The sequence below is a fragment of the Lolium rigidum genome, chromosome 4 (assembly GCF_022539505.1).
Source record: "Lolium rigidum isolate FL_2022 chromosome 4, APGP_CSIRO_Lrig_0.1, whole genome shotgun sequence".
In the NCBI taxonomy this organism is placed as follows: Eukaryota; Viridiplantae; Streptophyta; class Magnoliopsida; order Poales; family Poaceae; genus Lolium; species Lolium rigidum.
The window spans coordinates 243,865,838-243,937,926 of NC_061511.1; the positions used below are offsets into that span (position 1 = coordinate 243,865,838).

At 46.2% G+C, this 72,089-nt stretch overlaps 2 protein-coding genes, 1 long non-coding RNA gene and 4 pseudogenes across 8 annotated transcripts; 6 read left to right on the forward strand and 1 right to left on the reverse strand.

Annotated features, from left to right (window-relative positions):
- The first annotated feature begins 9,068 nt into the window (after positions 1-9,068).
- LOC124648511 lies at positions 9,069-9,489 on the forward strand (annotated as a pseudogene).
- Positions 9,490-10,188: 699 nt separating this feature from the next.
- On the forward strand, positions 10,189-11,835 carry LOC124650066 (22.3 kDa class VI heat shock protein-like). Its single transcript, XM_047189627.1, has 2 exons — positions 10,189-10,523; positions 11,202-11,835. Exons 1-2 carry the CDS (start codon positions 10,202-10,204, stop codon positions 11,453-11,455), a joined length of 576 nt encoding a protein of 191 aa, XP_047045583.1. The 5' UTR covers positions 10,189-10,201; the 3' UTR covers positions 11,456-11,835.
- Positions 11,836-15,918: 4,083 nt separating this feature from the next.
- LOC124648512 lies at positions 15,919-16,816 on the forward strand (annotated as a pseudogene).
- A 23,238-nt stretch (positions 16,817-40,054) lies between these two features.
- LOC124648513 (scarecrow-like protein 32) lies at positions 40,055-41,308 on the forward strand. The gene has a single exon (XM_047188266.1). The coding sequence runs from the start codon at positions 40,055-40,057 to the stop codon at positions 41,306-41,308; it is 1,254 nt and encodes a 417-aa protein (XP_047044222.1).
- Positions 41,309-42,175: 867 nt separating this feature from the next.
- LOC124707426 lies at positions 42,176-53,988 on the reverse strand. Of its 6 annotated transcripts, none has more exons than XR_007004857.1 (11): positions 53,876-53,988; positions 51,347-51,477; positions 51,076-51,242; positions 50,073-50,394; positions 49,139-49,237; positions 48,490-48,576; positions 47,514-47,640; positions 46,428-46,624; positions 44,788-44,953; positions 43,600-43,799; positions 42,176-42,553 (listed from the first exon to the last, which is right to left on the reverse strand). It is a non-coding gene; the product is annotated as an uncharacterized LOC124707426 (long non-coding RNA). The 6 variants fall into 6 exon arrangements; XR_007004856.1 differs by having other exon boundaries at positions 44,788-46,335; XR_007004858.1 differs by having other exon boundaries at positions 44,788-46,335; positions 47,514-47,680.
- A 5,285-nt stretch (positions 53,989-59,273) lies between these two features.
- On the forward strand, positions 59,274-60,456 carry LOC124648514 (annotated as a pseudogene).
- Positions 60,457-69,311: 8,855 nt separating this feature from the next.
- The window catches only part of LOC124648515, a 15,519-nt pseudogene continuing 12,741 nt past the window's right edge, over positions 69,312-72,089 (forward strand).

The following is a 72,089-nucleotide window of genomic DNA, read 5'->3' on the forward strand; positions in this document are numbered from 1 at the left end:
ACGGCTACGCCCTCCTCCAGGGTTTTGGGCACGACCACCACCTCCACGTCCTTGGCGAGGACGGTCATCACGGCGATCTTCTCGCCGTTCATTACGCCGATCGTCGCGACGTTCATCTCTCCTGTCATCACGCCGGCCACCGCGGGAGCCATCATACGAGCGGGGACGGTACTGTCGCGATGCAGCATTTGCGGAGGTTTCAAACGTGTCAGAGGGCTGGTTGTCAAGCATGGCATTGCGCTCATCATACGCGGACAGATGGGAGAACAGCTCACTTAGCGTCAGTTTGCCGCGGATCAAACCGATGGCAGCCACCAGAGAATTGTAGCCAGAGCCAAGGCCGGCCAGGATATATGATACCATCTCATCATCAGGAACCGGGCGACCAGCAGCAGCCAAGTCATCAGCGATGGACTGCATCTTTGCAAGGAACGTCGGCGTGGTCATACTGAGCTTCTTTGTATTGGCACGGGCAATCCGAAGATTCGTGATCTTGGATTGATGTTCGGCAGCGAACATCTCCTCCACTGCGCGCCAGATGCCAGCGGAGTGCTCGATCCGATGAACGTGAGTAAGAACTTCACGAGAGAGAGAATTGAGGAGGTAGCTGAGCAGGATCTGGTCCCGCGCAAGCCATGACCCGTATGCCGGGTTGGGAACCTCCATCGATTCTTTGTCTTTGTCCGTCGCTTCGACGGTGATCCGTTTAGGCGGGGCAGCCTCGACGCCTTCCAACAGATCGACGAGTTGTGCGCCCTGGATTGCAGGGACTACCTGCGCGCGCCAGAGCGTGTAGTTCTCACGGGTAAGCTTCTCCGATGGGGGCTCACCGAGGAAGATCCCAGGGGCGTCGAGGATGAAGCCATGGCGGCGATGAAGTGCAGCGGCCGAAGATCTTGGGGCGGCGGCGGCGGGGATGGTTTAGGGTTTTGCGATCAGGTAGAGGTAACGGAAGTCCAGGCTTCTGATACCATGTCACACGACTTGGGTCTACTCGGATACATCCCGAGTCCCATCTCTCTTCTATTTATATTGCACGGTGCGGTGCACAGCTGGATACATAATACAACACGTAATATGAGATTGAATACAATACTACTTCTAACAGGTATTTCCTGCCATTCCAAGTAAATACTTCATGTGCTACCTTTAAACCTTCAAAATGCTTCTCAATTTGTATTGATGTTTTATAGCTCATGAGGAAGTATGTGGTGTTTATCTTTCAATCTTGTCATTTACTCTGACAGGACTTTCATAATTGACTAGTGGCACATCCGCTTATCCAATAATTTTGCAAAAAGAGCCGGCAATGGGGTTCCCAGCCCCAATTAATCAACTTGCATTAATAATTCTCTTCACGTGTTTTGCCCCGATCTATCGGTAAGCAACTTAATTTTGCAAATAGACACTCCTTCATGGTATGTGAATGTTGGAAGGCACCGAGGATTCGGTTAGCCATGGCTTGTGTAAGCAAAAGGTTGGGAGGAGTGTCAACCATAAATAAAACTAAAATACATGTGTAAACAAAAGAGAAGAGGGATGATCTACCTTGCTGGTAGAATAACGTCCTTCATGGGAGCCGCTCTTGAAAGTCTGGTTGATAAGGTAGTTAGAGTACCCGCTACCATTCGTTGACAACAACAAGCACCTCTTAAAAACTTTACTTTTATGCTCTCTATATGATTTCAAAACTTAAAAAGCTCTAGCACATGATTTAATCCCTGCTTCCCTCTGCGAAGGGCCTTTCTTTTACTTTATGTTGAGTCAGTGTACCTACTTCCTTCCATCTTAGAAGCAAACACTTGTGTCAACTGTGCATTGATTTTTACATACTTGCTTATTTGCATTCATCATATTACTTTGTGTTGACAATTATCCATGAGATATGTATGTTGAAAGTTGAAAGCAATTGCTGAAACTTAATCATCCTTTGTGTTGCTTCAATGCCTTTACTTTGAATTTATTGCTTTATGAGTTAACTCTTATGCAAGACTTTTGATGCTTGTCTTGAAAGTACTATTCATGAAAAGTTTTGCTATATGTTATCTATTTGTTAGCAACTATAGATCATTGCCTTGAGTCACTTGCATTCATCTCATATGATTTATAATAGTATGATCAAGATTATGTAAGTAGCATGTCACTACAGAAATTATTCTTTTTATCGTTTACCTACTCGAGGGCGAGCGGGAACTAAGCTTGGGGATGTCGATACGTCTCCAACGTACCTATAATTTCCGATGTTTCATGCTTGTTTTATGACAATACATACATGTTTTGCTCGCACTTTATAATGTTTTTATGCATTTTCCGGAACTAACCTATTAACAAGATGCCGAAGTGCCGGTTCCGTTTTACGTTGTTTTTGGTTCCAGAAAGGTTGTTCGGGCAATATTCTCGGAATCGGACGAAATCAACGCCCAGAACCTTATTTTTCCCGGAAGCTTCCAGAAAGCCAGAGTGGGACCAGAGGGGAGCCCTGGGGGCCCCACACATGGTGGCGGCGCGGCCTAAGGGGGGGCGCGCCCCCCTACTGTGAGGGGGCCCCGTGGCCCTTCTGGCTTCGACTCTTCGCCTATTTAAGCCGTCCTGACCTAAAACTTCGAGACCAATTGACAAAACTCCAGAAAGACTCCAGGGGCGCCGCCGCCATCGCGAAACTCCGTTTCGGGGGACAGAAGTCTCTATTCCGGCACCCTGCCGGGACGGGGAAGTGCCCCCGGAAGCCATCTCCATCGACGCCACCGCCTCCATCATGCTCAGTGAGTAGTTCCCCCATGGACTACGGGTTCTAGCTGTAGCTAGTTGGTACTCTCTCCCCCATGTACTTCAATACAATGATCTCATGAGCTGCCTTACATGATTGAGATTCATCTGATGTAATCGATGTTGTGTTTGTTGGGATCCGATGGATTGTTACATTATGATTAGTCTATCTATAAAGTTTATGAAGTTATTGTTGCTGCAATCTTGTTGTGTTTAATGCTTGTCACTAGGGCCCGAGTGGCATGATCTTAGATTTAAGCTCTATACTTATTGCTTAGATTGTATCTACAAGTTGTTTGCACATGTCTATGTCCGGAACCCGAGGCCCCGGAGTGACAAGCAAGTCGGGATAACTGGAGGGGAAGGCTTAGATATGAGGATCACATGTTTTCACGGGGTGTTAATGCTTTGCTCCGGTGCTCTATTAAAAGGAGTACCTTAATTTCCAGTAGACTCCCTAGAGGCCCGGCTGCCACCGGCTGGTAGGACAAAAGATGTTGTACAAGTTTCTCATTGCGAGCACGTATGACTATATATGGAAAATATGCCTACATGATTAATAATCTTGATGTTATGTCTTAATGCTATTTCAATCCTATCAATTGCCCAACTGTAATTTGTTCACCCAACACTTGTTATTGGAGAGTTACCACTAGTGTAGATAGCTGGGAACCCCGGTCCATCTCTCATCATCATATACTCGTTCTACATGTAATTTGAAGTAGTATCAACTATTTTCTGGTGCCATTGCTCTCATATTACTGCTACTGCTGCTGTGTTACTGTTACTACTGCTCTCATATTACTGCTGCTTTCACATCACCCCTGTTACTAGTGCTTTTTCAGGTGCAGCTGAATTGACAACTCAGTTGTTAAGGCTTATAAGTATTCTTTACCTCCCCTTATGTCGAATCAATAAATTTGAGTTTTACTTCCCTTGAAGACTGTTGCGATCCCCTATACTTGTGGGTCATCAGTCGCCCTAATACTCATGCCTTGGCCATCAAGCTAACCCCTACTAAAGCACTTTTTGTAGCGTGTACTTCATTAGTTCTGTCCAAGTACTCAGTAAATGACATGCGAAAAGAATGACATGAGTAGGATCCGTGGGATGAACACCTCGATAATACGAGTTCTTGGTATTAGATGTAGTTAACCACAAATGTCACTTGTTTTACATAATCACGCTACTAGAAATCTAGATTTTGTGGGCTAGGTTAAGAGATAAATATCACATGTGTTACATAATTGTTCATTTGTGATATTTGGTACATCTCCAACACTTGTTATTCGCCCCTTCTTACAAAACATTCTTAGTTTGAGCACCATTCTCTACCCATTAGCATCTACTTGGTCTGCATTTTGTCTTATCCGTTAGATACAACAACTCGCCATTTATCATGAACATTTTTACTCATTAAATATTTAATATGTGAACATAAGATTTAACTAGTGGTTCTATTTTCAGTCTTGTTAAATCAAATCGGTGTTGTTTACAATTAAGATAGATCTATAATTATGATGTATTACAGAGAAGTTGTGCTAGATTACTTGGTAAATTTTATTTTGTGGCATTACTAGAAAACTTTTTCTTTAGTTGGGCCTATGTCATATTAGTCATAGATTATCATGTGTCATTGTGTGGGTTATACTGTATAATTTGCTATTCTCATACCTTTTTAATATACTTAAGTATCTTAAAAGAAAGCTCTAGAGTATATGTGTCTGAAGAATTATCATGAGAAAGGTTTCCAAGAGCAGCTAAACCATGTTCAGGTTAGATAGGACGACGTGGGCCATTTGTATATGAAATCCGATGGTTCGGGTAGTGAAATCACTCCAGGATGTTCTAGGCGTTTCAAGTTTTACTATACTTAATACTTTCTCTGTTTCTAGATTTAGAATGGATATTTTTTGGCATGAAAATTAAAGAACCCACGTGAGGTACAATTACATCACTTTTGGACAAGACTACCTACCTGATTGACGTGAGAATATAGAGAAGTCTGCATGAGATAAGGACGTAGTCAAATCCTAAAAAGTTGTCTAGATGAGTGTTGCAAAATACACCTCATATTCTAGATATTTTTTCTCAAAAACAAATGCCTACATTATAGAATCTACTTTTGCCTTACTATTGAAGAACGGCTCTAGGTGGCCTCCCTATTGCCCTATCCATGGGGTGGGTCATGGCCCAGTCCAATGTGAGAAACTCATAGACGGTGACTCTAGCCAAATAAATTACATAAAAGTACCACATTTGAGACAAGGCTAACAACTCAATACTTGCTTTGGGACTTTTTTATTTTTAAAAAACTACCAAGTCTGAGGCGTGGTGCTACAAATCACGTTGATTCTCATCTATAAGAATTTTGACAATAACCCTTAATAGTGGGGCTTATTTGTAAGTGATTTCTCGTTCCTACACCAACCAATGTTATTGCTGTAATTTTAGCAGCAAATATTTATTGTAAAGTTCTTTCCACAGAAGTTTTGCAAATGGAAATAACACAACCTCGCAACTACATTGTCAGACGCAACCACGTTTGCACCAAAACTGTGGTTTGAAAATAGCATATACTATAAGTTATTATAATATCAATAATTGAGAGAGATTTAAAGTAACTAGTAATAAAGCACTAAAAACAAGAACAAAGTAAAGCAATACTAAAAGTAAACAAAGTGGATTGTAGATGTAAAATTGAATAAAATAAAGGCGGTACCTGGGCATCTGGTCTGACTAGTATTAAAGGGACAACTATGTAGCTATCTACTAGAATTACACAAGATACATCTTTAGATAAATAAAGGATACCAATGATTCCGGGTTGTCACTAGTGTGTACTACATAGAGCCTCGCGTTGTTGCCACTCACACAAGTCAGTAATATACTCCGGACCAAACGATCACATAAACTCATCTATCTCCTCCTTATCACTAGAAGATAGAGCAATATAATAGATGAAGCCACAAAGTCTATAGGGTTGCATACTAGATCATACCTCAACCTAAAACCAAATTAATTACTCAAGAACAGATGAATAATAACACAAAGAATAATTCACTGATTTCATAATCATGTTCAATCTTATAAATACTAAATACAAGAGAGAGGGAGATGGCGATGAACTTGGCGCGCGGTGCGTGGTGGTGGTGATAGTAATGTCTTCCGTCACCTCATCTTCTTGTTTGAATGGTGTGGAGGTGGTGATGGAGATCTAGATATTGGAGGTGTGGCAGCTATGGAGTTTGCAAGGCAGCAGGGCTTCGCCGTGGAGGTATGTGGAGAGGATGCCTTCTCCCTTGACTCCTCCCTTCTTTATATAGGCCTAGGATAGCCCCAATAGCCCCTTCTACGCCACCTATGAACTAATGGAGGTCAAGGAAAAAAACGAGGGAAAAAGTGGTGAACAAACATGTTGGTTTTGGTGGTTTTCATGCCTCTCGATCCGCAGTACGGGCACGTATGGAATTAAAACTCGAAACTCACGAGCTGAACGAGTAACTCGCGACTCGACTCGCCTCGACTCGAACTCGACGTATAACGAGTCGAGCCGAGTTTCAAATTTTATCGTTAAACGAGTTTGAGCTAAATGAGCCGAGTTCATCGAACTCGTGAGTAGCTCATTTAGCTCAGTAAAAATCAACATTAGGCTATACAATCTAGTCAAAAGAAGCTAATAATGCCCAAGTGGCCAACTCCTACGGGCCCACACTCACTTGTGCTATGTGATAACTAAAGTTCACTTGTGGTTTGTTGACTCGCCTTGCAATATTTCTAGTTAATATGGTTTATGTCTTGTCTAATGATCTGTCAATATTATTTTTGTCATAGTTTCGAATAAAAGTATTGTTTTCATTAGATTATGTTAGGATTTTGGTAGCCGCCTTCTTGTTCGTTTCCCCTCAATGGAGATGGCATCGTCTGCAATAAGTGATCTTCGGCCTTTCGTTCGGTGACGAGATCTTCTTCCCGGCGTCAATGGTGGTGTTGAACGATCACAATTTTTTAGGTATGGGCCTTCGGATCTTGCTTCGCCAGATCGATTTTGGATCTTTTGTCGTTGTTGCCGCGAGGAGGATTATCCTCGCAGTTTTTGTCCCGGCTGCTACGTCCTCGGCAATGGTGATTCGTACTCTCGGCTCCCCATCGACGACGACAAAGCTAGTCGGTTATTATTCCCTGACATACTGGTGTTGGTACTCTTGCCGTTGTTGTATGACTGCTTTAATGATTGCGTGCGTGCAGGCAGCCTTGGCATTGCGGCTCAAAAAATTATGGGAGAACTTTCGTCGGTATCTACAGGTTTATGGTTCGTTATCTATCTTTAGTTGTCTTCAGAAGAGTACAAGATTGTGTTCTGGAAGAAGAAAGAAATTGAAGACCTCGAAGATTTGTTACTATCTTTTAGACTTTATTTTGTAATCGTTGGAGCCAGTTCATGTATCTCTACCATGTACTATTTTTTACTATGAATATATGTGGTATTGATTGTAAAAAAATATTATTTTTGTCATATAATTATTGATTGTTGTGGTTTATCAGTTGTATTGTTGTGGTACGATATGTATAAAGGTTTTTGTTATCATTTATGCCCAAATAATCATTAAAAATGCATCATATATTATACATGTTCCTTTTGACAATTCTTTAACGAGCTACTCGTGAGCTACTCGGTTGCTAAATGAGTCGAGTCGAGCTAACTCGCTAGTTGACCAACCTTTAACCTAGGCACGGGCGGGCGGTGCGGTCAGTCCCGCCTGTACCCACGGTCGTTAAAACTTCTGATGTGTTTTCGTATTTTAGTCGATATTTATTCATACGAACTTCGATTTGAGTGTTATTCGGCTCGTTGGGCTCATATGGACGATGGCTACAACATCACGGTCATAAATCTTTAATACGAGATGATGGAAAAATGTCTTTTCCATACCTCATATGGCTAAGTCTGGTCTCTCTCTTTGATCATTATGTCTTGCTTTATCCATAATCATCCATAACACCTACACACAAGTCAAAAACAAGGTAAAGTGATAAAATCCTAATAAAAACTAATAGTTGTGCCATACTCATATGGAAATTAATGAGAACTAGTGATCATGCAAAGTATGCATAGTTGTAGCTAGAAAAAACATTAGATGAGTGGCAATATGAATATTTTATATGCTTAAATATGCGTCATAATTGCACTTATAAGTAAGCTATGATTTGGCAGCACACGTGGCAGAGGAGCCGAGGTGGACATGGGTCCCACTTATCAGCCTATCATTCTAGTTTCTTCATATATCTTCATCCTCCTATTCTCTCTCTAACCATAATTACCTAACCCTCTGTCGTCGCCACCCATCCTCCCATGCCCTATTTCCTATCTAGAGAAAGAAACCAAGGAGCCGATCATTGCCTACCTAGCCTTCTCATGTGCCACTAAGCGCCGTATGCGGGTGCCCCTCCTATACGTGACATTGGAATCAACACCGCTGATGTACTCTCTTGCGGGCCATTAGGGCCACCGCTCGCACCAACCACCGCCTCACCGAGAAATAGATCGCAAATTTTCAGGCATATCCACCAAGGCCATTCCTTGGGACTCTATTTTTTCTACCAACGCACGTAGGAGTCAGACGTGTATTTGTATTAAATATATGTGGTAATGTTACATATTTTTTTAAAACTTTTCTATTAAAATTACAGATTTAACAGTTAAAATAATTCTGATAATGTTGATCAACGTAGTGTCTCTATTTTAGACCTCTATATCTTGTTTTTAGTATATAATGTATAGATAGATAATAGATAAATTCACTAAAATTAGACCAATTATATAATTTTAGTGATGTGAATTAACCTTATGCCTTTATTTTAGAGCCTCATATTTTGGTTTTAGTATATAATAGATAGATATGATATAATTAAGTGAAATGTACGATAATGGTTTGCTTTATCTTAATCATTTCCGGATTGCCACGCCGATATTTAAAAAACTAAATATAATTGCTCCCTCTAAGTCATACTACATATCGTTGGTAGAGTACACTTTCAATATGAAGTTGTACTAAATCACTGAAACTTATTTATGGATCATAATCTACAATGCTTTAGTTTATGAGAAAAATATGAAAGGCAGCCTGGACGCCCAACCGTTTGGCGCTGGCGTATCCCCGTCACCGGCCTTGCTCTCGTGGGAAAAGCCCGTGAGGATCCTCAGGGGCTTCGCGTTGAGGTTGGTGTACCTTCTCGAGAGGTGGGAGTAGGTGGTGGTGCACCTTGACATGAAGGCCAGCAACGTGCTGCTGGGCATGGACATGAGCGCACGGCTGGGCGACTTTGGCCTCGCGCGCCTCTACGAGCATGGCTCCGACCCTGCCACAACGCGCGTCATCGGGGCGTTGGGGTACTTGGCGCCGGAACTCACCTTGACCGGCAAGGACACCATGGCTAGCGGCGAGCAGGAGCCAACCCATCGATCCAGCCACCGGCGTGAACCTGGTGCGCTAGGTGCGAGACCATGGTGTCAAGGGCGACCTGGTGCGCTCCATGGACGAGAGGCTCGACGGTTGGTATGCCAAGGAGGAGGTGAGGCTGGTGTTGTGGCTGGGTCTCGTTTGGAGCCAGTGGCAGGCGGAGGCACGACCTAGCATGAGGCAGGTCTGCCAGTACCTCACTAGTAAAAAAGGGGCTTCCGTCCGAAACTTCAGTCCTGGGGGTGTTTGGGCCCAGGACTAATGTAAGCATTATGTCAGGGTTTCGGTATCCGGAAGGAACACGGGTACCTCGGTGAGACCATTGAGGTTATCAGGCCAAAGGGGGCTAGAAGCAACGTCCCAATGGACATGGCGGCGCAGGTGCAGCACATGGACATCACCACAGAGAGAGAGAGAGACGGTTTTACCCAGGTTCAGGGTCCTCGTGGTGAGGTAAAACCCCTACGTCCTGCCTTGGTGTTGTATTGCTCCCAGAGGAGTATGGTGTACAAGGTGGTGGTGTTCTTCCCCCTCAGATCTAGATGTGATCTGCTCTAGGATAAAGTATTGGGGATTGAAAAAAAAACACTAAATTTTAGAAAAAAAAAGTGGGGATAAACGAGGATTAAACTCGCTTATACTCTAGCACCAAATATACATTTAGAATAAGTGAAGATTTAAATTTTAGTGGGAATTTATCTCACTAATTCTTACTAAAACTCTAATGCCAAACAAGGTCCAAGATTTTTTTTTTGCTGCTAACGATATCTCCCTCCGGAGAAATCCCGACGGCAAGAAAAAGGCGGGAATCACATCTCAAAAGACAGCCAGCCAATCCCAAACGGAATCGCGCCTCCCATCCCCTGCTTTCGGCAAAGGCCAACCCCACCACCACCACCCCGCTATATACGATCAACCTTCTTCCAGGTCCCCCTGCCTACCTCTGCACCGCACACTCAGCCTGCCAGCCAGCAATGCCGCCGCGGCGGGCGATCGATGTCCGGAAGGTCGACAGCGGCGCCGCTCCCAAGTGGCGCATGTCGCTGCTGGAGAGCACCTTCACTCCGTTTCTGCAGTCTCCCGGCGCCGGCGCCGACGCTGCAGCCAAGGCCGTGTTCGCGGAGGGGTCCCTGTTCAGCCCCTACCTGTTCGGCAAGTTCTTCGACCCGGCCGACGCCTTCCCGCTGTGGGAGTTCGAGTCGGAGGTGCTCCTCGCCGCGCTCCGCCGGGGCTGCAGAACCACCGTCGACTGGGCCGAGACGGACTGCGAGTATTACCTCAGAGCTGATATACCAGGTACTGCAATTTCTCCCCACCTTCAGCGCTAGTTTTGGAACACTTCTTCCTTCTTCGTTGACAAAACTATGAGCTGCACCTGCTTGTGCAAACTTCATACTGGAATCTGAGAGACGCCATGATAGCATCACTGAAATTCTTTGCACTGCTCTTCTGAAAAATGCTTACAACAAACCGAGCAGCCACATCATCTGAACTTAGCAAGTGCCGATCGATTATAAGTAGGAGTTAACTTTAGCATACATATATTAGTTGCAACAGAAACTGAGTGCAGAGCTACTGTGCTGTTCATCAACACAGATGGACCAGATGACAGACGATTTGTGCTTGTATTGTAGGAATCCAACACCTTGCATTTTTGTTGCAAGTTGCAACTAGAGGTCATGTTCAGTAATCGGTATAACCTTCTTTTTCACATTGCTTCCCTTAAGCTTTTCCACAGCACTATGGTCATGGTCACGTGCAGTCTTCAGCCCCGCGTTGCTTTATTCTCGCAGACAAATATTCGTTGCGTCTGCGTGTGGATGTGGCGCACCATCCCACCCTAGTGCAAAAGCAAGCGAAGATTGTACCACACGATTGCCAAAACCGATAAAGCCATGCACACTTGCATTATCATACATACATAGTACTCGTGCAGTATCTAGCACTAAATTTCGCCTTTTTGATCATCATCAGGTGGAAGGAAGTGCGACGTGGAGGTGAGCGGCGACGGCGCGCGGGTGGTGGACGTGAGCGGGCTGTGGCGCGCGCCGCCGGCCGACGGCCGGGACTGGCGCGCCGGCAAGTGGTGGGAGCACGGCTTCGTGCGGCGCGTGGAGCTGCCGGAGGACGCGGACGGCGCCAGGGTGGAGGCCTACTTCGACGACGGTGACGGGTCGCTCGAGATCAGGGTCCCCAAGAGGAAGGGCGACCAAGCCGCCGCCGCCTGAGAGAATCAGAACCTCGCCAAGCGCAACTGGATTGGATTAACCGGAGGATCGCATGCATTTGCCGGTGAAAGGAATTATTCGGTTTCTTCATGATGATGAAAAGTTGATGGAGACTGAAAAGACCGTGTTATCTTGGTAGAAAAATTCGCAAAGATATGGGGAGAGCAAAAGGAGCAAAGAATCAAAGATTGATTACCTATCTATCTATCTCATGTTGCAGACAAGTGTAATATGTTCTTCAGGTATACCATGTTGAATGGCTAATTAGCAGCGTGTGCATGCACTGAAGCGTCGCTCTCCGTTTCGGTCGTCGATCGAATGGGCTGGGTATCGATATGATTCCTGATTATGAATGCATATAGATGGAGTTATTCTTTTTCTGCTCATGGACATGATGGAGACCTAAAATACGGTGTAATAATCTTGGTAGAAAATTCTCAAAAAGATACGGAGACAACAAAAAGGAGCAAAGGTTGCCTATCTATTCCATGCTACAAACCAAATGTAATATGTTCTTCAGTTCAGTCACTTCAGTGTTACACTGCTGAATGGGTAAGTACTGAAGCGTCTCTCTCAGTTACGGTCGTTGATCGAATGGACCGGGCATCGATATGATTCCTGATTAGATGAATATATTTATAATTCAATGCTTTTGAAAGGTGGATTCTTCCATTTCTTTCGGCACAACATCAGCCATCACCCCCGTTCCTTTATCTCGTACATGATCATCAGAGCAGCGACAAAGCTGCGGTTGACTATTTGAGATCCTCAGGTGATTATTCTGCACAGGACATCACTGGATGATATTTTAAACTGTTTTTTCTAATTCTTAGCTGAATTCTCGGTCGACTCCTACACCACATGATTGTTTCATGATTTGTGCTGCATGAGCCATAATTTAAACATTTCTAGTTGCACATGAGATTGCAACTAAAAAAAATCAATTGGACTGTTAAATTTCTCTGTGTTTCATGCGAAGCATGAGTTGTTCGCATGAGTTGCAACACAACTTGCATTTGAGAAAAATTCCCCATATTTTTAAATTCTTGATTCGTGCTAGTCATAAGTTGTAACGTGTGTTGCAACTAATGTTCGAAAAAATCGGCCAAGATACCGATTTATCGGCTGATTTATCGTGAATCGGGTGGTAACCTATAAGATTTGGGCATATCGGCTAATTTATCGTTGTCACCGATATTTCGTCCGATTTACAATCTCATAGTCGATATTTCGCATGATTTTCCATCTAATGGCCAATATGTCAGCCGATCTTTAGTAAAATTTCACTTAAATTGTGTTTGGCAGTCGATATTTTCGTCCTACAATCTTGTAGAATTGTGCATTAGCTCAAAATTTCTATTTTTATTGATTCAAATGCAAGGAGTTAAGGAAAACTTATGTTTAATGCTCCAATATTATTTTTTACATAGCATATTATAGAAAAATTAGTGCCGAAAATTAGGATTTACAAAAAATAAGCTAATAAATGGTCGAACGATAAAATCGATTAATCGACCGATAAGCAACTAATCTCTATTCTGAGGCCGACCGATAAGTTAACAATTTTTTAAACATTGGTTGCAACTGAAATTTTCAGTCAACCGAGAATTAGTTACACCCTAATTTTAAGAGGAGATTTTCTCTGAAGTTGCTGTAAAACACGCTTGTCTTTTCCGAAGAATACTCAACATGGAAATTCTGCACCGTGGGAGCAGATTTTCATTTTAGAAAATCCTAGTAAATCTTAGGTTGTATAGTATTTACGACATTTTTTGGGGACTAAACAAACATTTTTTTCATTTTTAAATCTGGTTTCGATAACTTTGTTTGAATTAGTGAATTTTCAATGAAAACTTTGTCTGGATTTATCCTCTTCCATGTTTTCTATGATATTCCATAGTAAGATACTAACAGGATTGCGACGCACCTAAAATCATATATCTTCACTTCACCATTAAAACCACTTTTCATTGAGGATATCAAATCCAGATCTGTACTCTTTAAAAAACGACTACTTCTAATATTAGAGTTTTGGGACCTAACTTAGACTCTAGCACAAGTTGAGGAACCATAAATATATTGTTTTATTTATAAAAATGGTACTTCCTTCGATTCATAATAAGCGTCGGTGATTTAGTACAAAGTTATTACAACTCTATATTAAATTGCCCGACACTTATTATGGATCAGAATGAGTAATATAATTATCTTGATCTTGGCTTCACATCATGAACAATACCATTATGACTTCATCGTGGAAATATAATTATTATTTAAGCGACGGTTAAATGCATCAACGCTGAATGGGCTTATGTAGTGGCATCAAAATTCCAGTTGTGGTAAAATGAGCGAGGAAATCTATTACTGGCATAACGATGGTAAGTTACTCACAACCAACCTTGTTGCATGATATTAATAACTTACAACCAACATTGTTCCATGATGGTATAAGCAAAAAAAAATCAAAACTACCTATTTAAATGTTTTTAACACTTACAAGTCAAAAGCTAAAATTAAGGCTAGCCAAACACGCACCAAGCCAACGACACTAGGACCAAATTTATGGTCAATTAGACCCTTTTTACATCAGTGTATCGAGTAGCTCCTAGAAGGTCGACTGTATACCATAGAGGCAAGATGGGTCCCACTAAAATTCAACATACAGTTCAGCCTGTGATTTTTGATTTACAAACTATGTCGTGTTCTCCATCGCGGGCGGGATTCTTGGGGTTTTCATTGTGGTCACCACAAAGTGGCGCCAGAAAGTTGTGCATCTGTTGCCGCCTCTGCCCCCGCCTCTACCTCTGGCACCGAGAGATCCTACCTTGCCACCATGGTTGCAAGCATCTACATCCAGGTACATAAGCATTTGTTGTTTGCCATTGATCTCCTGAAAAAAATGCTTAATCACATGGGATTCTGCTTGCAATCAACCAGCGACGAAGTCATCCTTCTGGTCGGGAGAGATGCCTTCGATAAAGCGCAGCAGGCTCTGGGCACAAGTTCAGCGGGTGGTAATCCAATCATACCCGTTTCATCTTTTGCTCAGAGGAACTAAGAAATGCCAGTTTTGTTTTCGAATTCTCGAATTATAGAAGACTTGAACATGTCTCACAACTATTGTCTAGCTAAAAAACATTGCGTATGTCTTCTATATAAATCCATACGAATATGTACCACTAAACACTATTTTTCTACCTATGTCAGGGGGGCCACCGCCCCCCCCCCCCACCCCACCACCACTTCAATTTAGGTTACAAATATTACTTTTCCTTCAACTTATACATTGCTCAGTTAAGCGGTTGAATCATCTGGTTATGTTGAAGGCCTACTCTTCTCTTATTGCTAGTTGTCTTGGCTAATTTAAACATTTTTGTGTCAGCGGGTGTGGATTCCTTTGCAATTGTAGGATTAGTCCTATCATGGATGTAGATGGGAGCCACATTCTTAGCAAATAAATTATTCATCTTCATTTGGTACATTGTGTGGATCATACGAAATGTTAACATCTTGCGGTCGCATTGGTACTCTTTCAGCAGCTATCTTCTGCTCATTCTTTTTAGGAATCTCCGCACTGGGAAATACTTGCTCTCCTGATTGTATTCCATGGTCTCATCATCCTTTACTATGTATTCCATGGCCTCATGGTCCTTATACTCCCCTTGATAAGAATGATTGGACCATGCAAAAAATGGAGCATGCATAGGTTGATAATCGCCACCATCTCCATCAGAGTGCTCCCCCTCTGTAAGCTGGCGCCAATGCCAGCGGAAATGTCTGCGGGTGTCGTAACCTTTTTGGGCAGTGGTGTGTGTACCTTCTCCGCATTAGGGCTCAGGTGAAACCCCTTGAACGTGTCGGTCTTAGACGGCGGTGGTGCGTTGCACCGTCACCCTTCTTCGTGGAGCACCGGTAGCCCTCGGGCTCGCTCTCTGTTTGGTGGCAGGTTCAGTTTTTCATGTTATTTATTATTTATCTTTAATCTGTTTCGTAAGAGGTTTTTCTCATCACTTTATATCGGTTTGGTCGTTTTTCTATTTATAATAAAGCGGGGGCGAAAATCTGTTTTGCGGTGGAAAAATCTAGAGAGCTTCTCTATTTATGTGAGTTAAAAAAAAAACTCAACAGCAAGAAGAAGGTTTTTCTCCCTATGATGTTGTATATAACCCTACTTTCCCCTCGAAAGAGTTCTTTTTTCTCACTGCCAACTACTATCCCTTGACAGATAAAAAAAAAAACTACTACTATCCCTTGCTTTCTCTAGAAAAATTGGAGAACAAGAAAAACGCGGGAAATAACATCTCAAAGCGAGCCAGCCAATCCCAAATGGAACCGCTCACGGCTCAACCCACTCCGTGCTTTCGGCAAAAGCCAACAACCCCACCACAACCGCCGACTTCCCACGGCTATATAGAATCACTTCCTCCAGCCCGCCCTTCCTACCTCCGCACACACAGCTAGCAATGCCGCCGATCAATGTCCTGCAGCAGGCCGACAATGGCGCGGATCCCAAGTTGAACATGCCGCTGCGTGAGGACGTCTTCACCACACGTTCCTGCAGTCCTCCGGCAGCGCCGACACCATGCTCGCGGAGGGGTCCCTGTTCAGCCCCTTCCTGTTCGGCAAGTTCTTCGACCCGGTCGACGCCTTCCCGCTGTGGGAGTTCGAGTCCGATGTGCTGCTCGCAGCGCTCCGCCCCGGCGGCAGGACCACCGTCGACTGGGCCGAGACGGACTGCGAGTACTACCTTAGAGCCGACATACCAGGTAAGCAAACGGCAAACGCAGAATGCTCGATATCGACTGATTTGTGATTTTGCTGTTGGTTCTGTAAAGTCTCGCGCGAGTTCAGGAACGCTTTTTCAATGACAAAACCATGACCTGAAGCTGCTCCTGCAAACTTCGACCAGCATCACTGAAATTCTTTGTACTGGTCTCCTGAAAATCGAAGCGCACTTGCATTATCATATAGACATACTTGTGCAGCATCCAGCACTAAGCTTTGCTCTATTGATCATCATCAGGTGGAAAGAAATGCGACGTGGAGGTGAGCGGCGATGGCGCGCGGGTGGTGAATGTGAGCGGGCTGTGGTGCGCGCCACCGGTGGACGGCCAGGACTGGCGCGCCGGCACGTGGTGGGAGCACGGCTTCGTGCGGCGCCTGGAGATGCCGGAGGACGCCGATGGGAGCAAGGTGGAGGCCTGTTTCGACGATTGCCATGGGTCGCTGGAGATCAAGGTCCCCAAGAAGAAGAGCGACGGGCACCGCCTGAGAAACAGAACATATGGAGTAATTCAAGATTCTCAGCAAATGAATTGGATTAATCCGAGAATGAAATTTTCCGTGGAAAAGAAGACGTAATCTTGTAACAAAATTGGCAATGATATGATGGGAGAATAAAAGCAGGCAGTTGAATAGCTAATTAGCAGCGTGTGCGCACACTCAAGCGTCGTCTCTATCAGTTTAGGGGATGGGCATCGATATGAATCCTGATTAGATGAATTTATATACGATTCCTGACGAAATCGTCGACCAAAAAGCTGTTCCTTCCTCTCCTCCACGAGAAGGAGTGAACGGCCGGTGAAGACAACCGTGTCTTTCCTGATTACTCGCCAACACTACACCACAAGTCAAAGTACAGCTGGGCGGGGCAGCCCAGCCCGGATGGCCCGGCCCGAAAATCCCAGGCCGGGCCGGGTCGGGCTTGCATGTCGGGCCGGGTTCGGGCCTGATTTCGGAGCCCGAATGTCGGGCCGGGCTTTATCTGGCCGGACCGGTTTTTTCTTTGTTCGGGCCGGGTTCGGGCCCGATTTGTAAGCCCGAAGGTTTGGCCAGCCGGGTTCGGGGATGGGAATTTAGGTTCGGGATTTTTCGGGCCTGGCCCGAAACCCAGCCCGGCCCGAGGGATGCCCAGGTTCGTTATCGTCAGGCCACAAATCCTATACATCTCCCTTTAGCGACGGGGAATACGCCCCACCCGCTAACGGGGCGACTTGGGCGGCAGCCTATTAGCGCGGGATATTTCTGTATACGCGTGTTTTTTGGTTTTTACTGGGCTTTTCATTATTTTTGGTTTTTCTGGTTTTTCGATTTTCTTCGGTTTCGTTTTTTTCCTTTTCCTTTTCTGCTTTTTCTTTTTTCCGTTTCTTCTTTTTCTGATTGGTTTTTCAAAAATATTTTAATTTTTCTGAAATATAAATATTTTATTTTTCTGAAAAAAAAATTGAGCAATTTATTTTTTGAAAAAATTAATTTTGAGCAAAAACTATTTTGAACAACAGAAATTTGAGAAAAATTTAAATTCGAGTAAATTTAAAGTTAAAAAATTTCAAATCTGAGCAATTTTCAAATTTAAATTTTTTTTGTTTTGACCATTTTGAGATCTATACAATTTTTAAAATCTAAAACATCTTTTTTTTTAGGGGGTAAAATCTAAAACATCTTAACCCACGAAAGAAACGTTCGAACAATTCGTATGAACTAGATGGGCCAAGCAGTGGCGAATCTAGAATTTTGCCCTAGGGTGGGGCAACTAGGCACAAACTTTTTCAATACCATGAAATGAACGGTTATAAAATTTGCTATAAGAATAGAAATATATTTGTAAGGTCTCACAAGCAAAATTATAAATCAATTACTTAGATCACAACTGAATCAGTGTTATACAATTAGCCAGATTGTACAACTACATAGAATCGGTTACTTTGGTCACTACTGAATCAGTGTTCTAGGTTTGCAATGAATGAGAATAAGCAAACAGTACCTGCGGTCGCCCGTGCGGATGCGGTGTGCGCGATCGGCGTGTTTCCTCTGCTCTCTGCTGATTTGCAGTGTTGCGTACTTGTTCAACGCTTGCTGCTGCCGCCGATTTTCCATAGCGCCGTCGCTGGTGTTTTGGTTCGATTAGAAAGTTTGGAACCGCAGTCTCGGGGCTAGGGCAGGCTTGGCGATTGCGAGAAGGGCCGCACACGTATTATTTTCAGAAGATAGAAAACCGTATCGATAAGGAATAGCAACAACTTTTTTCTTTGAGAATCTGGACTAGCAATGACTGAACGTATTATGTGTGGTCTTTTGCTTTCTGGATGTGTCTAGAGATTTTGTTTACCTTTTGTTTCAAATATTATTATATTATGAGGCTATTGAGTCAAATTCTTAGGGTGGTCCTAGCCCCACCCTTCCATACTGTTGGATACGCCCATGGGGCCAAGCCCTACTCAACAGCCTGTGCGTGCGATGCCTACAAACCATCACTAGTAAGCTATGGATAGGGGTAGGACTAGCTAGAGACCGACCTTTAAGAAGGTCTGGTTCTGCGCTTCAGCGTACGTACGTACGACGCGTGGCACTGTCCCGCGCGTGTACGGAGCGCCTCCCGCGCATGAAGCAGATACTGCTTGGTGCGTATTCCGGTGCTGGCGCTGGCTTCTCCCGCACACGCACTTTGCCACCGTATGTCCGTGTACTCGCGCCATGTCCTGCCTCGCACGCGCATGTATTTGTCTGGGCGTACCTACGAGTACTTCCTGCCCTGCACAAAGCTAGCACATGTGATTAGGTAGCAGCACAAACTGCATCTAGCATAGTTTTTGACACGCGAAGATATATACAAGTACACCTGCGTATAACACACAATTACACAATTATATACAACACACGAGTACACTTACATGTAACACACGAGTACAGTTGTATAAAACACACGAGTACAGTTACATACAACACGCGAGTACAGTTACACACACGAGCAGGTACAGTCGCGCACACGAGCAGGTACAGTCATGCACACGAGCAGGTACAGTCATGCACACGAGCAGGTACAGTCACGCACAACACACGAGTACAGTTGAACAGACAGGCGAGTACACGTACAGTGGCACACACGAGCAGGTACAGTCGCGCGTAAGTACAGGTACAGTCTCGCACACGGACGAGTACAGCTACCGAGTAAAGGGAAAAACTGCACCAAACACACTAAAAACAAAAGTACTTATCAGTTGAAACACGAGTACAGTTAGGTACACACCACAAGTACAATCATACTACTATTGGAAGTACGAAAAAAAAGTATCTCCAAACCTATCAACATGGGATCTAGTTTCGAAGATCTCGACGCGAGGATCTCAAAAGTGAAAACGGTTCGCAATTTAGACTTACGGTTCTCAAGATATTTCATTTTGAAAAAACGAATCTACAAGAAAAAGGGAAAAATTGACACAACCCAGTCTTCTCTCTCCTCCCCCATCCCCACCTTGCTTCCCCTTGCGACACGTGGCGAGCAGGGAGACCACTTCCCATGGATTTTCTGGCACCACAGCGTGCCACTTGTCGCGTGCGGAGCGAGTTGTCTTCCCTTCGCGAAGGTCGGCCTTTTTCTAGAGTTTTCCTATGGATAGGCGCTCCCGCCTTGCAGCTCTAGTAGAGAAGAGATCTAGGCCCGCCCAGATTTTGTTAGAGCTGATAGGCCTCCTTCAGAAGGTGTCAGGCTCAGATTAATTCGGGCCAGACGCTGCATGGACTGATTGAAGAATGTGCGCCGCCTAGGGGCTGCTTTACACGACCTGCTCGGTGGCGAGCGAGGAGCCGCACACCCCCCGGCCTTGTTGGGCCCGGCCGACGATCTCGAACGGCTGTTTCAGATCCTGAACAACTTTTAATTTTTTAGATTTAAACAATTTTCAAATTGGAACATATTTTAAATTGGAACAAATTTTAAATTGGAACAAATTTTCAATTTTTTTATATATGAACAATTTCCGAATTTGAATATTTTTAAAATTTGAACAACTTTTAAATTTAAACAATTTTCGAATTTGAACAATTTTTATATTTGAACAATTTTGAATTTCAAAAATATCATATTTAAACAATTTTCCTATTTGAACAATTTTTATACTTGAACAATTTTCGAATTAGAAAAAATTTTATACTTGAACAATTTTCGTATTTGAACAATTTTTATACTTGAACAATTTTCGAATTTGAATTTTTTCGAATATTTGAGATAGAACATTTTACATTTAAAATATATTTAAATTTAAAAAATTAAATCTTGAAAACGAAAAAAGAAACAAAAAAGAAACAAAAACAAAAATAAAACAAAAAAACAAAAAATAACACAAACTGGACCGACCTGGCCGGCCCATACCGCGCGCGGGGGTGTGCGGCGCGTGGTAATCACCGACCTGGTCACCCCTTTCGTGTCCTCACATTCAACTTGACCCAGTAGCTACCGTATAAGTAGAAATATGGTTTGGACTAGCTTTAGTTAGCACTACGATTGGATACTATCAATTTTAGTGAAGAAACGTGAGGCAGTTCGATTGATTCATTGCACATTGAGGAATGTTATAGTTAACTAAACTAGTTCAATTATAATTACTTTTAATCTGCCTAACCATTTATCTATTCGAGATAAAGTTTACATGAAAAAGGTGTGCCTCGATGTTATGATTCCATTCCTGTGATCGGTTCGTCGTTTCGACGAGTGTTTCAAACTCAGTTTACTGTTCCTTTTTAGGTTTTTTTGGTCAAATTTTTGCACATTATCGACCATTTCAAATTTTCTTTGGGGAATAGCTTCTCTCACTATTTCGCACTACTTTCGCGTTCAAAGTTTCGGTTTTGACCTTAGTAAACGAGTAGATCTACAACTTCATACAATGTACTAGGAAGACGTAAATGTACTCGTATACAAATGTTAAAATGAAAACTATAAATACAAAAGTTGTGCGTGACAGTAGGATGAAGCTAATCCTCTAAGGAATTTTGAAAAGCGCGAATGAATGAAAAAAATCTTTCCTAAATCCGGCCAAAAAGGCTTCATAGGAAGCACCAAATAGCCATTTAAATACTCTACGAAACAAAAAACCGTTCATGAGACATCAATACACAACATTTTTCAAACCAACCAACCGTTTTGTAGATTATGGACGATTAGAATGATGTAGATCAGTGGCAAGGTTGCTTGACAAGCTCGTATGCGTTTAGCCATGAAGGATCCACTTTCGCACTCGCTAGAGCCTGGCCAACTGGAAACGGTCAAACTAAGGGTTCTTCTTGGGCCATGTTTTGCCTCAATCTAGACTGTTTTGAGAACCATGCTATGCATGAAATGTTTTTCATTGTGGCCTACTAAACATCCATTTTTAATCCAAATGATGCGAGAAAGTCCTTCACGAGAACCAATCACACCCCTAAGGACTGCATCTACAACTTTAAAAACAAGTTCTAATGTCCGGGTAGAGAAATACAAAATATATTTTTTCGATAAAGAGAATATATTAATATCACGAAGATACCAATTACACCTAGCCTCTGCAACAACATAGTGTCCCAATAGCAATACGGATGCACACAACCAAAAAAATAAAGAAGAATTACATAAAAGAAAAGTCCCGCTACAGTGACCAAAACAGCACCAGAAATCCATCAATCTTCAAAAGAGATGCATTCAAGAAGGAAACAGTGCACAATCGCCGTCATCGCCCTGACCAAAGACCATAGGTTTCACCCCGGAGAAAGTCTGCACTCCCAAAACAATGTCTTCAACAAGGACATTGCCAGGCACAACCAATTAAGACCAAACCTTGGATTTTCACCCTGCAAGTTTAGACACTAACACTAGTAGGAAAAGCCTCATCAGTGGCGCACCAAAAAATGATTCTGTGGCGCATGGTCGGTGCGCCACAGAATTCTCGCCACAAAAATAAGGTTTCTGTGGCGCACCGGCCCACGCGCCACAGAAAGTCTTATTCTCGCCACAAAAACTTATTTCTGTGGCGCACCGACGGTGGTGCGCCACAGAATTTTTTTTTGAAATTCAAAAAAAATGGCGGCCAGATCTAGATCATTTTTTTAATTTTTTTGTTGATATTTCGCTGGAAGGTGGGTGGACGGCCGGAGGAGGAGGAGGAGGAGAAGGTGGTAGTGGTGGTGGTGGTGGTGGTGGTGGAGGTGGTGGTGGAGGTGGTGGAGGTGGTGGTGGAGGTGGTGGAGGTGGTGGTGGAGGTGGTGGAGGTGGTGGTGGTGGTGGTGGTGGTGGAGGATGTGGTGGTGGAGGAGGTGGAGGAGGAAGAGGAGGTGGTGGTGGAGGAGGAGAAGGTGGTCGTCGCCGGACTAGGAGGAGGAGGAGGCCGGCCGGAGGAGGAGGTCGCCGGAGTAGGAGGCCGGCCCCGGAGGAGGTGGTGGTGGTGGAGGAGGAGGAGGGTGATACGTCTCCAACGTATCTATAATTTCTGATGTTCCATGCTAGTTTTATGACAATACCTACATGTTTTTCTCACACTTTATAATGTTTTCATGCATTTTTCGGAACTAACCTATAAACAAGATGCCAAAGTGCCAGTTCCTGTTTTCTGTTGTTTTTGGTTCCAGAAAGGCTGTTCGGGCAATATTCTCGGAATTCGAAGAAACAAAGACCAAATATCTTATTTTTTTCCGGAAGGTTCCAGATCACCGAAGGAGAGTCGGAGGCGGGCCAGGGGGCCACCACACCACACCTGGGCGCGGGCTCAAGCCTGGCCGCGCCACCAGGTGGGGAGGGCGCCCCGGTGCCCCTCCTGCGCCGCCTCTTCGCCTATATAAGCCCTTGCGACCTAAAAACGCGACACGAATTGACGAAACTCCAGAAAGACTCCAGGGACGCCGCCGCCATCGCGAAACTCCGTTTTGGGGGACAGAAGTCTCTGTTCCGGCACGCCGCCGGGACGGGGAATTGCCCCCGGAAGGCATCTCCATCGACACCACCGCCATCTTCATCGCCATTGCTGTCTCCTATGATGAGGAGGGAGTAATTCTCCCCCGAGGCTAAGGGCTCTACCGTAGCTATGTGGTTCATCTCTCTCTTCCATGGTGTGATCTTTATGTGATCATGAGCTTTGTATCACTATTAATCTATGTGTTACTCTAGTGATGTTATTAAAGTAGTCTATTCCTCCTCCATGATGTAATGTTGACAGTGTGTGCATCATGTAGTACTTGGCGTAGGTTATGATTGTAATCTCTTGTAGATTATGAAGTTAACTATTACTATGCACTCTAGAGGTTACTTTAATATGAACTCCGGAATTACTCTCCACGATGTGACGGTGACGAGTGTGCGCATCGTGTGTGATTCCTTTATGAAGTTGTGGAGCTTGTTTACTCCGGCTTGAGGGTGCTCTTGTAGCCCTACACAATGTATGGTGTTTGTTATCCAACAAGAGAGTGTGAGAAAGTAGCACAAGTGAAGAGAAGTTATTTATTTATGTGATCATTGTTGAGAGTGTCCACTAGTGAAAGTATGATCCCTAGGCCTTGTTTCCAAATATCGAATCACCATTTATTTATCTGTTCTACTGCATGTTTACTTGCTGCCATATTTATTTCAGATTGTTATTACCACTCATATTCATCCATATCACTTGCATCTTACTATCTCTTCGCCGAACTAGTGCACCTATACATCTGACAAGTGTATTAGGTGTGTTGGGGACACAAGAGACTTCTCGTATCGTAATTGCAGAGTTGCTCGAGAGGGATATCTTTGACCTCTACCTCCCTGAGTTCGATAAACCTTGGGTGATTCACTTAAGGGAAACTTGCTACTGTTCTACAAACCTCTGCTCTTGGAGGCCCAACACTGTCTACAGGAATAGAAGCGTGCGTAGACATCAAGCTATTTTCTGGCGCCGTTGCCGGGGAACTGAAGAAAAGTTACACCACAAAGATTTCTAACTCCCACGTCAACTACACGCCAGCAAGCTATTTTCTGGCGCCGTTGCCGGGCAGGTAAGGTAAAAGGTATTCACATCCTCCGACTACTAAGCTATTTCCTAGCACTGTTGCCGGTGTGTGAGTGCTCGAAGCTATTTCCTTTAGATCCTGCAATTGCATCTTTTTGTTTCTTGTTTTCACTAGTTAGGCTTAATGGAAAACAACAACAAAAATTAGAGATCTTTATAGTATTTATCTTGAGTTAGGACATGATGTGTTTGAAGAGAGAATTAAAAAACCCATAGAACTTTGTTTGCAAAATAGTTGTAGCAATGTAATTAGCATGAACTCTTTGAACACTATTATTGCTAATGCTATGGAAGAATTTAAACTTGGGGAAGCTGGTTTTTATGAGCATGATATTTTTAGTCCCCCAAGCATGGAGGAGAAAATTTTCTTCGATGATACTTTGCCTCCCATTTATGATGATTATAATGATAGTGGTATTTTGGTGCCACCTACTATGGAGGATAAAGTTTATTATGATTATACTATGCCTCCTATATTTGATGATTATGGTGATGAGAATAATAATGATAGCTACTTGTTGAATTTGCTCCCACTACAATTAATAAGAATGACTATGCTTATGTTGGGAGTAGTAATTATTTTATGCATGAGACTCATGATAAGAATGCTTTATGTGATAGTTATATTGTTGAGTTTGTTCATGATACTACTGAAAGTTATTATGAGAGAGGGAAACATGGTTGTATGCATCTTAATAATATTAAGTTTCCCCTCTTTATGTTGAGAATCTTGAAATTGCGCTTGTGTTGCCTTTCTATGCTTGTTGCGTTATGCTTACATGACTTGTTTATTTACAAGATTCCTTTTCATAGGAAGTGGGTTAGGCTTACATTTGTTTCATACTTGCTTTTTGATGCTCTCTTTGCTTCAACTCTCATCCTTATGTGAGCATCATTAAAATTGCTGAGCCCATCTTAATGGCTATAAAGAAAGCACTTCTTGGGAGATAACCCATGTTTTTATTTTGCTACTGTTTTGTTGTGTCTTAGAAGTTGTTACTACTGTAGCAACCTTTCCTTATCTTTATTTTATTGCATTGTTGTGCCAAGTAAAGTCTTTGATAGTAATGTTGATACTAGATTTGGATTACTGCGCAGAAACAGATTTCTTGCTGTCACGAAATTGAGTAGCCCCGTCTGTAGGTAACTCAGAAAAATCTGCCAATTTACGTGCGTGATCCTCATATATGTACGCAACTTTCATTCAATTTGAGCTTCTTCATCTGAGCATGTTAAGTGCCCCTGAAAAATTCGTCTTTACGGACTGTTCTATTTTGACAGATTCTGCCTTTTATTTCGCATTGCCTCTTTTGCTATGTTGAATGGATTTCTTTGTTCCATTAACTTCCAGTAGCTTTGTGCAATGTCCAGAAGTGTTAAGAATGATTATGTCACCTCTGAATATGTGAATTTTTGATTATGCACTAACCCTCTAATGAGTTTGTTTTGAGTTTGGTGTGGAGGAAGTTTTCAAGGATCAAGAGAGGAGGATGATACAATATGATCAAGAAGAGTGAAAAGTCTAAGCTTGGGGATGCCCCCGTGGTTCATCTCTGCATATTTCAAGAAGACTTAAGCATCTAAGCTTGGGGATGCCCAAGGCATCCCCTTCTTCATCGACAACTTATCAGGTCACCTCTAGTGAAACTATATTTTTATTCCGTCACATCTTATGTGCTTTACTTGGAGCGTCTGTGTGCTTTTATTTTCGTTTTGTTATTTTCATTCTCTGAATAAATTCATGCTTATGTGGGAGAGAGACACGCTCCGCTTTTTTTCCTTTGAACACTTGTGTTCTTAGTTTTACTTTTAATGTTCATGGCGAAGGTTGAAAACTGCTTCGTTCATTGCTATTTGGTTGGAAACAGAAAATGCTCCATGTGGTAATTGGTATATTGTCTTGAATAATTTGATACTTGACAATTGTTTTGCTCAAATAGATCATGTTTAAGCTCTTGCATCATGTACTTTGCACCTATTAATGAAGAACTACCATAGAGCTTGTTGAAATTTGGTTTGCATGATTGGTCTCTCTAAAGTCTAGATATTTTCTGGTGAAGTGTGATACGTCTCCAACGTATCTATAATTTCTGATGTTCCATGCTAGTTTTATGACAATACCTACGTGTTTTGCTCGCACTTTATAATGATTTCATGCATTTTCCGGAACTAACCTATTAACAAGATGCCACAGTGCCAGTTCTAGTTTTCTGTTGTTTTTGGTTCCAGAAAAGCAGTTCGGGCAATATTCTCGGAATTCGACGAAACGAAGACCAAATATCTTATTTTTCTCGGAAGGTTCTAGAACACCGAAGGAGAGTCAGAGGCGGGCCAGGGGGCCACCACACCACACCTGGGCGCGGGCCCAGACCTGGCCGCGCCACCAGGTGGGGAGGGCGCCCTGGTGCCCCTCCTGCGCCGCCTCTTCGCCTATAAGACCCCTCGCGACCTAAAACCTCAGACCAATTGACGAAACTCCAGAAAGACTCCAGGGGCGCCGCCGCGATCGCGAAACTCCGTTTCGGGGGACAGAAGTCTCTGTTCCGGCACGCCGCCGGGACGGGGAAGTGCCCCCGGAATCCATCTCCATCAACGCCACCGCCTCCATCATGCTCCGTCAGTAGTTCCCCCATGGACTACGGGTTCTAGTTGTAGCTAGTTGGTACTCTCTCTCCCATGTACTTCAATACAATGATCTCATGAGCTGCCTTACATGATTGAGATTCATCTGATGTAATCGGTGTTGTGTTTGTTGGGATCCGATGAATTGTTACATTATGATCAGTCTATCTATAAAGTTTGTGAAGTTATTGTTGCTGCAATCTTGTTGTGTTTAATGCTTGTCACTAGTGCACGAGTGGCATGATCTTAGATTTAAGCTCTATACTTATTGCTTAGATTGTATCTACAAGTTGTTTGCACATGTCTATGTCCGGAACCCGAGGCCCCGAGTGACAACGAATCGGGATAACCGGAGGGAAGGCGTAGGTACGAGGATCACATGTTTTCACCAAGTATTAATGCTTTGCTCCGTGCTCTATTAAAAGGAGTACCTTAATAGCCGATAGATTCCCTTGAGGCCCGTCTGCCACCGGATGGTAGGACAAAAGATGTTGTACAAGTTTCTCATTGCGAGCACGTATGACTATATATGGAAAACATGCCTACATGATTAATAATCTTGATGTTCTGTCTTAATGCTATTTCAATCCTATCAATTGCCCAACTGTAATTTGTTCACCCAACACTTGTTATTGGAGAGTTACCACTAGTGAAGATAGCTGGAAACCCCGGTCCATCTCTCATCATCATATACTCGTTTTACATGTCATTGGAAGTAGTATCAACTATTTTCTGGTGCCATTGCCTCTGTGTTATTGCTACTGCTGCTGTGTTACGGTTACTATTGCTCTCATATTACTGCTACTTTCACATCACCCCTGTTACTAGTGCTTTTCCAGTGCGACTGAATTGACAACTCAGTTGTTAAGGCTTATAAGTATTCTTTACCTCCCCTTGTGTCGAATCAATAAATTTGGGTTTTACTTCCCTCGAAGACTGTTGCGATCCCCTATACTTGTGGGTTATCAAGACTATTTTCTGGCGCCGTTGCCGGGGAGACATAGCTCTACTCATAAGTTCACCTGGGGAGTACACTCTACCTCTATCTATTTTATTTTATTTTGTTTTGCTTAGTTTACTTTTGTCCAGTTTATTTGTGCTTAGTTTATTTCTGTCTAGTATTATTTTACTTAGTTTACTTTTGTCTAGTTTGTTTTTGTTTTGTTTTACTTTTCTCATATACCCCAAAATCCATAAAAATTTGAAAAACCTAAAAATTAAAAACTGCTGTTATGGGAGAGCCCACAACCTATTTGGAGCTAATTGAATTATATAATAATTATAGAGAATCAAGAACGGGTAAAGTTATGAGTGTTGTTATAGAAAAATTGAATACAATTGCTAAAATATTGCTTAAACGCCATGATATAAACTGTTGCTCTAAATAGGATACTAAACATCTTAAATTTCAATGTGGCTTTAGTGAGGAAGTTTTAATTACGAACTACAATTGGAATAACTATATTCATTTTGGGTTCGAAGAGGTAGAACAATTTGTCTTATTTATGGGAGCCTCTGAGATAGAATCCTTCATGGCTAAAAATTATGAAACTTGTGTTGCTTGTAAGGACCTTAAAGATTATGTCTCTTCTATCCTTAATTTTTGCATAGAAAGTTACAGCGATAATCCTTATATCATTGATTATAAAGAGAGACTCATTAATGCACAAGAATGCACTCACAATTTGCAGGAACCAGTGGAAGAAGAAATTGATGAACCTGAAAGCTCATTGGATGAAAAAGATGAGGAAATTGATGAACCTGAAAGCTCATTGGATGAAAAAGAGAAGGAGAGTGATGAACAAAAGGACGAAGAATGGATTAGCTACCCATGCCAACCTTCTAATGAGAGTAACTCTTTATCTCTTACATTATTTGATTGTCTTCCATGCTTACCAAAGGAGGATGAATGTTATGTTCCTGTGGATTCTCTTGAAATATTTCCTATGAGTAAAACTTGTGAGAATAATTATGCTACTGTTATCCATGATAATCCATGCTATTTTGATAAATCTTATGATAATGCTTTGTTTGTGCCTGATGTCGAAATGCATGGTACTAAAGAGTTTTGCTTGGCAAATGTTTATGATAAATCTCTAAATGATGGTCCTATGTTACTTGATAATATTAATTGTACTACTAATGAAAATGGGATTGGATAGGTCTTGACTTTTTCTAGGAGTCCCATATCTTTTGAGAATGATCAATCATTTTGTTATATTGTTGATAAAAGCGGGTTTGAAAGTTTTAATCCCATTATTTTTGAGCTTGATAAAAATTATGTGTTTGTGGATCATGAAAAGCATGCTGTATGTGATAGTTATGTTGTTGAGTTTGTTCATGAAGCTACTGAAAATTATTATGAGAGAGGAAAATACGGTTGTAGAAATTTGCATGGTACTAAAACACCTCTCTATATGCTGAAAATTTTGAATTTACTCTTGTTTTATCTTCTTATGCTTGTCACTTTGTTATTCATGAATTTATTTGTGTACAAGATTCCTATGCATAGAAGCGGGTTAGACTTAAATGTGCTTTGAACTTGCTTTTGATGCTCTCCTTTGCTTCAACTCTTATTTCTTGCGAGCGCATCATTAAATTTGCTGAGCCCATCTTAATGGCTATAAAGAAAGCACTTCTTGGGAGATAACTCATATCTTTATTTTGCTACTGTTTTGTTGTGTCTTGGAAGTTGTTACTACTGTAGCAACCTCTCCTTATCTTTATTTTATTGCAATGTTGTGCCAAGTAAAGTCTCTAATAGAAGGTTGATACTAGATTTGGATTTCTGCGCAGAAACAGATTTCTTTCTGTCACGAATTTGAGTATGTCTCTCTGTAGGTAACTCAGAAAAATCTGCCAATTTTTTTGTGTGTTCCTCAGATATGTACGCAACTTTCATTAGTTTTGAGTTTTCTGATTTGAGCAATGGAAGTACCTCTTAAAAATTCGTTTTTACTGGCTGTTCTGTTTTGGCAGATTCTGTCTCTTTTTTTTGCATTGTCTCTTGTGGATTTTAAGTAAGGTTTTCTACACGTGGAGAGCTGTAGCTAATGTTTTATTGAGTTCTTGCAAAGTGTCACTACAGGACCAAAGTGGATTAAAGTTTTTTTGAGTACTAACCCCTCTAATGAAGTTTGTGAGAAGTTTGGTGTGAAGGAAGTTTTCAAGGGTCAAGAGAGGAGGATGATATATGATCAAGAAGAGTGAAAAGTTTAAGCTTGGGGATGCTCCCGTGGTTCATCCCTTGATATTTCAAGAAGACTCAAGCGTCTAAGCGGGGCATCCCCTTCTTCATCAACAACTTATCAGGTCACTTCTAGTGAAACTATATTTTTATTCGGTCACATCTTATGTTCTTTACTTGGAGTGTCTGTGTGCTTTTATTTTTGTTTGTGTTTGAATAAGATAGGATCCTAGCAATCCTCGTGTGGGAGAGAGACACGCTCCGCTTTTTCATATGAACACTGATGTTCTTCGTTTTACTTTTAATGTTCATGACAAAAGTTGGAAGCTATTGCACTTATTGTTATTTGGTTGGAAACAGAAAATGCCTCATAATGTCTTGGATAATTTGATACTTGGCAATTGTTTTGAGCTCTCAAGTAGATCAAGTTTAAGCTCTTGCATCATGTAGTTTAAACCTATTTGTGGAGAACTACCGTAGAGCTTGTTGAAATTGGTTTGCATGATTGGTCTCTCTAAGGTCTAGATATTTTTCGGTAAAAGTGTTTGAGCAACAAGGAAGACGAGTGTAGAGTCTTATAATGCTTGCAATATGTTCTTATGTAAGTTTTGTTGTACTCGGTTCATACATGTGTTTGCTTCAAACAACCTTGCTAGCCAAAGCCTTGTACTGAGAGGGAATACTTCTCGTGCATCCAAAACCTTGAGCCAAAACCAATGCCATTTGTGTCCACCATAACTACCTACTATGTGGTATTTTCTGCCATTCCAAGTAAATACTTCATGTGCTACCTTTAAACAATTCAAAACTTTATTATCTTTTATTTGTGTCAATATTTTATAGCTCATGAGGAAGTATGTGGTGTTTTATCTTTCAATCTTGTTGGACAGCTTTCACCAATGGACTAGTGGCTCATCCGCTTATCCAATAATTTTGCAAAAAGAGCTGGCAACGGGGTTCCCAACCCCAATTAATTAACTTTCATTAATAATTCTCTTCACATGATGATCAATGCATTTTTTTGATTCTATATTATCTGCATGTCTAGAATACTAGCAAGAGAATATTCCTCATTTTTTATATAATTGAAATGGGATTGACGAATAACAAATAAACATAATAGTGTTTATTAGTGTCGCATAAAACGAAATGGGGCGTGGCCAAGTGGTAAGGCAGCGGGTTTTGGTCCCATTACTCGGAGGTTCGAATCCTTCCGTCCCAGATTGTTTCTGATAGTGCTCCGCAAAAGACAAAACTTTATTAATTTATTAAAGAGAATAATGGTATCTTATGAACTCTTAGATTAGAGGCATTTCTAAGCATTCACTTTCTTTCTCAGAAAACATAATAAAGTCCTGATTCATCAGTAAGCAACTTAATTTTGCAAATAGACACTCCTTCATGGTATGTGAATGTTGGAAGGCACCCGAGGATTCGGTTAGCCATGGCTTGTGTAAGCAAAAGGTTGGGAGGAGTGTCATCCATAAATAAAACTAAAATACATGTGTAAACAAAAGAGAAGAGGGATGATCTACCTTGCTGGTAGAGATAACATCCTTCATGGGAGCCGCTCTTTGAAAGTCTGTTTGATGAGGGGGTTAGAGTGCCCCCTACCATTCGTTGACAACAACAAACACCTCTCAAAACTTTACTTTTATGCTCTCTATATGATTTCAAAACTTAAAAAGCTCTAGCACATGATTTAATCCCTGCTTCCCTCTGCGAAGGGCCTTTCTTTTACTTTATGTTGAGTCAGTTTACCTATTTCCTTCCATCTTAGAAGCAAACACTTGTGTCAACTATGCATTGATTCTTACATACTTGCTTATTTGCACTCATCATATTACTTTGTGTTGACAATTAACCATGAGATATGCATGTTGAAAGTTGAAAGCAATTGCTGAAACTTAAATCTTCCTCTGTGTTGCTTCAATGCCTTTACTTTGTATTTATTGCTTTATGAGTTAACTCCTATGCAAGACTTTCTGATGCATGTCTTGAAAGTACTATTCATGAAAAGTTTTGCTATATGTTTTATTTGTTAGCAAACTATAGATCGTTGCCTTGAGTCACTTCATTCATCTCATATGCTTTACAATAGTATGATCAAGATTATGTAAGTAGCATGTCACTACAGAAATTATTCTTTTTATCGTTTACCTACTCGAGGGCGAGTAGGAACTAAGCTTGGGGATGCTTGATACGTCTCCAACGTATCTATAATTTCGATGTTCCATGCTAGTTTTATGACAATACCTACGTGTTTTGCTCGCACTTTATAATGATTTCATGCATTTTCCGGAACTAACCTATTAACAAGATGGCACAGTGCCAGTTCCTGTTTTCTGTTGTTTTTGGTTCCAGAAAGGCAGTTCGGGCAATATTCTCGGAATTCGACGAAACGAAGACCAAATATCTTATTTTTCTCGGAAGGTTCCAGAACACCGAAGGAGAGTAGAAGGCGGGCCAGGGGGCCACCACACCACACCTGGGCGCGGGCCTAGGCCTGTCCGCGCCACCAAGTGGGGAGGGCGCCCTGGTGCCCCTCCTGAGCCGCCTCTTCGCCTATAAGACCCCTCGCGACCTAAAACCTCGGACCAATTGACGAAACTCCAGAAAGACTCCAGGGGCACCGCCGCCATCGCGAAACTCCGTTTCGGGGGACAGAAGTCTCTGTTCCGGCACGCCGCCGGGACGGGGAAGTGCCCCGGAAGCCATCTCCATCAACGCCACCGCCTCCATCATGCTCCGTGAGTAGTTCCCCCATGGACTACGGGTTCTAGCTGTAGCTAGTTGGTACTCTCTCTCCCATGTACTTCAATACAATGATCTCATGAGCTGCCTTACATGATTGAGATTCATCTGATGTAATCGGTGTTGTATTTGTTGGGATCCGATGAATTGTTACATTATTATCAGTCTATCTATAAAGTTTGTGAAGTTATTGTTGCTGCTATCTTGTTGTGTTTAATGCTTGTCACTAGTGCACGAGTGGCATGATCTTAGATTTAAGCTCTATACTTATTGCTTAGATTGTATCTACAAGTTGTTTGCACATGTCTATGTCCGGAACCCGAGGCCCAGAGTGACAGCAACTGGGATAACTGGAGGGGAAGGCGTAGGTATGAGGATCACATGTTTTCACCAAGTGTTAATGCTTTGCTCCGGTGCTCTATTAAAAGGAGTACCTTAATAGCCTGTAGATTCCCTTGAGGCCCGGCTGTCACCGGCTGGTAGGACAAAAGATGTTGTACAAGTTTCTCATTGCGAGCACGTATGACTATATATGGAAAACATGCCTACATGATTAATAATCTTGATGTTCCGTCTTAATGCTATTTCAATCCTATCAATTGCCCAACTGTAATTTGTTCACCCAACACTTGTTATTGGAGAGTTACCACTAGTGAAGATAGCTGGGAACCCCGGTCCATCTCTCATCATCATATACTCGTTCTACATGTCATTGGAAGTAGTATCAACTATTTTCTGGTGCCATTGCCTCTGTGTTATTGCTACTGCTGCTGTGTTACTGTTACTATTGCTCTCATATTACTGTCTGCTTTCACATCACCCCTGTTACTAGTGCTTTTCCAGGTGCAGCTGAATTGACAACTCAGTTGTTAAGGCTTATAAGTATTCTTTACCTCCCCTTGTGTCGAATCAATAAATTTGGGTTTTACTTCCCTCGAAGACAGTTGCGATCCCCTATACTTGTGGGTTATCAAAGTGTTTGAACAACAAGGAGACAGTGTAGAGTCTTTTAATGCTTGCAATATGTTCTTATGTAAGTTTTGCTGTACCGGTTTATACTTGAGTTTGCTTCAAACAACCTTGCTAGTCGAAGCCTTGTATTGAGAGGGATTTCTTCTCGTGCATCCAAATCCTTGAGCCAAAAACTATGCCATTTGTGTCCACCATCCCTACCTACTACATGGTATTTCTCTGTCATTCCAAAGTAAATTACTTGAGTGCTACCTTTAAAACTTCATTCATTGTCTTTGCAATACATAGCTCATGGGAAAATAGCCTTAAAAACTATTGTGGTATTGAATATGTTACTTATGTATCTTATTTCTTATAAGTTGCTTGTTGAGCGGTAACCATGTTTCTAGGGACACCATCAACTATTTCACCTTTGTTGAATATCATGTGAGTTGCTATGCATGTTCGTCTTGTCTGAAGTAAGGGTGATTTATCATGATCAAATGGTTTGAGTATGCATATTGTTAGAGAAGAACATTGGGCGCTAACTAAAGCCATGAATCATGGTGGAAGTTTCAGTTTGGACATTAATCCTCAATCTCTTATGAGAATATTATCTGTTGTTGAATGCTTATGCATTAAAGAGGAGTCCATTATCTGTTGTCTATGTTGTCCCGGTATGGATGTCCTTAGTTGAGATCTATCAAAAACGAGAAATCAAATGCGATTTATCTCCTTGGACCTTTGTACATGCGACATAGAGGTACCCCTTTGTGACACTTGGTTGAAACATATGTTATGCAATGATAATCCATGTAAATCCAAGCTAATTAGGACAAGGTGCGAGCACTATTGGTACTTTATGCATGAGGCTTGCAACTTATAGGATATCTTATGCATAACACATATGAATTATTACTACCGTTGACAAAATTGTTTCTATGTTTTCAAAATGAAAAGCTCTAACACAAAAACAGTAATCCATGCTTCCCTCTGCGAAGGGTCAATTCTTTTACTTTATGTTGAGTCAGTTTACCTACTTCTTTCTATCTTAGAAGCAAACACTTGTGTCAACTGTGTGCATTGATTCTTACATGTTTACCTATTGCACTTGTTATATTGCTTTATGATGAGAACTATCCATGAGATATACATGTTACAAGTTGAAAGCAATTTCTGAAACTTAATCATCCTTTGTGTTGTTTCAAAACCTTCTACTAAGAATCTATTGCTTTATGAGTTAACTCTTATGCAAGGCTTATTGATGCTTGTCTTCAAAGTACTATTCATGAAAAGTCTTTGCTATATGATCAGTTGTTTAGTCATTATCTTTACCATTGCTTTGAATCACTTCATTCATCTCATATGCTTTACAATAGTATGATCAAGATTATCTTAGTAGCATGTCACTTCAGAAATTATTCTTGTTATCGTTTACCTACTCGAGGGCGAGTAGGAACTAAGCTTGGGGATGCTTGATACGTCTCCAACGTATCTATAATTTCTGATGTCCCATGCTAGTTTTATGACAATACCTACATGTTTTGCTCACACATTATAATGTTTTCATGCATTTTCCGGAACTAACCTACTAACAAGATGCCGAAGTGCCAGTTCCTGTTTTCTGTTGTTTTTGATTCCAGAAAGGCTGTTCGGGCAATATTCTCGGAATTCGACGAAACAAAGACCAAATATCTTATTTTTCCCGGAAGGTTCCAGATCACCGAAGGAGAGTCGGAGGCGGGCCAGGGGGCCACCACACCACACCTGGGCGCGGGCCCAAGCCTGGCCGCGCCACCAGGTGGGGAGGGCGCCCTGGTGCCCCTCCTGCGCCGCCTCTTCGCCTATATAAGCCCTTGCGACCTAAAAACGCGACACGAATTGACGAAACTCCAGAAAGACTCTAGGGACGCCGCCGCCATCGCGAAACTCCGTTTCGGGGGACAGAAGTCTCTGTTCTGGCACGCCGTCGGGACGGGGAATTGCCCCCGGAAGGCATCTCCATCGACACCACAGCCATCTTCATCGCCATTGCTGTCTCCTATGATGAGGAGGGAGTATTTATCCCCCGAGGCTAAGGGCTCTACCGTAGCTATGTGGTTCATCTCTCTCTTCCATGGTGTGATCTTTATGTGATCATGAGCTTTGTATCAGTATTAATCTATGTGTTACTCTAGTGATGTTATTAAAGTAGTCTATTCCTCCTCCATGATGTAATGTTGACAGTGTGTGCATCATGTAGTACTTGGCGTAGGTTATGATTGTAATCTCTTGTAGATTATGAAGTTAACTATTACTATGCACTCTAGAGGTTACTTTAATATGAACTCCGAAATTACTCTCCACGATGTGACGGTGACAGTGTGCGCATCGTGTGTGATTCCTTTATGAAGTTGTGGAGCTTGTTTACTCCGGCTTGAGGGTACTCTTGTAGCCCTACACAATGAATGGTGTTTGTTATCCAACAAGAGAGTGTGAGAAAGTAGCACAAGTGAAGAGAAGTTATTTATTTATGTGATCATTGTTGAGAGTGTCCACTAGTGAAAGTATGATCCCTAGGCATTGTTTCCAAATATCGAATCACCATGTATTTACTGTTCTACTGCATGTTTACTTGCTGCCATATTTATTTCAGATTGTTATTACCACTCATATTCATCCATATCACTTGCATCTTACTATCTCTTCGCCGAACTAGTGCACTTATACATCTGACAAGTGTATTAGGTGTGTTGGGGATACAAGAGACTTCTTGTATCGTAATTGCAGGGTTGCTTGAGAGGGATATCTTTGACCTCTACCTCCCTGAGTTCGATAAACCTTGGGTGATTCACTTAAGGGAAACTCGTTGCTGTTCTACAAACCTCTGCTCTTGGAGGCCCAACACTGCCTACAGGAATAGAAGCGTGCGTAGACATCAGAGGGGGCCGGCTGGAGGAGGTGGTGCTGGTGGTGGAGGAGGAGGAGGCCGGCCGCCGGAGGTGGTGGTGGTGGAGGAGGAAGAGGAGGAGGAGGAGGAGGAGGAGGAGGAGGAGGAGGAGGAGGAGGAGAAGTGGAGGAGAAGTTTGCATCGAAGGAGGAGAAGTGAGGAGAACTGAGGAGAAGTGGAGGAGTAGTAAGGAGAAGTGGAGGAGAGGTGGGCGGCAGAAAATTCAAATTTTAGACATTAATTCTGTGGCGCATGGGCACTTGGTGCGCCACAATTTTTTTTCCTTTTTTTTTGTATTTTGCAGCAAATTTTTTTTAACTGGCCGTAACTTTTTACTCTTTTCGAATTTGGAGATTCTAAAAATTGTCTAACCGGTGAATTCGGATGTAGAATTTTCGTGGGATCATTTTGATATATTGTGCGTCTTTTTTCGAGTTCGTATGCAACCAGAAATTCAGTTTGATGATTTTCCCACACAATTTTGCAAAAAAAGTCGAAATTTATGTTTGTTAATTTTCAGTGGTAAAAGATGACATCATACATGGGCATCTTGATGGAATTTATTTTTTGAAATTTCTATCTATTTCTTTCATTTTTTACAGAGGTAAAAAAAGCGATCCAAAGGGGGGGGGGTGGAGTTGCGTGGGGAGGCAAAAAAACTTCTGTGGCGCATGGAACTCATGTGCGCCACATAAATGTGTAGTTTCTGTGGCGCACCATCCCACGTGCGCCACAGAAAGTCTTAATTCAGTGGCGCACCAGGACCAGTGCGCCACTGAATGTCTTATTTCTGTGGCGCACGTGGTCCTGTGCGCCACAGAAATAGTGAAACCAATGATTGGGGTTGGCCCCACCTCATTTCTGTGGCGCATGAATTATTCGTGCGCCACAAAATTAAGCTATTTCTGTGGCACACCGTGCCTGGTGCGCCACAAAATAACTTCCTGTGGCGCATTTTTAGTGCTGCGCCACATAAATAAGCTCCACCTATAAGCGTTTTCCTACTAATGTAATTTTCTCCTGTGCTATTTCCCCCATTTGCCAATTCCGCTGCCCAAGTCACGAATCACGAAGCCAGCCTCACTGCACCACCATGACTCAGAACTCTATTGCCAATCCTCAGTTCTCGGCTTCCATGCTAGTCTCCTCGTCTGAATTCCCCATGAAACCATCATGTCCCATGATGGCAACAGATGATAGAGCTTCGCAGCGCCCCCTTTGGAATCAAGCGGTCAGAATAAAACATGGTTGCGAGCGACCGAAACAGCATCAAACTCCAGGCATGGCGTCCATTTGGAATACGCAGGCGGATCCGTCCGGAACTCGGCAAGCAGCCCCAGATCAAAGACAACTAGCGATAGACAAATATTCATCACGGTGAGAGAGAAGACCAAGGATCGCCACCTTTATTCAAAACTGCGCCGACAGTCCCCACGCCACCGGCCAGCGCCGGATAAGAAGACGAATCCGAGATGCAAAAATAGGGGCAGACATCCGCATAGCCGGCAGGCACCGCGCAACACCGAGGCAGGGGAAGATCGGGTCCAGAACGGCCCGCCCCACCTCGAGTGCCACGCCGCCGTCAGCTCAATGCCGCACCGTCGCTGGCCACCACTTCACACGCCCGTCCGCGCGCAACCTCCATCTGCTCCTCCATGACACGTCCATGGCTCACCGAAGCCGTACCCTGCCGCTCGCGGAGATCAACCGGGAGAGCCCTCTCCTGCCCTCCGCCTTCAACGGGACAGGTGCCGCCGCCACCGCCGGCATCGGTAGCGGCCTAGGAGGGCCGGAGATGGAGGGGCTAGGCAGCGGCGGCTGGAGACCTTCAAGATCGCCGAGCGGAGGTGACCCCGGAGGTTAGGGTTTCTGTCTATTAGAAATAAAAAAAAGATAAACTCTGTTATGAGTAGTGTTAGGTTTAGGCGAACAATATTTCACATTATTCACACTCAATATTATGAATGGCTCGAGCTGGCTTTAAATTAATAAAGCCACATCGCCAACATCACTAAGGTCCAACAAACAAATGCCATGACCCGGGTTGCTATTTGTTTACTGTTTCCATATGAGCTGTTGTTTCGATAGTTTGCTGATGCGGTTTCTTCGACAGATATTGACTGACAAGTGACAGATTAGATTACGCATGGGTTGGCGTAATAATCGCACGGCCCTTTGCTTCCTTCTCCGACCTACCGTTCGTCAAAATCAACGAGATAATACAACGATACGCCAAATCAGGGAAACAAACATGCCCCTAATTTTGTCCCGAGAGTGACAGCAATAGCTTCTTAATTCCCCATCAGATGCTCCCACACGTGGATTGTTCTCCTGCCTGCTTGGTATGATCTAGGACGGTCCGCCTCCATGAGATAGAAAATGGAGCGCAGAGAGTGACAAAACCGATGTATATTTTGGTCTGAACTTTGGCCCCGTTATCTGACGGACAAGAGAGTCCGGACGGCCATGGCTGCTTCCCTGGTCGCCTTCTCGTTGGCCTTAATTTATCTTGTTTAAGCGCCGCAGTTAGCGAATATTACGCCAACCCAACGTAATGCAGTTGCTAATCAAGCTGGCTCGTATGAACAAGATGCCTGACGAAAGATACGTCTCTGAAGCCTGAACTTGATACTCCATTGCCTCACGGCTTCGTGTATATGTGCTTTGCTGTAGAGTGTTCAGCAGATAAACTGAGGTAGTAGTATAGGACGTGTTTACCTTTACCACGCCTAACTAGTTCGGCAAACCTAAGTTCTAGGCTTATCAATCTTATTACTCAAGAAGCTTTGGCCAAACGACCATGTAGTAGGTAGAAAATCGTCAAAAGCTTAATATTCTGAGTGAGGAATTGTTGACAACAATTTATGAAAAGAGATAGTTGTTCAGAAGAAGTTTTGGAAGAGGGAATTGTTGGGAAGAGTTTGAACCAATAATGTGTCTCCAAAGTTCATATTCTAATCAGGAGTTCAGGACTCAAAACACTCAGACAAATAATCATGGAGTTAGGAAATATAAGAATGATATCTACGTTGTCCTTTCACCCATGGAAGGAGTCAAGAATGTGATCAAACTCCTCTCCATGAAAACGAAGAGAGGATCTTTCACAATTCACAGTGGTCCTATATATAGGCCAAGCCACTCCAACAACCAAACCAAAACAACCTACAATAATGACCTCCTAGTAATTAGCTTTCGATGGATTGCCTTCATTCCCACCTCCTGATCGAAGGTCAAAACTCTACTAGCTACCACAAAATGATACTAGCAGCCTAATCGCAGGCAGACAAGTGTACCCATCCTAGCAGCCCCTTGACCCAAAATCATGTACATGCTAGTGTTAGTGTGTCACTAGAGCACGAGGCCACGTTAGTATGGAGCAGGAGCTACGGAGCAGCGGGCCGGTCAGGGTACAGAGCTCGCTGTGCTTCTCCGGCGCCCTCGTCGACGGCCCTCGGACCCAGCAGCTGCTCCTCCACTGCGCCGCCGCGCTGGAGTCCAACGACGTGACGCTGGCGCAGCAGGCCATGTGGGTGCTCAACAACATCGCCTCCTCGCAGGGTGACCCCAACCAGCGGCTCACCTCGTCGCTGCTCCGCGGCCTCGTCGCGCGCGCCTGCCGGACGTGTGGCTCCCCTCGCGGCGCCGGGAGCATGGCGGCGCCGCTACTAGGACGACGGGCCATGTCCGTCACGGAGCTCGCCGACTACGTGGACCTGACGCCCTGGCACCGATTCGGCTTCACGGCCTCCAACGGCGCCATCCTACGCGCCGTCACCGGCAGGGACGCCGTGCACGTCGTCGACCTCGGCGCCACGCGCTGCATGCAGTGGCCCACGCTCATCGACGCACTCTCCAAGCGGCCCGGTGGCCCTCCGGCGCTCCGCATCACCGTGCCGTCCGTCCGCCCCGCCGGGCCGCCGCTGGTCGGCGTGTCTGACGAGGAGCTCGGTCTCCGGCTGGCCAACTTCGCCAAGTCCAGGGGCGTGCAGCTGGAGTTCAACGTCGTCGACAATAATAATAGTACGACCACGGCGCCATCTCCATCTCCGGCGAAGCCGCTGACGCCTAGCCAGGAGCTCGCCTCCGTCCTATCCGACCCGCCGGCGCTGGGGCTAAGGGACGGCGAGGCACTCGTGGTGAACTGCCAGAGCTGGCTCCGACACGTCGCGCCGGGCTCGAGGGACGAGTTCCTGGACGCGGTCCGGGCGCTGGACCCGTGCCTGGTCACCGTGACCGACGAGGACGCCGACCTGGACTCGCCGAGCCTGGCCACGCGCATCGCCGGCTGCTTCAGCTTTCACTGGATCCTCTTCGACGCGCTCGACACCTCCGCGCCCAGGGACAGCCCCAGGCGGCTGGAGCACGAGGCGGCGGTCGGCCAGAAGATCGAGAGCGTCGTGGGCGCCGACGACGGCGAGCGGTCCGAGTCCGGCGCCAGGCTCGCGGACAGGATGCGGCGGAGAGGGTTCGCCGCCGTGGGGTTCGGCGACGGCGAGGTGGAGGAGGTCCGGCAGCTGCTGAGCGAGCACGCCACGGGGTGGGGCGTGAAGCGGGAGGAGGACATGCTGGTGCTCACCTGGAAGGGCCATGCGGCCGTTTTCACCACTGCTTGGGCACCAAACTAAGATCGCTATTTAGTGACTAAATAGAGGACGTCTAAGTGACACACGCAACCCGCACGCGGTGGATGATTATCGCCTAGTATATATAGAGGTTCTACTGCACCGCGTACTATCTCAAACGTGAAAAACAAAAAAGGTTGTTTGGATAGGTTCTGCTGGGAAACTACTGTCTCAGAACCTGACCATAGCACTAGGTTGCATATTAATTGGTCATGCCGTGGTACCGTCTTTATGAACAGAGCAGGTTGATATAGTTATGTTCCTAACAATCGCGAGCTATTGTCCGTAACTTGTAGCTAGTACCTGTTTGTGTGCATCGATTCTCGCATGGCTCTTGATGGCACACATCTCACCAACACATCACTGTCAACTCGCCAAAGTCTAGCTAGTTTTATCCCGCCTCTGGTCGATGCTAATGGCCAAAGACAAGGCTCAGCGTGGCATGTCGCCGAAGGAGCCATCCTTTTGTGGAACCTCGGTGCCATGATTATTGGAGGAGAACAAAGGCTCGAAGGAGCCATCCTTTTATGGTACCTCGGTGCCATGATTATTGGAGGAGAACAAAGGCTAGCTCACGTTTTTATCTAAAAATCGGTAGAAATCACTTGCTTCCTAACTACTACTTCCTCCGGTCGTTTTTAATCGACGCGGATTGTACACTGCATGTACGTAGATTAGTTAACTGCTCGCGTCGATTATTACGGACCGGAGATAGTACTTGCCAACGGCTTACCCGTTCTACTTTTCATAGTATATAAGATTGTTCTTTTTCTTTAATGATACATAAAACTAGTTACTACACCATCTAGTCGATCAATGAAAAGTTTGGCATTATGTTATCTATTTTTTGGGCATCCAAACATGCACAGCAAGTAACATACTTCAAATAAGACAATAGTTCATACAACACAACCCATGTGTGACATACAATCAACTGGACCACAACTCTAACCAACAAGAAAACTACCCAACAATCCGAAGTAAAGCCGATGCACGCAAGCTTACGCAATCCCAGCCATCCTGGGACAGTTTGTTACATACAACATGAAATGCTACGTTAAGAAGCTCTTCCCAATCTCAAATCTCAGCACCTCTTGCATTGCAACGAGAGTAAATGAAGAAAGGAATCGAACAAGACTATTATATGATGGCTCCTTCTGCACTTGGGTCTTCCCTCTTGCACCAAGCGATGCATCAGGCTGCACAGCTACCTCCGACACTGCAATCTAGTCCTCCTCCTGGTTTTCCCTGAATAAAAAATAACAAAACATGATGGCTAGTTTTATAGCAGATTTAGTAGGAACAATAAATCTAGAGCAGGGTTTCAACAAAAACGGTGGAGATGATGTAGGCAAACAGAGTATTTATTCACAAATAAATTATCACAAAATTTCCAGCTATCAAGAATACAACATTATTACCCACATTTTAGAGATGTGCTCTTGTGTTTGTCAAGTTAGAAATAAGCATGTAGTAACAGGTAGTGTGTTGAAGCAACGCAAACTGAAACACTACTACGTTTAACAACCCGAAGCTAGCTATGTGGCTTCTAATTCCTTTCCCAAAACCTGAGTTTGTGCTACTTAAGTATAACTAGTACTACTACTATCTCTTTTTTCCTAATGATGAATTTCAAATTAACATGATTCAGTTTAGCAAGTATTTTAACACAATGGCCGAGTTAGCAAGTAGAGATACATGCATGCAAACAAGATATATATGCACAAATAAAGATCGTCGATGTAGGCTACTTTGTTTGGGCGCCGTCGAGTGGATCTCGAAAGTTGAGTCGGCATGTCCACGCTTAGGCGACAATTGGCCATTGGGCATAATAATAATAAATAATAAATAATATGACAGGAAAAAAATTATACATCCTATGACAGCCAATTTGGAGATTTAGGAACACAAATAACAACTAGCATTAGCATAAGTTCAACAACATAAGGTCGAGAAGTTCAAAACAAAAAATTTAACCCACATAGTTTCAACACAAATTAGGTGATATAGCACCAGCAAACACAAACAGTAAATTAACCAAGTTCAAATTCCTGAAGCAACAACGAAGGACATTCAATTCACAGGACAGCCAACTATGACCAAGCGAAGCACTCCTACAGATCATTCTCATCATACTCCAAAGCATCAGAGTTGTCCCCATCAACATCATTATTTTCACCACCATCAAGCTGAGATAGAGGACCATCAGAGATGTAGTGGGGGCGCTGGAGATGGAGGAGCAGAGCAGCACGTGAGGGGGAGGCGCAGGAGTGAAGCAGAGGAAGGAGGCTTACCGGAGGCGGAGGGGATGAAGAAGCTTGGCAGATGCAGCGGTGAACCTTGGTGGTGGCGGCAGCACAGCTTTCCTCTCTCTCCCGCTCAATTCTCTTCTGCACTGGTCGATTCCCTCTCTCTCCCCCTCGATTTGCCTTACCCCTTACTGAATTGGTTGTCGGATAATTCGTGTGCTCCAAATACAGTTCGACACCATGAACTGCACGGGACAAAAAAGCAATGAGAAATTTAAGGGACATTCTATGCCCTATAACTGCAACATACACCAGCAAAACTTTATAACAGTAGAACCATTTGTACATATATTAAAACCTTGAGACTTGATTCAATGAATTTCCTTGTTATGCTTTGATTCGAGGCAAAGAAAGAGAAAGTGGGTACTGAATTGTTTGTATACGCTTGTAATCAGCAAAACATGCACTGCAGATTTATTCGCGAGTGTTAATACACGAGAAGAATAATATAGCTGTCAATTTAATAACGAGGGCATTAGTACTTGTGAATTTCAGTATCACAACTCAAATTTTCAACTAACTTAAGCATGCATACATCTTAGGAATATTTGAGCTCGGTGGTCTAATCTAACACATAGAAACACCAACTGCGCAATTCAAACTAGCTCATGTATAAAGACAGAGGCATGACAAATGGAGTGAAATTAGCTGTATCATCTGCATCCAGTAAGGTCTCACATTTGGTAATTGGTAAAAAAAAATTAAAACATTCAAATTCAATAGGTGTGGCGAAATACTTTTGAGTAACCAGAAAAATTAACACATGTATAGCCATAATATATTTAGAACTCAACCACACAAAGTACATATATTTTAAATTTAACCATAGAGATAATTTAAAGACCAAGTGTATATTTTTTACCAGGCATTTTTACCGTCAAAAATATGCCAAGATCATCACTTTGTATTGAGCACAAGTTTATCTCCATTGCTCCAACAAACAGCAAGGCACATATTTAGCACAAGTTTTAGAATGTAACATGTCAAGCAGGAATACCGCACACAACTTATTAAGGATAGATAAATCATATGGAGCACCATATATAATCTGTTGTTAGTTCTGATAACAGAAACACCAGAGGGCCAGCCTATCAGCACTCTTCTAGGAGACGAATACTTTCAGTCAAAGCTATGTTTAAATTGAAGAAATGTTGCTGGAAGTTTGTTTCTTACTTTGCACTGAAACACTGACGTCGGAAGCTTCATTCTTGACTTAACCTGCATACCGCTCTTCAAGATCTTCACAAAATAATCAATAGTACTCTTGTAGGCTGAGTCACACATCATTCTTGACTTAGCCTTCAAGAAGGTGTGTTTTATCAATCCAAAACATATATGGCTGCATACATTAAGACAGGAACACAACTACTAATCAACACTTAGCATACAAATACTTATTTAATAATGACCACAATAAGTAGAATCTTCATAAATGTACAAAGAAAACCATCATCTTAGTTAACGCAAACTGAAACACTACTACGGTTAACAACCTGAAGCTAGCTGTGTGGCTTCTAATTCCTTTCCTGAAACCTGAGTTTGTGGTATTTAAGTATAACTAGTACTAATACTATCTCTTTTTGCCTAATGATGACTTTCAAATTAACATGATTCAGTTTAGCAAGTATTTTCACACCATGGCCAAATTTATCAAGTAGAGATACATGCATGCAAACAAGATATATATGCACAAACATAAAGATCACCGATGTAGGCTGCTTTGTTCAGACGTCGTCGAGTCGAGCTCGAAGAGTTGAGTCAACATGTCGACGCTTAGGCCGTTGGGCGTAATAATAATAAACAATATGACAGGAAACAATTATACATCCTATGACAACAAATTTGGAGATTTAGGAACACAAATAACAACTAGCATTAGCATAAGTTCGACAACATAAGGTCCAGAAGTTCGAAACAAAAATTTTACCCACATAGTTTAAACACAAATTAGATGATATAGCACCAGCAAACACAAACAGTAAATTAACCAAGTTCAAATTCGTGAAGCAACAATGAAGGCTATTCAATTCAAACGACAGCCAACTGTGAACTAGCCAAGCACTCCTACACTGCAATTTAGTCCTCCTCCTGGTTTTCCTTGAATAAAAAATAACAAAACATGATGGCCAGCTCTATAGCAGATTTAGTAGGAACAATAAATCTAGAGCAGGGTTTCAACAAAAAGGTGGAGATGAAGTAGGCAAACAGAGAATTTATTCACAAAGAAATTATCACAAAATTTCCTGCTATCAAGAATACAACATTATTTACCCATGTTTTAGAGATGTGCTCTTGTGTTTGTCCAGTTATAAATAAGCATGTAGTAACATGTAGTGTGTTGAAGCAACACAAACTGTAACATGTAGTGTGTTGAAGCAACACAAACTGAAACACCACTACGATTAACAACCTGAAGCCCACATAGTTTCAACACAAATTAGATGGTAAATTAACAACCTGAAGCCCACATAGTTTCAACACAAACTGATAACATAAACACCAGAGGGCCAGCAAACACAAATAGTAAATTAACCAAGTTCAAATTCCTGGAGCAACAACGAAGGCCATTCAATTCAAACGACAGCCAACTGTGAACTAGCCAAGCACTCCTACACATAATCGTCATCATAATCCAAAGCATCAGAGTTGTCCCCATCAACATCATTATCTTCACCACCATCAGGCTGAGATAGAGGACTATCAGAGATGCAGAGGGGCGCGCTGGAGATGGAGGAGCAAAGCGATGGGAGATGGTTGAGCAGAGCGGCACACGATAGGGAGGCGCAGGAGTGAAGCAGAGGAAGGAGGCTTACCGGAGGTGGAGGAGATGAAGAAGCTGGCAGCGGCGGCGGTGAAGCTTGGTGGTGGCGGAGGCTCAGCTTTCCTCTCTCCCCCGCTCGATTCGCTTCTGCAGTGGTCGATTCCCTCTCTCTCTCCCCCGCTCTATTTGCCTTACCCCTTACCCCTCACAGGTGCGCAGCAATTTCTCCAGTTCTCCCCCGATCCATTTCTACAGCATACACCAGCAAAACTTAATAATGGTAGAACCATTTTTACTTATATTAAAACCTTGAGACTTGATTCAATGAATTTGCTTGTTATGATTTGATTCGGGGCAAACAAAGACAAAGTAGGTACTGAATTGTTTGTATACGCTTGTAATCAGCAAAACATGCACTGCAGATCGCGAGTGTTAATACACGAGGACAATAATATAGCTGCCAATTAGGTACTTGTGAATTTCAGCATCACAACTCAAATTTCAACTAACTTAAGCATGCATACATCTTAGGAATATTTGAGCTCGATGGGACACCAACAGAGCAATTCAAACTAGCTCATGTATAAAGACAGAGGAAATGGAAGTATAACCAACATGACAAATGGAGAGAAATTAACTGTGTAAAACCTGCATCCAGTAAGGTTTCACATTTGGTAACTCGTAAAAGAACTTAAAACATTCAAATTCAATAGGTGTGGCGAAATACTTTTGAGTAACCAGAAAAATTAACATTATGTCTAGCCATAATATATTTAGAATAAACCAGAAAAGGTATTTTTAAAAATAAACCATAGAAATAATTTCAAGACCTAGTGTATATTTTTTTACCCCACCAAAAAAGTGCCAAGATCATCACTTTGTACTGAGCACGAGTTTATCTCCATTGCTCCAACCAACAATGAGGCGCATATTTAGCACAAGTTTTAGAACGTAACAGGTGAAGCAGGAATACCGCACACAGCTTATTAAGGATAGATAAATCATATGGAGCACCATATATAATATGTTGTTAGAAACACCAGAGGGCCAGACTATCAGCAGTCTTCTAGGAGAAGAATACTTGCAGTCAAAGCTATGTTCAAATTGAAGAAATGTTGCTGGAAGTTTAACTGCTTACTTGGCACTGAAACACTGATGTAAGAAGCTTCATTCTTGACTTAACCATGCATACCGCTCTTCAAGGTCTTCACAAAATAATCAATAGTACTCTTGTAGGCTGAATCACACATCATTCTTGACTTAGCCTTCAAGAAGTTGTGTTTTATCAGTCCAAAACATATATGGCTACATACATTAAGACAGGAATGCAATTACTAATCAATACTTAGCATACAAATACTTATTGAATAATGACCACAAGAAGGAGAATCTTCATAAATGTACAAAGAAAACCAGCATCTCAGTTCAGTATAAGGAAAAATAATATTTTCGGTGCATGCAAAGTAGCATGTGGCAATGGACACATTAAACCCAAGGGTTAAATCTGCAGACCAGCTGAAATATAATCTCACAAAGCCCCGACGAAGAGAACAGCTATCGAGAAGACCAAAGGTCCATTACCAAAACAAGGAGAAATTTATATTATTATTGAATAAAAGCACAATACTGAACAGTTGTTTTAATAGGGACCAAAACTCCACTACCAATAATTCATTTCCTTCCAAAGTAAACATGATGAAACAATAGGTCAAATCAGCTCCACATAGAACAGAAACATTGAAGACAGTGGATGATTTTTTTTTTTATGTTTCTGTCTTTAGATGTGTGTAAAATCGGCTAGATCATTCAAAGTTAACCAAATGAATAAGAGGGGGGCTAACACAATACATCTACAAAGAGTATAACAAAAAAAGTTACAATATTTAGCCGACTGAGAAATGCTCTCGCAGACAAGTTAATTTCATACCAGAAACTAGTAGTCTTATTCTTGAGATACCTAACTCAAAATCTGGGTTTCTTCTATTTACTCAAATCATGCATCTGTGATTTTCTAGGTTAAAACAGCACGATCTCAGCGATCAGCTATGATGTAGTACTCAAGTGATGTTCCAAATTTTATGCAGACTATATAATCCCTTGCATCATTTTTTTACCTTTTTTCTCCCTCAAACATATTGTAGTACCACCATGGAACATATTCCTTCATCGTCCATTTAACTTGTTGTAGCCCATGTAACCATCTGAAACAAGAACTTTGATAAATAACTTAAATGTGCATACATAGAGCACCATGTTTCTGTTTGAACTACTGTCCAATAAATAAGTTCGACCAAAACAGTAGGTTTTATTTGATACTTGATAGTCTAAATACTTGTCATGGAGAATTTTCAAGCAGAAAAAATAATTGCTACAAATCACTAGATGACCTTAACTAACAAGTACCACTTTATTAACCCTAAACATGAACCAAGATGAAAAAAAACAATATATGAATAAACAGAAAACTTGTGCAATACTTTCATATCCTAAAACAAAATATATACAATAATCATGAACTCAATTATGAACTTTTCAAGCATGGGATATGAGTAAAGAGGCTACTAGCATATGAGTAGTCAAACAACTATATATCCAACCTCAGAGAAAATTTGTCAAACTACAACAATATGATTTTAACAGAAATTTCATGGCTTACGTTGCCTAAAGAAGAGATCAACATCTTAATATGTTCAAATCTTAGAAAATAAATAGCCCGCATAACCAGAAACCAATAGTCAAGGTCCTTTGGAGAGAAAATCCGACCTTTCGGTGGCAATGTCGTCAAGGTCCTTGGGGGCGAGCTCCTGCAGCTCGTGGATGCCTCCTGCACCCGTCCTTGAGATACGACAGAGAGGAAAGACACTACAATGTTGAAATTAATATTAAAACTTATGTTACAGGAAAAAAAATAGCTCCCTAAACAGCAAACAAAATCCAAAAAGAGTATGCATTTTCTATACATGTACTGCCTATGCAGTATGCACACTCTGCAACTAATTTGGATATCATCACAAATCTGCTTCCAAAAGATGGATTTCAAGATCCTACAATAGGAGATGAAATCTTTTTCAGCAAAATCGGTGCATTTGTACAGCTGGCTGCATGCACAATGTGAGGAGGCTAACAGTAATTTGTTTAAAAACATGGAAAAACTCATAACGGAAGGAAAGCAATAGCCAGCCACGAGTAATACACTACTAACTAATTGTAAATAGAAGCTTGGTACTATGAGTCCATGCCATTCACATGCTTCGTCTTGGTCTTTTTCTGCCAACAACAAACACGGTTGGAAGCTAATTGCAACTAGAAATTGTTGTTGACTTGGCTCTGTAGCATTTCCAACTGATCCAAACATTTCACTTTGTTCAATTCATTACACAAGAGACGGGCTGGGACTCAAACTCAAAAAAGAACTTATGCAGCAATTTGAAATCCTAAAATGAACACTCAAATTATAGAGTTAGGAGGCTACTGCTGCCTAGCATATGCGGATAGTCCAGCTACAATCCAACTTCGGAGACCAAAATATTATACTCTATAGACCAATCTGAACCATTACATGATTGCAGTCCTGCAGAAAATCTAGCTAGAACAGCTCTACAATTGTAGCAAGATTGTGTTTCTAAAGCTACGGGCGTCCTGCCAGATCACTTCATACTGCAATACAAGACTCTAAAGGAGGGGTGATAATTCTCACCGGTAGCATGGCAGCGGCTTGTTCACACAAGAGGAAATAAATGGGACGAAGCCCAGTGGCTGCTGCTGCAGAGGAGGATGTTGGGAAAGGAGAGTGCCACCACATCTGGTGGCCACCAGCACAAGGAACTTGGCGGCGGGGCAGCATGCAGCAGCCACCTTCAGCCATGCTTGTGACGCAGGAACGCGAGATTGACACAGTGACCTGAATCAATGCAATCAAGCGCGACAATGCCGGCGCACATGCCCGCCGTGCATCCGTGGTTGTTGGGCGCTACCTTTCGTCAGGACAGAGTGTGGCAATTAAGAAAACCATCTAGTACCTAGAAAATTAGTTCATATAACATTCTCAAATGTAACATGACAAAATTAATACAGATAGTGCTGAACATTTTTGAACGAGTTCATATGCAGCTCGGAAGATTGCAACAAGAGATACGGTAGCTGCAGAAGTGAGCTTGCAAAAGCTACATAACCATCACGGAAGTATCCATACATTAAGTCACATTCACGGATTTATCGTCTGAAATAAAATGTCTATTTCTATCCAAGCTAATATTGAAGCAAATAATTAAACCATGAAAACTTCTTAAGAAATATCAAACTTCAGTTTCAAGCTTGATCTGTTGGGGGAATAATATTTCAGGGAAGAAAAGACAATGGTCAGCCTCGTCTCTTATTTAGTAGTCATCAACTCATCTTATGAACAAAGTTATGCATCATTTCATTCTACGATGACTTTCCACCATTTATAGTTTCGCACAGTCCATGCTAGGAAACTAACTCGTACTGTTTAGCAGCCTGGCAAGTTACTACTTACTACAATTATCCTTTTCGAAAAAGATGTTACTACAATTATATAGGAGTGGGAGACCATTTCAGGAGAACATCATGCTTTAACAAAAGTCATCGTTCTACATGACATGTAAGAAAAATCCAAGCAGGCCACACACACCAAGAATAAACATACACATTGTGATGAACATATTCGAGAAAAAATGGACCTTTGGGTGGCGATGTCTACGATCTCCTGAATGGCAGCGTCAAGGTCGCCTCGATGGTCCTTGGGGGAACCATGAACCATCTTGACCTCCTGCGCGGTGGAAGCACCCATGGCCTCTCTGCCGTCAGTTCCTCATTGCACACAAGTGCTAAAGGCATCTAGTATCATCTAGAAATCATGATGTGGTACAACAGCTGAGATGACATATTTTTCAGCAAAACTGATCCAGCAGCTATACAAATGAGTGAGACAGTTGTACAAATGATTTTTACCTGCTCTTGTGGAGCTGAGACAGTTGCAACAGAAGCAACCCATGCTGGTGGCACTGCGGTTGTAGGTGAAGAAGCTCCTGTCACCCATTGAAGATGAGCCCAACCTGGTTGCGATTGTCTTAACGTTGCACCTGGGAAGATTGCATAGGCATAGATTAGTTCTAATTCTAAGACAAGTAAAATGCAACAGTCAACTAGCAGACATGCAAAGGATGGTAGGAAGTAATTCTTCCATCATCAAGAGGTAAACTAGCAGTATACTTAATGCATTCTACTCTGCATATACTACAGGCCATTCAGGAGAAATTTATTACATGTGTGCAGGAAAACCTTTGCAAGAACCAATATATACATGCACCTTTGCAGGATCCTACATATATATGCACCTCCTATGCATATATCAAAGAGTTGAAACCAACTTTTGAAATGAAGACTTGAGTTCTTTAATCTCGTGTTGTGTCATTTCACCTCTTGAAAAATGAAAACTCCATTCACTTAAGGAAAAAAGCTACGATTCCACCGGGGGATCAAGCACTCGCATCCTCCTGGTGGTAGGCCATTCGATGCGCCTAGATGTGTGGACCGCGTGCTTCTTGGCCCCAGACACCCGTCGCCCCTGCAAGTAAATTTCTCGCTACCTTATCTGTTCACATGGTCCCTCGAGAAAATTTCTGGCTCCACTTCATCCTTCGTCTCCACCGTTCACTCTGCTCCCCACTCAACCCTGTCCACTTTACCCCAAATCTCTCTATCTCCGCTTCTCTCCAACGAGCGCGGGGTGCACTATCTCTCTACTCTATCTGGCGAGGGCAGCCACAAAGGGGGCAGTCGGTAGCGGTGGACATGGCCGGCCGGCAGCGCCAGCCTTGGGCGGAGGGGCAGACGGCGAGAGAGGGGGCCAACCAGCGACGCTGGACGCAGGAGAAGTACGCAGCCAAACGGCAGCGGCAGCCAGGCTCGCGTCTTTGTAGCTTTTCCGCCCCACCGGTGGTGCTACAAGCGTTGTCAGCGTCTGCTACAAGCATTGCCGGTGTATGCTGCAAGCGGCGACAACATCTGCTACGTCCAGCCAGCGGCATTGGTACAAGCGGCGGCGACATCTGCTACGTCTAGCCTGCAGCGCTGCTACAAACGGCGGCAGTGTCTTCTACATCAGGCTGGCGGCGCTGCTACCTAAGGTTGGCAGCGCTGCTACAAGCGGCAGCGGCGTCTGCTACGTAAGGTTGGCAGCGCTGCTACAAGCGGCAGCGGCGTCTGCTACGTAAGGTTGGCAGCGCTGCTACAAGCGGCCGCAGCGTCCGCTACGTATGGCCGACGTTGCTGCTACAAGCGGCAACGGCATGTGCTACGTATGGCCAGCAGCACTTCTAAATGGCATCTGCTACCAAAGGCTGGTGGCACTGCTACTAACGGGCGGCATTCGGCCAGCAGCGTCTGCTACCAAAGGCTGGCAGCGCTGCTACTAGCGGCGGCGGCCAACCGGCGGCCATGCTACCTCAGGCTGGCGGTGCTGCTACAAGCAACGGCGGCGTCTGCTACGTCCGGCCGGCGGTGCTGCTACAAGCGGTGGCATCTGTCCAGCGGCGCCACTACAAGCATGGTCGTCGCCGGCGAGTTCTCTCCCCGGAGCCAGCCGAGAGGGACGTTGGGATAGGTGGTAGGAGTTGCAGGCTTGTTTCGTCGTTGTGCTTCCTTGTTCGCGTGCCCTGCTTTTCCCGTCACGGAGAGTGAAAACGAACAAGGAGGTGTTTGGACACGTGTCGATCGGTGGAGCCGGGGATCAGATGTTTTGATCCCCAGGGGACGCTCAACACGGCCCTTCACTTAAAGGCTGCAAATTATTGTATAGTTAACCATCGTTCCGGTACATCAATTAAGCAGATAACAACATAAAACAGCTTGCCTTTAATACAGCCATGAAATTTTCACATATTATTTCAGTAATCTTTGATGCAGTATGCTAGTTTACTTCTGCACTATGCAGTGTGTGTGGTTCTACCGGCAGATCTCATTAATTTGTTGGACATGTAGAATGGGTGTGTGCTTCTGCGATCCCATAGGGGTCGTCTCACAGATCCAGAACCATATCAATGTTCACAATCTGGCATGAAGGTAGCATTAATTCACATAGGTTCTATCCTAACATTTACATGCCCTACTAGTTAAAATACTTTGCTAGCATTTCATCAGATTAATGCAGCGCGATTGCAATTAGCTGACGGGAAATCTAGAATGAAACCGTTTTTCCTAAGTGGATATATTCCAAATCACTACATATGAGAGGAAAGCCGTGAATTTGAATCCATAAGGTGACCACGTTGACCAGAAGAGGTGAACATCAACAGCCTTTCATTCCATATCACCTATGTATGAACCCTAGAAATAGTCCCCAATTCGTTAGATCAATCAATCTGCCTCAAATCAGATCAGCCCTCGGAAAATACTACTCGGCCAAGAAACGATTTTTGAGTCTGATTGAATTGTGGATGAGGAGAGGATTAGGAATGGGGCTTTGGTTCAGCAGCATACCTGGACGTACGGAGACGTCCCGAAGCAGGGGACGGTGAAGGAGGGCTACATGGCAGGCTCACCCCGGCTACAGGCGCCGGTTGAGAGCTCCACCCGCACGGACGCGATGGAACCGAGCGGCACCGTGTCGCCTCGTCGCCTGCGTGCATCTCCCTACCAGCAGCCCCTCGGCCATGCACGCGACGCCGGCAGGAGAGCTCGAAGGAGGGTTGGGGCTGGGCGGAGAAGAGGCGGCGGCGCAGGTATGAGTTGGGTGGGGAGGAATGGAGAGAGCGGCGGCTGGGAGACGAGACGACTCGCCGGCGAGTTAAGCGGGACGCCAAACTCGTACAGTACGGTTAATCAATGAGGCTCGAGTGATACGGGAGGCTGTGCGTGATTCGCTTCATGCGAAACGTCGGTTAATCAATGATCAAGCTAAGCTGGCCTCCACTCGCTAAAAAGAACGAAAATAGTCCATCGACTCGTCAAAAGGGATATGATGAGGCTGAAAATTTATTCGCAAATTTCTCTATACATTTTTTTGTTAATGAAAAATCATGCGTAGCTTAGTGCAAGATCCTACGCCCGATTTTTCTCATGCGTAGCTACCTTCACTTTTCTATGGTGACAAAATAGTTGTTCCCTCCCGTCTAAATTTTGATATATTTATATATTAAATCGCATCTTGATACATTTAAATAAATAGATAAAGTTGAGACATCTTAAATAATATTTATATACATGTAAAGTTAGATAAAATTAAGACAGGCCGACGGAGTAATATATATATTATTTCGTGCACAATGCATGAATCACTCCCTATGCATGCTTTAAATATAATTTATGATATAATATTGATATTGTGTATCCTTACTGTTGTATATCCCACCACACGGAGATGCTACAGTACTTCCACCGACGGCAAACGTGATGCATACACATATAGGGCTAGAGGCAATTCGTCATGTGCGATAACTCGGATCTTAGAGCTTCTAGATAGTCTATTTCTAATCTTGTTTAATTTTACTGATGCATCAAGAGTTATTATACTAGAATGGTAAATTATGCATACAAAGATTATTGGGTAAAGTTATCTCCAACACAATCCATTTGGTTTTCGATCTTCGTGGACAAAAACAACGCGCCCCAACGGGACAACCCATTTTGTGGTTTTGGGTTTGTTAGTTCTTTTTTGTCCACGTAACCCAACCCTGACCCAAATCTAAGATGGACTTGAGTCGTGGCCACATGTCCATTTGTCCACCAACCTCCCACACACTACTTTGTCACTCCTCTTACTCACCCTAATCTGGACCAAGGGTACCTCACCGATGTCGGACGTGCCTCCGCTCTCCACCAACAACGTCTCCTCCCTTGACGAGCGTCGTCGGCCATGACTACCCTCGTCTGCCGCCGCAACCTCCACTGTCCACCACCACCGTCTCCTCCTTTTACAAGCGTGTTCTCTATGACAGTGACATGCTACGTTCAGGATGGGTAGCGCACACGACTCTTGGCCAACGTCATACTCCCTGCCGCCACCAACCACCGTCGGCATGACTATCTCACTTGGATCCGCACCTGGGACCGGTTGCGGTTGTCGTCATCGTCTCCATGGGCTAGGTCCTCTCCCCATGGAGAGGGATCTCCAATGGGCGTGAGCCTACGGGTCCTCGAGGGCCATGGGCAGATGGCCGCCGCCACGCTCGCCATGCTACGTGACTCCCTTGGCGTGCTGTGAAAACTCGAGGCCGTCCTTGGGCAGGATTGAGAAATCCCGGGAGAGGTTCGCTCGTGCGTCGAGGTCGTCCTCGGGCAGGAACTCTAGGCGCCTCCCTCCCATCTACTCTGGTGGTACCCCTGTTATCGCCCTCTGCACTCTAGTTGTTGTTCGCCGCCTTTCTCCACGTATGGCCGTGAGGCGAGGCTAGGAGGAGGGAGTGAAATCGTCAGGAATGTGGCGTGCTCTTAGCGGCGGCGGCTCCATCCGGAGCTTCTGCAGTGGCGGTGCGGGCTCGGCCCAGTCCTGGCTGTGGGAGGATGGATTCGCGGCGCTTGGGTGACGTCCACAGCGGCAGGTCTGTGCAGCGGCGGCGTCGCTCGTGAGGAGGACGCCGGGAGTGGGATGGGGCTCTAGGCATGCCGTGCTTGTTGTTCGCGCTTGTAGTTCTAGCTTCCTTGTTAGTATTTTTTGGGTGTTTTGTTGACGTTATTAATTTAAAGGTTGAGGTTGGACATTTTGGCCTTTTATAAATAAAAAAATCCGGTGGAGGCCTTGTAATGTGTTGTTTATCTTAATTTGCACCACGTTTGTAATGGTAGCTTGCACATGAAGTCGAATTAATCGTGGGTTTTTATTTTCTTTTAGTGAATTCAATTGCTTATTATATTGTTTCTTGTAGTAGACAAAAAGAGGGCGGTCAATTAAGTGTTGTGGCAACAAGTTTGGTTGGTTCGAAATTGAAGAAGGGGAGAAAACGAGTAGCCGCCCGCGCTTTCTTCAATTTGATAACTCAGCGCAAGAGTATTAATTGTGCGGAATAATTAAAAGAAGGTGTGAGAGAAAAAGGACGCGGAGTGGTGCGAAATTAAAGAGAGTGCGCGCGGGAGCCTAGGAGGAGTTCCCCTCGGTATAAAAAAAAATGCACGCATCACTGGGAAAAGAAGAGCGGGAGTAGTAGCTAGATTCCATGCATGTTAATTAAGTAATTCTGAGTAGTACCGTGTAGAGAAATTATCACTACAGGTAGGAAGAAAGTCCTAGTAGTAGTAGTAGGGCGAGGAAATTAAGTGGGATATATAGAAGCGATCTGGAAAATACAGTAGGCGAGGCGATGTTTAATTCCCGATGTTTAATATTTTGATACTAAGATGCACGCGCGTAGGAAGAGATGATTTGTGCGTGTGCACCTGAATCGATGCATGCATGGACCGGAACCGGCGGGGCGGATAGTTGACCGATACTATACGCGAGCGAGGGAGGGACATCGATTGACTTGTTCAATCTGAATATGAATGTTGTTCTTTATTATTTATTGTTTACCTAAGATTATTTGCCTAGCCCAAAAATCAAAAATATTGGTGCTGGAGTAAAAAAAATATTTAACTAAGTAACTGCTCACGGAAGTTACTCCTAAATTAACTGCTCACGGAAGTTAGCGAAATAAGCTCCCGAGACATGCAGCCTTCTCGATCTTATTTCAATTTTGGATCGCAATTTTCAATAAGTTGGCCAGTCTGGTACAAGATCTCGTACATCCAACACAAGGCACTCGTCGAGCAAAAGCAAAACGGCCGTTGTCTCGTCTTCCTCATTTGGACGTGTCGGCGTTCTCTTCTCGCCTTGCCGTCGATGGCCAATAATGAAGGTGTCTCGCTTAAACCATTAACTTGTTAGACGAGCGGGGGCGGCCTGTCGCCTTGTCGGCGCATGCATGGCATGGTGGCGTTGTCTGTCATGCTGGTGTCGAAATTGAGTCCTTGTCTTCACTCATTGGTACCCTGTCATAGAATGAACAAATCGTCGAAAAAACATATGTGCGGGTGGAGTGGCTTGGCCTCGCCGTTTGCTAGGCCGATGGTAATTAAAGGGGAACCATATATATTGTTGGCATGGTTGTGCTGGGCGGGAGGTGATGGTGGGGTGGGGGGAGGGCACTTGGATGTCATGAGACGTGGCGACATGGCTTGATGACGATGGTGTATGTTGCATTTAAAACACAACATTCCACCTTGAATATCCATCGATGTCAAGGAATAAATCCGTGCGCCAATTGAATTTAAATGCGATTGTACACCGCGCCAACATGCGTGGTCCAACCAAGGTCCGAGATAGCCGCCGCTAGGAAATCTCGCATCCTCAACACCACCCCACGGACCATAGAGGGCGTTTCGTCCGTCTCGCTAGGATGCAGTGATGATGCGGAACGCAGTGGTCGAGAGAAAGATGGAGCACGAGGTAGTTAACGGGTCAACAAAAAGTTGTAGCGAAGCCAACGATGTCTCGACTTGGGCCCCGACAAGCAAGGAATAAGCTAGCTGCACCGTCATGGGGTAGCGACGATGATGACAAGAGTACTGTGACACCAGTCGGGCAGCCAAAATGTACCCGTCGGCGCTAGTGCCAATTAATCTACCATTGGTTGGATTCTTCTAGACCACCTTACCTCCCTAGAATGTACGGTACCTATATTATGGAGAATGACCGCCATAATGAGTTGGAGAGATGTATGACCCCATATTGTACGCTTGGAAGCTAGGCAGTTTTGCATAGACCCAGGCAATATGAATGTACAACGTACCAAAGTCTCCCGAGAGGTGATTGGCAATCTTGGAGTCCTACATGGAAAAGCAAGACGGTGCCATTGTGTTCGTCAATGAGCAGAAAAGCTAGCTAGCTAGGTAGCTAATTTGTTTTGCGGTGAAGCTTGTACATGCCGTAAGTCGGAGAGCGTACATACATGGCATCAGCTATGTAGTGTACATGATGCATGCATGTGCACGTGAGGTCCTACGTTGCTGTTGGGTCGATGGATTACGTAGTACTGTGGGTGCATCGTAGAACAAAATAAAAGGAGAAAAGGCGGCCGGCCGGGGCAGGTGGAGCGATCGATCGCGGGCCGGGTGCGTCTCACGTACGCGCGAGACGTTTCGTTCGGTGACTTCGGTCCCACCGCGCGCGCGCTTAATTACCACGGATCTCGGAACGAATCCCTCGAGCAAATAAATCTACTCCCTCCGTCCCAGTTCATAGGGCTTGCGCATGTCCCTAGGTCGTAAATTTGATAATGATAATACAAGATATATATTACAAAATATATATCATTAGAAAGCTCATGTGTTCTACTTTCTAATGATATAATTTTTATGTTGTACAATTAATATTATGTTGATCAAATTGAGAATCTAGGGATACGCGTAAGCCCTATGAACTGGGACAGAGGTAGTACGTTTGATCCTAATTGGTTTGGCTGAGCTGGTTTCACATCATGCATGCACCTCAATCGATGGATGGATCCGTTTGGCTGAACCGGCGGGTCGGACCACGCGCGCGAGGGGCTGCGGAAGAAAAGGAGATCGATCGACGTACCAACGGGAATTAAGCCGTACGTCACCTTCTCTGACGTACCAACGGGAATTAAGCCTCAGCTCCGCCTCCGTCTGCCCAACTTAATTCGATCGCCAATTCCAAGGGCGTGCAGCTGACTGGAGTTCAACGTCGTCAACAAAACTAGCACTACTAACCAGGTCACGTTCTTAATTCGCCAGCATACTAAAGAGGGCCGTGGTCACGTTCTCTTTATTGCTTGACCAGGTCGGTCCAGTCAAAGGCCAATAGTTTGGGCCAACAAGATTCGCAAAACCCAAGTCCGATCAGCCCGTGCCCCGTGACTAGCTCACTCCAAACGGTGACCCAATGGCCGCCGGTTCCACCGCGCACTCGCCGCCGGCGATGGACCGGCGAGTCCAGCGGCTGGCTCGCCGCGTCTCCATCGCGCTCGCCGCCGCGGCCACGCTCTGCCTCGCATACCTCTTCCGCCACACCTCCTGCTTCCCCGCGCCTGAGCCACTCACCCTCTCCCTCGCCCCCTTCCCGCGCACCTCTGCGCGACGCCGCCGCGCGCCGCGTCCTCCCGCCAGACCGCCGGCTCGCGAAGCTCCGCTCCTCCTCCCGCTGGCGCCGCCGCTCCGCCTCGCTGGCCACCTCCATCTTCCCCCCCGCTCCGCCGCCTCGGCCTCCTCGCCGGCTCCTCCCGCGTCCTCTGCCTCGACGCCGTCGACGCGCTCAACGCCGCGGGAGTCACCGCCGTAACGGGGATCGACCTCGTTGACTTCCCGCCGCTGGTTCGTCGCGCCGACCCCCACCGCCTCCCCTTCCCCGACGGCGCCTTCGACCTCGTCTTCTCCGACGACCCGGCGGGGTTCTCCGGCGCGCTCTTCCCGTCCCGCCTCGCCGCCGAGGCCGAGCGCTCCGTTCGTCTAGGCGGCGCCATCGCGCTCGCTTTAGAGCAAGAACAATAGCAAAAGCAGCAGCTGGCTATATGTACCATGACACGTCACATATAGCCATTATAGAGTATGTAGTTATACAATAAGTTGGCTACAACTCTGTCTTTGTCCAATATTTAACTCTTACGGTTCTAGATTGGTGTGCTTCAATGCAAGACACAGGGAACACGCATTCACTGCATGCAGCCAGCCTAGCGCCATGCATCAGGCTGTACACCGGCTATTCTTCTCTCGTTTCCTGCGCTATCGTCGACGCTTGATGGAGCGCTCGCTCCCTTCTCTCTCCTCCTTTCTCTCACCTCCAACTAGGATTTTGCTGATGTGTATTTCTTTATAGCCTGCTGAGTAGGACTTATTGTACTTGCTCTTAGACCGGCAGCTGGACACCGCCGCCGTCGCCGCGCTCTTCAAGAGCTCGCGCGTCGTGGATACCAGGGCTGTCACCTTGGATGGCTCCCAGGTTAGGTTGCTAATCTTGCAGACCAATGGCACCACCTTGAACCCGCCGCACTGATAGCTTAGCTTCCATTTCATGTACTCTCAAGTTATTTTCATGCCCTATGTTGTTGTTCTCTTAGATCATTTGCTAGATCAGACAGAGTTGTAAAAAGAAACAAACAGTTCTAAGAAAGCATGGTACTACAAAATGTTAATTTGGGCACGGAGACAAACATATGGTGTACTGTAAAAAGAAACAAAAGTATTGGCACCTATGTGTGTGCTTTCATAGTGCTTTCGTTTACTTGTTAAATGAGTTCCAAGCCTTAACAGGTTCTTCAGAGGCTTATTAGCTGTGTGGTGGTGGTAAGGGCATCTCCAACGGGGCGACCCATCCCGCGCCCGCGCGTCCGGATGGGTCCAGCCGGACAAAAACCCGGCCCAACGCGGGGACGCACCGCAAAAGCGGACGGCCGCGGCGTCCGGAGCGACGCAAACCCGGCCCAAATCTGGGCCGGGTTTGCGTGGCCGCGGATGGCACGCGGCGTCCTCGCGTGTCCGCCCTGTCCGCGTGGCTGGCCCACTCGTCGGTGCCCCGGTCCTATTAAATGTGGACTGGGGAAGGGGGCTGTCCCTATCCGGTCCCCGCTTTCCCTCCGGCCGCACGCGCGGGCTCGGAGCTTCCGCGCCGCCATGGCCCCGAAGCGCGAGTTCTCGCCATCCGCCAACGACCACGAGGCCGGCGCGGCCGGCCGGTCGCGCCGGCGCCGTTCGCCATGGGGCCGCCGGCGACGCCCGAGCGCGACCGGATCTACGTCACCGTAGCGGTGGCGCGGATGTTACGGGACGCCGGCGTCCCAATGCCGTGGGGGGACGTGCACCTCCCCACGGGCGGCACCTGAGCCCGGATCGGGTTCCGGTGCCGCCCATCCCGGCGTCGAGCCGCGCCCGCTACGCCGAGGTCCGGAGGCGCCGCGCTCGGCTGCCGGCGGACCTCCGGCGAGGACCCCGCGTGCGGCGACGCAAGTCCCAGCCGGGACTTGTGGTTCGAGGTGGAGCACGATGCGCGGCGGCGCACGTGCTTCACATCCGCGACGAGCGCGGCCTCGCGCGCGGCCGAGCACAGGCTGCTAGGCGGGCCGGCCGCCGCCCGGCGGCCTCTACATCAACGAGGCCGCGCCCCGGCCCCGGCCCCGGCGCGCCGCAGCCGCGGCCGCGGCCCCGGGAGGAGGAGAACGACCCGGAGGCGCGGCGGCGCGCTCGCGGCGTCCCGCGAGCAGCGAGGACCTCGACGAGCTGGCCAAATGGCCGCTCCTCGCCGAGCAGCTGCGCACCTCCCGCGGCCGGAGGCGGCCGGGAAGGCCCGGGGAGGACGCCCGGGCGGACGCGTGGGCCTTCCTCCAGGCGCGCGCCGTCGGGGAGGAGGCCGCTACGCGTCGGGCGGCGCTCCGGGAGGAGGAGCGCCGGGCCGCGCGCACGGCGGAGGAGGAGCGCTCGGCCACGCGGGCGGAGGAGCAGCTCCGACGGGGAGTCCGCGCGGAGGAGCACGGGCTGCGCGAGGCCGGCGAGCCCGCCGAGCGCGCACTCCGCACGGGAAAGGGCGCGGTGGGACCCCGGCCGGAGTCCCGGTGCCCTCCGGCGTGTCGAGCCGGAACGGCGCGTCGCCGCCGGGCGGCGTCGTCGTCATCGACGCCGACGATGACGAGTACTACTGGGGGTAGTGCTGCCGGCGGCCACCGCGAGCTCGCAAACCCTGGCTAGGGTTTGCTTTTTTTAGTTTAAAGCCATATATGGCTTTCTTTTGTGTAAAATTTGCCCAAAATAGGGCTAAGTTTAATGACCAACTAGTTTAAATTTATGTTTTGTTCTTTTCCTTTTTATTTTCATTTCTGTTTTATTTTATTACCAATGCGGCTGCGTCCGCGCGTTGGGCGCAGCGTGCGACCCAAACGGACACGCGGACGCGGGCCGCTGTCCGGGTGTCCGTTCGGCCACGCAAACGGCCCAAAACGGACGGCCCAGCGCGTCCGTTTGGGTCGCGCGGTTGGAGATGCCCTAATGGCAGTTCACCGACCATGTCTATTTAGATGTTCTATTCAGATACACTTTATATTCGTACTTTGAAAGAGAAAATCGGCAGTTTTAATAACAAAATGCATCACATATGTATCATGTTGAACTATTGTTTGTTCCATTCTAGAAGCATTTTATGAGACGGACTGGTGACCTCATAGCCGATGTTACAAATGCTCATTGGAGACTCAACTACTCCTTTCTGACTGACTCATTATTAGTGAACCAATCACACTGTTGACATCATAGCTGAATGGGAGTTGATCGAGGGAAACTAAACCAAATAGAAAGTAGCTGATTTCCCTGGATGAGGTAAGGGCATCTCCAATGCGGAGACCCAAACCCAAAAACGGACACCACTTTCGTCCGTTTGGGTAAAAACGCGTCCCAACGCGCAGACCTAAATGCAAAACGGACTGTCCGTGAGGTCCGGCACGACCCAAAGCTGGCGTAAATATTGGAGCGATTTGGGTCGAGCGGTTCTGACGCGCGTCCGTCTGTCCGGCCGGACACGCGTTACAGCCCATTTGACGAGAGAGACAAAACCAACCCAATAGACCCCACATCATTCTCTCTCCTCGTCCTCCTTTCCCCATGAAAATTGTTGAGTACGGCCGCCGGAGATTGGCTCGCCTCGTGCCTTGCCGAGCGTCGCCTACTCATGGAGCAACCGTCGCCGCCGTCTCCCTTTTTTCACACCTGCCGGAAGTCGCCGGACGTCGAACGGCGGCGGACGGGGCCGCGCGCCGCGCGGCGGCTTGGAGCGCGCGGCGGCGTCCCACGGGCGTGCACGGGCGGGGGCGTGCGCGGGCGGGGGCGGGCGGGGCGGGCGAGGGCGGAGCTCCTCCGGCGGCGCCGGCCACGGGCGGAGACGTTCGCGGGCGGGGTAGGGGCGGCGCCGGCCACGCGAGCCATGGGCCTGGGCGGAGCTCGCCGCGAGCACGGGCGAGGGAACGGACGCCGGCCGCGCGAGCCACGCCGCCGTGGGCGGAGCTCGCCGCGACGGAGTGCGGGCACGGACGGGGACGAGCGGGGCGCCGCCGGCCGCGCGCGGGGACGGGCGGGCGCCGCCGGCCGTGTCGGTCACGGGCGGGGCCGGAGGCCGGCCGCGCGGGGACGGGCGGGCGCCGCCGGCCGTGTCGGTCGGGTCACGGGCGGGGCCGGAGCCGGCCGTGCGCGGGCGGAGGCGGCCGTCCCGCCACGGGTGGGGGCGGGGGCGGCGGGCACGGCCGGGGCGGGGGCGGCGGGCACGGCCGGGGGCGGGGCCGGAGCTGGCCGTGCGGCGCCACGGGCGGGGCGGAGCCGGCCGCATCTCGCCACGGCGGCGCCGCGAGCCGCGCCACGCCACGAGCACGGCCTCCTCCGGATGCTGCCCGCGCGCCCGGCCTCCTCCGGATGTTGTGCGCGCGCCCACATGGCCTCCTCCTGCTCTCCATGGCCTCCTCCGGCCAGGCCATGGCCGCCTCCGGCCGCTGCCCGCGCGCGCTGCCGTGAGCGCCGGCCGCGTTGTTGCGCTGTGGAACTAGTACAAGGAGAGAGAGATGATTGTTTTTTTATTTGGGTCTTGAGCTGCGTTGGGGACGGCCAGCTCCGCCCGATGTCCGTAGACCATCCGCGCGCATCCGCGTGTCCGCGCCGCGACCCAAACGACCCGAAACGGACGTCCGTTTGGGTCGCGCGGTTGGAGATGCCCTAAGTATACAACTACTCTATTTTTTATTGACTAGAAGGACCTGCTGATCCTTCGAAGTCACCTGACGAACACAATTTACAGTATTTCTTAGCAAAAACATAATACATCCCCCATAGTTTTTTTTAGAAGCAGTAGCAATTCATTTTTCATATTCACGAGATCTTTGTTTTGAATAGTATCACTCCGTTCCATAATATAACCCGGAACGGAGGTAGTAAGTAGTAATCCGAATAAGGACGATTTTGCAGATGACAGCTTGCCTGCGCCTTAAGTTCCCCCATAGCAGTGTCATATTACTAGATGGCTGCTAAAATGGATGGATCCACTCATCCACAAATATGGCAGTACAAAAATACGCCTTCTGAATCTAGCAATTATTCACGTGTCAATAACTAAGCAGGGGCAAACAGTAAAATAAATAGACTAGAGCTTGTCGAGAGTTGAAATTTCTTCACTCGGTTTGCCATGCAGTGAGTGCCGGCCCACACATATATATGGTAAGCATGTGCTATACTACCCTAGGGCAAGATGACAAGGCGGGAACTGTTTGTGAGTTGCGATCGATCGTGCAGCTGTCGGCCTCAGGAAACCTCACTTCGTGATCCGGACCTGCATGAATGAACGCAGCTGCCGGCCGAGCGTGCGGGTTTCGAGCTGTTCGCTGTCGTTAGGTAGCAGCGACGACGACGACCGGGATCAGTGGGCAGATCGGAATGTTCCCCGTCCAGCGTCGCAGTCGCACGAGCGGGCGATCTCTGTTCATGTACGTACAAGTCGTACGCACCGCATGCACGGCTGCAGTTCATATGTCGTGCCTTGGCGACCTGTGTCGATCGCTGGCTGGTCCTCGGGCCATCTTACATGATTTCATTTTAGCTACACACACCTGACCTACAAATAGTGGATGCAGACATGCAGTGCCAACAAAATGGCCACGCTGTAGTAAGCGATAGCGCCGATAGGACTAGTGCTATCTGTCACCTTGTCTGTCTGGGCACGTATCGAAGACAGACGAATCGTCAAACGTACAATTTGACCGTTTTCTAAAATTTCAAGATAAAATGGACCAGTCTAAAAATTTCACAATCGAATTCTTTTGCATGACGTCCGCCCTATGGAGCCATGGTTTTGCATAGCGCCATGGGTAAGACAACATTGTATCGGATATACTCTCTCCGTCTCCTAAGAAATATCTCAAATTTATCTAAATTCAGATACATCCCAATAAATTTAATGGGACCGAGGGAGTATATAGATCCATGCAAAACCAAAGTATTGTACTCACAACGCTGTGCAAATATGCAATGTAATCATAAGTAGCCATAACCATGACATGGTGGCTAAGGTGCCAAGTAGAAACCCACCTAAGTCCTGTGCTTTTAGCCTTTTTAGTGCAATTTTTAAAGTTCTTATTAAAAACGAAAATACGATATAAGTGAGGTTTAGGTGTGACACTACACGGAATGTGGACTAGCTGTAGTATACTCTACCTGACGACCTAGCCAAGTGCAGCTACGGAGCGAGAGTACTCCTGCACTGATCTATCTGGTCTTTCCGGTGCATGATCAGGAGAGACAATCAGCGAGGAACACGCGCCAACTAGCACAGGTTTCCTCCTACCATCCGTGCACCGGCGCTGGAGATACGGGGGAGCCATGTCCCCTACACTGCACGTGTGCGTTAACCCGGCAGCGCTGGCTCCCCCTGCCCCAGCTTCCATCAATTCGTATCAACATTTATACACTGCAGATGCATGGATCGTGCGTCCAACTTGCTGCATCGCACTGTTTGTATATACTCCACGACGCGCGGACTCCTGCTGTTATTAAGAGCATCTCCAACCGGGCGACCCAAACGGAAGCGCTGGGCCGTCCGTTTTGGATCGTTTGCGTGGCCGCCCGAACACGCGGACAGCGCCACGTGGTTCGTCTTCGTTGCGCGGCGCTGCGCCATCGCACGCGGCGCCCAACGCGGCGACCCAAAGAGACGCCACGTGGTTCGTCTTCGTTGAGCGCCGCGCACCCTGCAAGCCACATGGGCCAAGCTCTCCCTTGCCGCCCGGGCCAGGTTCCCGCGGACGAAGGAGGAGGAGCGCGCGGACTCGCGGTGGGTCGCCGACGACGAGACGCTCCGCGTCGCTGCCGAGGCGGCGGCAAAGAAGGCCGGTGACGCGGAGATGGGGAGGGCGGCCGCGGAGGGCCGGCACGAGACCGCGGACGGGCGGTACGAGGCCGCGGAGAAGGGGCGGCCGCCGCGGAGGAGCCCGTCGCCGAGGAGGACCTCGCGGCTGGCGAACATCAACGCCGCCATCGAGGAGCGTCTCGCCGACCTCACGCGCGTGACGAAGGAGCACGAGGGCATGCGGCGGGCCGGCCGCCGCCGCCAGGCGACCTCCTCGGCCAGAAGAACGAGCTGCTCGCTATGCGAGCAGCCTGTCACCTCATCCAGATGCCGTCGCCCGAGCGGCGCGCCCGGGAGGATGCTGAGTCGGCGGAGCGCGGCCGGCAAGAGCGCATGCGCCGGCGGCAGGAGAACCACGAGGCCCAGGCCCCCGCCCGCGTCCGCCTGGAGGCGCGCACCGCTGTGGAACGCGCCGCTCTGCAGGAGGTGGAGCTATGCGGGAAACGGATGATTCCGCCGCAGGAGGCGGAGCGCGAGCGCGGCCGAGGTGCGCGGACGGAAAGGAGGAGGATGATGGCCTCCGTCCAAGCTGCCGAAGCCCGCACCGCCCGCGCCGCCGCCGACGCGCCACCCAGCCCGTAAGCTGGAGTGGAATCCTCACGCGTACAGGCCGCCCGCGTCGAGTGAAATCCACGGCCCCGACGGCGAGCCGGCGAGGTGTCGCCAGCGAGCCGCCGGCCCCGTACGGTATTTAGGATAGAAGTAGTACCTACCCAAAAAATATGTAATGAATCTCTTTAATGAAAACTATTGTTTATGCCTATGACACGCGGGCCAGGGGCGGACAAGGGGCGGACGCGAGCGACCAGCCTTTCGCGTCCGCGGCCACGCAAACCCGGCCAAGATTTGGGCCGGGTTTGCGTCGATCCGGACGCCGCGGGCATCCGTTTTAGGGATGGGTCCGCGCGCTGGGCCAGATTTTTGTCCAGCTGGACCCATCCGGACGCGCGCTGGACCCATCCGGACGCGCGGGCGCGGGATGGATCGCCCGGTTGGAGATGCCCTAACATCAGCAGTGCAGATCGTGTCCGTTTCTTAGTGCGCCAAAGGTAGCTAGTGAACAAACGATTAGTAACTGGTTACATTTGCAGCTAAGGCTTTTTTCTCGACCTAGAATATCGAAAATCGGCTGGAAACCGAAAAATCTGTTACCTTCCCGAGGAATACAAAAACCGATAAAAAATGGCTGGATTTAAATTTAAACTCCAATGTGTGGTCAAATAGACGGCGTATGTTGTACTTGTCAGAAAGAAAAAGGGAACTGTGATTCGAGAGCGCCACCTGCTTTCGAGAGGCCGTGAGTTCAGGTACGTGTTGCAGTACAATAAACTTTTTTTTACCTATTTACTTGTGTTTTTTAAAAGAGAAAAGGTGGGGCGCGATCTGCCTCTCTTCCTCGGGAGAGTCTTACCATGCATTATACAAGTCACTGGTACTTGATGCTTGGAATTTTTTATTTTGTGTTTTGAATTAAAATTTTGTTTGAATAAACTCAGACGAAAAAATCTGAGATTTCGCGGTAACCGGATTTCTGGTGAAATCCAGCAAAAAACTGCCACAGAGAAAAAAAAAACCTTGCTTGCGGCTAGATAGCTACTTGAGAAGGCATCAATGCTGTTCTAAAATAAGTATCTCAACCTTTTGTAAATATAAATATATCTATTATAAAAATACATTTATATATATTAATATCCAGATAAAATTAAAACTTTCTCGACAGAAAATCAAGAGAGATGTGTACGGTTGGCTAAAACCACAGCAAGCGGGACAAGCAGTACACGCCGCTCATCACATCAGCTAGCTCTCCGCGATTTGCACAAAAATAATCCAAAAGTGGAAGAAAAGCACGGACTGACCCCCGAAACTATTTCACTCATCTAACCCTTTTGTGTGGCGCCCCTCTCATGGGCGCCACACATGCCCATGTGGCGCCCCTTCTCCCGGCGCCGCAAACCCATCCGACGTGGCCCGTCGACGCTGAGCTGGCTAGCCGATCCGACGTGGCAGACCATGTGGCGCCGCTCCTGCCGGCGCCACACATTGAAAGTGTGGCGCCCGTGGCAAGGAAAATAAAACTAAGAAACAAAAGTCCCGCTACAGTATCTCGAGCTTAACAACAGCAATACATCCACCGCCAAGACAACACCTGAAATACAGACTCTCCAAAAACGACGCCTCCAAGAAGGAAACAGTGCTCTAACACCGTCATCGTCCAATCAAAGATCTTAGGTTTTCACCCTGAAGATAGTCCCCGCTCTCAAAACAATGCCTCCAACAAGATCATTGCCAGTCACAACTAGTTAAGGCCAGACCTTGGGTTTTCTTCCTGAAAGGTAGGACTCTGAACTTCACATGTGTTGTCGCCCCCACTTTCATACCGCTCCTGTGAAGCCCGGAACACCAAGCAAGTCCCTCAACAACGCAGAAACTTGAACCTCCCTTAGCTAGTCCTCCCCTTCGGCCTTCATGAAATTCTCTTCTTCCGACTTTCATCATGGATACATAGTCACTTGATGTCAACACAGAAAAAGAGCTTCGCGCCGCTCCCTCCAGAACCAATCAGTCGGAATAAAAGCATGGGTGCGCACGACCGAATACCACCGATCCAACAAACTCCAGGCAAAAGCACTGTTACATTCACCGGCGGAGCCTTCCGGAACTCAACACTCCGGCCAGATCACGAGTCCAGGCCTCCGGTAGGTCCTCCTCTTCACGCAAGAGAGGCCCTAGGACCGCCGCCTTTATTCAGGTCGGACCCCCACGTTGGCGACCACCCTGGGCTGGCCACTCCAACCCTCCACCGGCGACACCACCGCCGGCTTCCAAGCTCCTCCATCTCGCCTCCGGAACGCGGTGATAGATCAATAGATCCACCACCACCAACCGCAGGCCGATCCTCTCCGGCGATGAAGAGGGTCACCTCCACCGTCGAACCCAAGGTTGCTGCCCCGGGCGTCCTCGTACCGCGGGAGAAGTCAAAGATCATCGCCCCTCACCGGCGAGAGGCGGAGGGAAAGGCACTGTCCACCTCCACCAGCCACCACCGCCGGCATGCCGCCGATGGGAGGCGGGGAGGCCACAGCCCGCAGCTGGACCGTCCCCGGGAAGGCTGCCACCGCCCCTCCATCCTCGTCCAACCGCTGCTATACCAATTACACCCAGCCTCTGCAACAAAGGAGCGACGACCTAGCCAAGTACAGCTACGGAGCGAGGACTCCTGCACTGATCTATGTGGTCCGGTGCACGATCAGGAGAGACAATCAGCGAGGAACACGCGCCAACTAGCACAGGCTTCGTCCTACCCTCCGGACGCACGGACGGACTGGTGCAGCGGGCGGGCCCAAAAAAGAGAAGGGGCCCATTTTAGGCAGAGAAGGAGAGTCCAACGCATATGTGGCTGCTAAAATGAATGGATCCACAAATATGGCCGTACAGTTAAAAAAACAAATATGGCCGTACAAAATAGGAAAGTGCTGGGCGTCCCCCGGGGGATCTGATTCCCCAGCCCCCGGGTCCCCAGCCGTTGGATCGACATCATGTACGGTTAGATTTGCATGTAGCAAAAAAACACCTCCGGCAGCAAAAAAACACCCCCGGCAGCAATCGCATGTAGCAAAAAACGGTTCACTCATGAAATAAAAGAAAAGGTTCGAGCTCGCCGGAGCCTCGCCGGGGACTCGCCGGAGACCCCGATAGCAAACATATGGTACAATTGTAGCAAAAACACGGAAAAAATGTATCAAAAAGATTATGAGAATGTAGCAAAATCGCGGAATATGTATAGCAAAAAAATGATATTGTATCAAAAATGCGTAACGCCGGTAGCAAACTAGTAGCTTCGCCACTGGAGAGACAATGAAGGAGACCTTGCACTGCGACGGCGCCGCCAAAAGGTCGCGAGCAACTCCGATCTACCTAAGGTAGCAACCTCGGAACCGTAGATAGCAACGTCAAACACCTAGGGTAGCAAATCCACCCTCCGTTGGTAGCACTACCGGACGCCAAAAGTAACAACGCCGACCTCCGCCGACGACAACAACATGCGCCCAAGGTAGCACTCTCGGCTGCGGTCGGTAGCATCGCCGGATGGCAAAGGTAGCAACGCCGACCTCCGCCGGCGGCAACAATAGGCGCCCAAGGTAGCACTCTCGAATGCGGTGGTAGCATCGCCGGATGCCGCCCCGGATAGCACCCATCCGCCGGCGGCGGCTTCTGGCGGAGCCCCGCCTTGGTACTCACTGCGCTCCTCAATGGCCGAGCGCCGCTCGCGGCCACGGTGCAACATGAACGGGAATGGCTGGCCGCCCTTGGCCGGAGAGGATGACGAGGAGAAGGTATTCTGGGCGGCAGCGCTGGTAGACGCCGGGGATGGGGGCGAGAAGGGAGTCGGCGCCGACGGCTCACCTCGTCGCTGCTCCGCGGCCTCGTCGCGCGCGCCTGCCGGACGTGTGGCTCCCCTCGCGGTGCCGGGAGCATGGCGGCGCCGCTACTAGGACGACGGGCCATGTCTGTCACGGAGCTCGCCGACTACGTCGACCTGACGCCCTGGCACCGATTCGGCTTCACGGCCTCCAACGGCGCCATCCTACGCGCCGTCACCGGCAGGGACGCCGTGCACGTCGTCGACCTCGGTGCCACGCGCTGCATGCAGTGGCCCACGCTCATCGACGCGCTCTCCAAGCGGCCCGGTGGCCCTCCGGCGCTCCGCATCACCGTGCCGTCCGTCCGCCCACAGTATTTCTTAGCAAAAACATAATACATCCCCCATAGTTTTTTTAGAAGCAGTAGCAATTCATTTTTCATATTCACGAGATCTTTGTTTTGAATAGTATCACTCCGTTCCATAATATAACCCGGAACGGAGGTAGTAAGTAGTAATCCGAATAAGGACGATTTTGCAGATGACGGCTTGCCTGCGCCTTAAGTTCCCACATAGCAGTGTCATATTACTAGATCATACAGAGGCATAGATTTGTGCATATAATACATGTTAATTTGGGCACACAAACAAACATATTGTGTACTATCAAAAAAATATATAGAAGATCAATCGATGAAGATTCGTGGAGCTTGACCTATGTGTGTGCTTCATAGTGCAACCGATCACTTTTTAAAATTAGTTTCAAACTGTGCTGGTTGATTACAAAGAAGACAAAACTTAGGAGGCCATTCGTACATACCAGGTTAGCTTTGATGGAGTCGGGCTGCGGAGCCACTCAACTCCTCGTATCTGAATACCTCCTTCTCCGGCAAATTCTCGTCCGTCTTTGCCACTCCTGAACTCATGCACATATATGAGTGAAATCCCACAACGGGAACAATGATACAAAAAAGGGGGGAAAAACGTAGAACAAGAGGGTCAGGGAGTCATGAGAAGAAACAGGCTACCTGCTGGATGGACGTGCGCTGATGGCCGGCCATCGGTGGAATCGACGACAAGAACGACGGCTCACTCTCCTCTCCTCGACAAGTAAAAGTCAAAGTCTAAGTCACACGCGTAACCCGCACGCGGTGGATGATTACCGCCTAGTATATATAGAGAGAGGGCTGAAGGTTGAAGAAGAGAGGATGTGCTGGTTGTTGGATGCGATCATGTTGATGAATGGCCTAGATGATAAGTGATGCGGATCGCTGACATTTCGTTTCTGGGTCTCGTGAATGGAATTCCGCGGTAAGCGAGGCAATTCATACTTAAATGTTGGGCATGGGAAAGGCCGGTAATCAATCCAATTAATTCTAGCTGAGCGGATAGCGCGTGGAAAGCAAAAAAGGTTGATTGTCTTGTTCTATTGCACCGCGTACTACTGCTATCTCAAACGTGGAAAACAAAAAAGGTTG

Excerpts from the sequence above, each read along its gene's own strand:
- LOC124648513 (XM_047188266.1), top strand. The coding sequence starts at position 40,055 with ATGGAGCAGGAGCTACGGAGCAGCGGGCCGGTCAGGGTACAGAGCTCG.
- LOC124650066 (XM_047189627.1), top strand. The coding sequence starts at position 10,202 with ATGCCGCCGCGGCGGGCGATCGATGTCCGGAAGGTCGACAGCGGCGCC. Across the intron at positions 10,524-11,201 it reads CCTCAGAGCTGATATACCAG|GTGGAAGGAAGTGCGACGTG; the intron begins GTACTGCAATTT and ends GATCATCATCAG.